The sequence below is a fragment of the Nannobrachium achirus genome (genome assembly GCF_963921795.1).
Source record: "Nannobrachium achirus genome assembly, chromosome: 18".
NCBI classification, from domain to species: Eukaryota; Metazoa; Chordata; class Actinopteri; order Myctophiformes; family Myctophidae; genus Nannobrachium; species Nannobrachium achirus.
In genome coordinates this window covers 46,915,021-46,987,109 of record NC_137825.1, presented here as the reverse complement: position 1 = coordinate 46,987,109, position 72,089 = coordinate 46,915,021, and the positions used below count along the sequence as shown (strand labels likewise).

General features: G+C 42.4%; 1 protein-coding gene and 1 long non-coding RNA gene across 2 annotated transcripts; both read right to left on the bottom strand.

Annotated features, from left to right (window-relative positions):
* Positions 1 to 33,582: 33,582 nt before the first annotated feature.
* LOC308302706 lies at positions 33,583 to 37,215 on the bottom strand. The gene is made up of 3 exons (XR_013962953.1): positions 36,880 to 37,215; positions 36,226 to 36,308; positions 33,583 to 34,428 (listed from the first exon to the last, which is right to left on the bottom strand). It is a non-coding gene; the product is annotated as an uncharacterized lncRNA (long non-coding RNA).
* A 428-nt stretch (positions 37,216 to 37,643) lies between these two features.
* LOC308303146 (uncharacterized protein) lies at positions 37,644 to 64,360 on the bottom strand (the record flags this gene model as incomplete). Its single annotated transcript, XM_080747469.1, has 19 exons — positions 37,644 to 37,704; positions 38,740 to 38,880; positions 42,955 to 43,092; positions 43,365 to 43,555; positions 46,019 to 46,142; positions 46,489 to 46,629; positions 48,301 to 48,442; positions 48,829 to 49,006; positions 49,170 to 49,281; positions 50,030 to 50,167; positions 50,538 to 50,728; positions 51,555 to 51,678; positions 55,195 to 55,335; positions 58,727 to 58,868; positions 59,446 to 59,623; positions 59,898 to 60,006; positions 61,880 to 62,023; positions 63,258 to 63,457; positions 64,226 to 64,360. 19 exons carry the CDS (start codon positions 64,358 to 64,360, stop codon positions 37,644 to 37,646), a joined length of 2,730 nt encoding a protein of 909 aa, XP_080603595.1.
* Positions 64,361 to 72,089: the final 7,729 nt, after the last annotated feature.

Here is a 72,089-nt window from a genome sequence, read left to right as displayed (position 1 = left end):
TGTTCACAGTGAAAAGGTTTTTCTCCAGTGTGGATAAGCTGGTGTATTTTCAGGTGAGATGATCGATGGAAACTCTTATCACAATGTTTACAGTGAAAAGGTTTTTCTCCATAGTGGATACGCAGGTGTCTCTTCAGGTGAGATGATCGATTGAAACTCTTGTCACAATGTTGACACTGAAAAGGTTTTTCTCCTGAATGGACATACAGGTGTTTCTTCAGGCTAGATGACTCACTGAAACTCTTGTGACAATGTTCACAGTGGTAAGGTTTTTCTCCAGTGTGGGTACGCTGGTGTTTCTTCAGGTCAGATGACTGACTGAAACTCTTGTCACAATGTTTGCAGTGAAATGTTTTTTCTCCAGTGTGGATACGCTGGTGGATCTTCAAGGTAGATGACTGATAGAAACTCTTGTCACAATGTTCACAGTGAAATTTCTTTTCTCCAGTGTGGATTCGCTGGTGGATCTTCAAGTAAGATGGCCACCTGAAACTCTTGTCACAATGTTGACAGTGGTAAGGGTTTTCTCCAGTGCCTCCTGAGAGAGAGAGAGAGAGGGGGGGGGGCAGGCAGAGGGGAGAGAGAGAGAGAGGATGAGAGAAAGGGTGAGGTAGGTTAAAACTGGTGAGTATAAAATGAGGAGCTGATTTAATTGTATTTTCAACAAATGTATTCCAACACTCAATTTATTTTCCCCACACATGTAAGTTCTGTCCCTGTGTTTAACACTGACTGACCTCCACTCAGTTTATTTTCCCCACACATGTAAGTTCTGTCCCTGTGTTTAAAACTGACTGACCTCCACTGGTCTCCTCCCAATCGTCACTGTCTTCAGTGACTTCAGAGTCAGATTCAAGCTCCACTTCAACTCCAGAACAGTGAGAAGAGGTGTCTTCATCACCGTCTTTACTTTTCACTGCTGGTAATGTCGACGTCGACCCACCAGGCTCCTCTGGTCTTTGAAGTAGCTCCTCCTGTTCCTCCTTAATGTGTGGAGGCTCTGGTTCCTCCAGTTCCTCCTTAATGTGTAGAGGCTCTGGTTCCTCCTGTTCCTCTTCAATGTGTGGAGGCTCTGGTTTATCCTCACTGCTGCCTTGCTGCAGGTGCCCTGATGGATGGAGAGCCTGGTGAACCATGTTTAGAGGGAGTTTGTGAAGGACCACCACTGCAAGCTTCATAGTAGCCACTAGAGAAGTCAACGTTGACCCAGAAGGCTCCTCTGGTGTTTGAAGTATCTCCTCCTGTTCTACTTTAATGTGTGGAGGCTCTGGTTCCTCATGTTCCTCTTTAATGTGTTGAGGCTCTGGTTCCTCCTTAATGTGTGGAGGCTCTGGTTCCTCCTGTTCCTCCTTAATGTGTGGAGGCTCTGGTTCCTCCTGTTCCTCCTTAATGTGTGGAGGCTCTGGTTCCTCCTGTTCCTCCTTAATGTGTGGAGTCTCTGGTTCCTCCTGTTCCTCCTTAATGTGTGGAGGCTCTGGTTCCTCCTGGAGCAGACTGGAGCCCCTCTCCTGTTCAGGAGAAACCTCCTCTTTACACACAACCATGTGCAGGATGTCTAGGAGCAGAAAAACAACATGATAACTAACCCTGGATTCCTTATGTGTAAATAAACATTTCCATCCTCCATATACAAAATGAGGTATCAGTTTTTTTCCTCAATTCAAATATGTGTTTTTCTTTTTTCTTTTCTATTTTTCATGGGGTAGGCAATATAAGCTTCTGCTGCCGCCTATACCTTTTTGGACCAGCTTTGACTGTGCTTAATAATTACTGTATCTATTGTACTGAAATTTGACCGAAAAAACAAAACTAAACTAAAACATATTGAGGAAATATCTGTTTCCATCAGAACTGACTGAAAACAACTTTATACTTAACTTTATTTAAACACTTTGAACCCCAGCATCCCTATTCTGCGGGGAAGGTTTACAAAAGAATAGCCGATCTACAAGCTCACAACACGTCACAATAAGACACGTTGTGAGCTTGTAGATCTGCTATTCTTGGAGAAGAGAGTTGGGCTTAGATGAAAAAAATAATAAACTCAAGTACAGTACAAATCAGGTAAGCATAGAGGGTCTACAGTTAGAGTAAGTGGTTAAATTGAAGTGAAATTGATGAATTCCACATATTGCAGCACCCCTGGACTGCTATCATGGCACCCTAGAGTGCAACGACACCCACTGTAGCCTATAAATGTTTGGTGGTTGTTGTGCCCTGGATTGTCTGTCCTGATGAAGGTCTAAACTCTAAGGGCGGCTTGCACCAACACGGTTTAAGCCGTAAACTGGTTTAAATCAAGGTTTATATTTTAATCAGCTTGCAACAAACCTTAAACCTAGTTTTCATTAATCAGGTTTAGTTTTAAACCATCCTTTTAATCTTGGTTTTACTTTTCATTCTAAACCTGTATTTGTTGCACCACTACTTTAAACTTCGATTTAAACCTCAATATGGGATTAATTTTAAACTTGCTGTAGAAGTGGTTTAAATGCAAACATGCCATTGACATGAATGGGGGTCCCCCTCCTGTGAGGGAAGCCTCACAGCAAGCCCTACAGGCTGCAAGCTGTGCTGATATTAGGCTCAAGAGAATAGTTTATTCCAGTGTGTTTACACATCGCAAATCCAAGATGGAGGACATTTAATCCATGAATTAATCGCAGGTTATAGTTTTAATCACAGGTTAAGGGTTTAATCACAGATGTATTAAGCAATGCTTAAATTTAAGTGGTGCAACCCTAACCCTCGATTTAAAAGAAATCATAGATCAACAAAACCATGATTAACCCTAAACTAAGATTTATTTAATCCCTCTTGGTGCAAGCCGCCCTTAGTGACCCAAATGTTGAAATAAAAGTTCTTGGCAGTGTGTGGGGTCTAACCCAGGGGCGGCATAGCTCAGGGGTAGAGAAACCGTCATTAGAGCACGAAGGGTTCCCAGTTCGAATCCGGGCTCCCCCTGAGTTAGTATGTCGAAGGTATTTTTTTATATACTTTATTGAGTCAAGAAACATGTAACATTCCCTTTAAATGCCTTATTATTTCATTTTACATGTCCTGGGTGCGTCTTGGAATATGAATATAAACAGATGTGTAAACGATATGAATAGGGGTGTGTACACATGAGGTCATGTTGTATTGTTATTCTGTGTTTTTATGTAGGTGAAGGTATGCAAGTATTAAAAAAAGAAGAAGAAAATGGGTCAAAATTTCTGTAGTAGAAAGAAAGACATAGCATGTAAGGGAATGTGGAGTCCTTGTGCAAGACTCTGAACCTCTAGTTGCTCCCGGTGAGCAGGTTGGTGCCTTGCATGGTTTCCTCTAGCCTGGTGGGGCCTGATGTCATACTGCGTTAACTCACTCATTCCTTCCCCAGTATAACGTCTGGCCTTCCGGGTATAGGCAGCGAGTATACTGATTATTTTCTGATCGGGGCCAATCAGTGACTGCTGTCCGCACAACAAAAGTAGTCTTCCTGACAACAAGTGAAAAGCTTTCCCTGATTGGTCCATGTGTAGACGATGACGTAGATGCATGCTGCAGCATTTTCAAAACAACAATGGCTTCCCTCGCGATGCAACAAGTCTAACAGTTAACGCTCTAACGATAAAACAAGCAATAAGTGCAGTTATTTCAGCGTTGGAATCAATTACAACCATTAAAAAGGAACACGGGGGATGCGCTAGCGGAGTTCATCGGCTGAAAATACGTGTTTGTTTGCCGTTCTTCCGACTGGCTGAGAGATGTTTTGCTACGCTGATTGGTTAAAGGTGTCTGTCAAGGCAAGTACTCCTGCCCACTTTTCAAGCTGCCAATAGATAGATAGATAGATAGATACCTTTATTATCCCAAGGGGGAAATCACGTTATACTGGGGAAGGAATGAGTGAGTGAACACAGTATGACGTCAGGTTTCCTCTGCCATCTGTGTATGAATGTGTGTGTGAATGGGTGAATGTAATACACAATCTATGTAAAGCGCCTTGCATAAAAGCGCTATATAAATGCACCATTTACCCCTTTTGAATCATGGAATTATAAAACAATATTAAAACATAATACTTGGCAAGTTGTGAGCTTGTAGATGGACTATTTTCAGCACATGTTCCCCCTGCTTAGCGATGCTAGGGTTCAAGTGGTTAAACTTACTGAAGTGTGGCTGATCTTCAGGTTCCTCCTGTTTAATAGAAATGTCCCTGGTTGAGTCTGGAGAGTTCATCTTCACCTGCAGTCTGGACTCCACACTCTGCTCTGGAATGAAGCAATTCAACAAGGACTTTAATTAATAAAAGTAACCAATCTGAATTAAATCAGTTTCTACAACTATGCTTCCTTTATTCCCTGCCAAACCCCCACCCTTTACTGTATAGGGTTGTAAAGACTTTGATGTGTCATGTATTTTAGAAATGGTTTCATGTAAAACAGAGGAAGCGTAGGATACAAATAATTGTAGTTACAAAACTGGGCTGTGATCCAAAATAGTTCCTCAAACTAACAAGAGGGGATGAGAGATGGTATTTGATCACATACTGTAAGCAGCCTTATTTGACCTGGGTGAGGGGAGCGATCAAAGTAGGGATGAAAAGATCATTATTTTACATCTGTGTGTCACTTAAGTTACGACACACAAAAGCAAAACTCAATCTCACTGTGTTTAGTTCTGATCTGAGCCAAGATTATGGAAAGAGAGCCTTTTGGTCAACAAGAAAGATATAAAACTATGAGTTGTGTTGTGTGTTTGTTAACACTTGGTTTCAAGGAGTAAATAATCCCATTATAATGTATTAACATTTTTTGGGAGATACCGCCATACCATCAGTAAACAGTGACTTATTACCGCAAAAAAATAAAAATCCATACCGCCCCAGCCCTAATTTTTATTGACCAAAAACATTTCTGTTAATTTCTGCCTTTATTGAGTAGCTGCAACCTTGTGTGGAACTATGTAATTTTGACCTGATGGTGGTGCTAGAAGATCAAGGTCAATGGAACACTTGGTTAGAGTTGATCTTCCAGGAAGCCTTAATGCACTGCCCAGCAAGCACGGTCAGGACCTGGACCAATCAGTGACGTCTCAATTGGGACCAGATCAAGTCAAACCATGACTAGTCAGATCTGGTCTAGAATATCACCTGATTTCAACCAACATAAATCCTGCCCACGAAAACGGATGCCCTGGATTAATCAGAGAGGGTTTGATCGAGGCCAGATGAATATCATAACTAGTCAGACATGTCCCAGAATATAACCTTAGTACCTTACATGCTCATTATTTTGACTAACACAAACAATGACAATAATCCTAAAACAAAAAAGTCCATATGACATCCTGGTAATGACGTCAAGATCATCCCCATATGGGCTGTGATCTGGCCTAGTTCTGATTGTCACCGGAGACACCGGAGGATGTTATCATAACGCCATCATGACGTCATATTCATATTCTCTCTCTGTTAGAAAATGTTCGCTCTTTAAGATAAGTAGTTCTTCTTAGAAAAAAACACCCCTGGTATGGAGATATGCTGTGAGAGCCCAAAACATGCTTACTCAGTTATTCGTTATGTGAAAGTCCTATGATGTCTATGACATCTGATCTGACATCGTACCCTTTGGTGCCCATACATGGAGATCCCTGTCAGCAGAACCAGTCATACGGATATGGGCTGTCTTGGCCATATATGGATTCTGTTAGTGTGGTATGTGGCCGATGTGGTCTCCATATATGGGCATTCCCCAGTGAAGTCTTGTTAGATATGGGCTTAATATTGATCACATAAGGGAACTTCATATATGGGTGTAACAGGGATTATGTTAATGTCATTGATTGATTGATTGATTGATTGATTGAAGACTTTATTAGAAGTTTGCATAGGAAAATATACAGTTTCATGACGGTACAGTTCACTAAAGGAGATCCTAGAAAAGAAGCTTATTTCCACAGGAAACCATTTAAGTATCTCATATAACATTGAATGACAGACGAATAGAACACAGTACTATGCAGTAGATATGACATCACAGTGAAGCCAGAATGTGATGTCAGAGCATCAGAGGGACAAACACATAGATACACAGTGTCCTCTATTCAGAAGATTGTCTTCCATTATTCTAAATAGAGGTGTCACCTAACCCTAACCCTAACCTCAGTGGCGGTATTTCTGAATAGGGGTGTTTCTAAGTAGGGTTGTTTCTGAATAGAGGGCTACCCCCGTGACGGAGACATACATACGGACAAGCTGTGACCCGTTATACTAATCTGGGACATACGGTCGCAATAATGGTATTATTTTAAACACTGTAGTACTCAGGGGTGAGATGCCGTGGGCTCGGTTGGGCTCGGCGAGCCCACACTTATCAAGCTGTACGCACGCGCGCCCGACATGCACGCACGTCGTCAAGTTGTGTGACGGCTCGGTCAACTCTTCAATCCCCTGCCTGTCTGCTTGAGACGGGTATGGCTGCAGGCCTGGAGACACCTCCCTCATACACTCTTGGTCTGCTTTGCATAACAATACTCTGGTAGGCAGGCTCATTTACACTTACGCTATTACATTCTTAATCTATAAACAAAATAAAAGGAAAACATACCTTCTTCTCCAAGAATGTCTCCTGGTAGAAAACACACTTTAACACAGCTCTAAAGTAAGGATTCTAGTCTCCACTGTTTAGAATGTCTCCTGGTAGAAAACACACTTTAACACAGCTCTAAAGTAAGGATTCTAGTCTCCACTGTTTAGAATGTCTCCTGGTAGAAAACACACTTTAACACAGCTCTAAAGTAAGGATTCTAGTCTCCACTGTTTAGAAAACACTGCTCTGTTTACGCTGTTTCAACCCGGAAGAGAGAGAGAGGGGCGGAAACGGTCCTCGTCCTTCCCTCTATCTTGTCCGGGTTGAAACACACTATTATAAGTTCCGGGCCTGCAGAAATTCCAAAAATGCTCGTTTTGATTGAGTGATTGATTGATTGAATGAATATTATTTGAATGAATATTTTCAGTACAGTTCAGATACAAGGTCTACTAATAGGATTTAAACCCAATAAAGCACGATGGCTTGTTTACATTGGGGTCCTTTCTTTGAACTCAATTCATTCACATGACAAACAGCAGAAATATGAAAACTAAAACAAAAACAAAACAAACGTATAGTATAGGCCTAACAGTCAGAAATCAGAAATGAATACAAGATCAGCCAAAAGAACATTTACGACTTCTAAATACCGCTGTGATTGGCCGGTAGTGTATCATGTGTGTATGATCTGCAATGTGATTGGCGGATGATGCAGATGACGTCATTTTGCCGGGAAAATCCCGCCCCTGTCAAGGCTAAGTAGAAAACATATAAAGAAAAGGCTTTTGGGGCTGAAATGAACAGAGTGGGGGTTCTAAAACTTTAGCGATTTAATAGTTAGGACAATTTTAAGATATGTTTTATAAAAAAAGTTACATAGTATAACTTTAAGCTAGATGCAGAATAGACCGAAATCTAATCTTTGCCTCTGGGGGTCCCTGGAACAAAATATTGTGCTATAGGGGTCCATCCGTGGAACAAAATATTTTGACATGGGGGTCCGTGGCCAAAAACACATTTTGGGGGTCCTTAACCACTGATAGGCACATTCTAAAAATGTCTTCTAAATCCTAACAGTTTTCCGGGAAAAAACGTATGTTGCCATCATTTTTTCTCAAACTTTGTCATGTCCAGGGATCCACAGAAGCAAAAATTTGATTTTGGTCAATTCTGCATCTAGCTTAAGGCCACAGACCCGTTGGGAAACGAGTTTGGGTCGGCTTTGTTTTAGGTCGACCTTTCCTGCTACCTGGGAGACTTATGCCCACTAAATATTGTCAACATGTATTTACAGACTTTATATTCAAATGTAAGACACCTCTGTATAAGCCAAGCTAACTAGTAGCAGTTATAGGTGCATATTGTTGTGTAACATTAACCTGACTTTCGCCAGATAGTTGCAGCAGTGCGTAACGGTAAAGCAGAGCGTTATATACGCAATGCTGCCACCATCTGGCGAAAGTCAGGTTAGTGTAACATTGTTTACTAAGCTAAATAAATGAGTTCTAACTCTGACGGAGCAAACAAAGCATAATGTCTATTTTGGGCATCTGTGGCCTCGGAGCATGCCATTTGTATATGATTTATAAATATAGGCGAGTATTCCTAACACATCGGCAAGTGACGGCAACACTTGTCGTGCAATGAACTCTAAATTCACTGAGCTTGTATGCTAGCGTTAGCTATAGCTTGTACTGTAGCACAACAAAAAGCATGCAACAAAACAGTCTCTGAACCTCGTGCAGAAATTCCTCTTGTCTTGCCAAACTTACAGCTTTTCCTCCTCTCAGGACGTTGTGTAAACACTCACAGGACTCAAAACTACAACTGGCGTTTGTGTACAGCAAACACATTAAAATAATATAATAGGCCTACATCACTGTTCACTGCATAGACATGTAGTAGACGCCTCGGCTCTGGTGCATAATGCTTCGAGGGCCTAAGAAGTGAACAGCATTAGCTTAGCAGGAATAGGATTTCCGGTGGCCGATCTCTTCAGAATAAGAGTATCCCTGAGGCAATTGAAAAATGTTGAAAATTAAGTAATTATCCCATGATATGCACATTCAAAATATAGATTAAGCATTTAAACGAACATACACTAGTAAGACACCTCAGGGTGACATACGACCTCAGGGTGACAAGACATGCAACGTGCCAATTCTTGGCCATCTGGCCAGTGATGTATGGGGAACGTGCGTATGACGTTTTGTAGGCCGATTTGGAGTTATCGGCCTACAAAACCAGCGCCATTGCCGAGAGGGACCAGTAAAAAAAAATATATTTTTTTGAAGCAACAGTACTGAGAGATCAGATGTTGAAACATTTTCCAGTGACTACATATAAAATAGCCTACAATTAAAAAAAAAAGTGTCCCCATTATGCAAGTAAACAACATTCGATTGTGATTTAATAAATAGGCTTAGGCCTAAAGAGATTATATTTTAATCGGCAATGCAACGCAGGTCCCGTCTTACAATACAAAGTGAAGCTCACTCGACCATTTCTCTCTCTCTTTCTCTCTCTAAACGGAAAATGACTTAGGCTACCTCTGTAGATAGAACATAGCCTAAAAGCATTCCTTTCTCCCTGGCTTTTGTTTCAATGTTAATATTATAGATTCCTAGGCAACCAACCAGCAGCATTGACAATAATAAGTCTACATTTATGATAAAGTTTACACCGCTCTGACTTCTGACAGTGCCTGTCAATCAGTTCACACAGCTGCAGACAGTATGTTAGATTGAGTAGACCTCACCACATGAAAGGCAGAGGCACGCATGGACTTTTAATAGCCTAATAATAAGCTAAATGCTCGGGTCTCTCTGAACCTCGGAAATAAACGGATTTCAGGAGTCAGGACAATGTCATGGGTCTCAAAAAAAAAGGAATCAGAACGGGACGGAAATGGACAAGACCATTACGGGGCCACTCGGGTTTGGTTTTGTAATTTGGCATAACACATAGACCTATATTTCTATTTAATATATTATAGGCTTGAGCATGTCTCTCTCTCTCTCTCTCTCTCTCTCTCTCTCTCTCTCTCTCTCTCTCTCTCTCTCTCTCTTCTGTTGGATAATTAGAGAAAGCGCACCTCTCTCTCTCAATACAAAGTGATCCTTGCTTGACCACAACCACAATGTTCTCTCTCAGATGATCTGCGTAAAGTGGCAGAGTTGACTGAAGTGTCTAGGCTAATACATATTACACGGGAGGTTGAGGCCAGTAAATCTGTCATAAAAATATAGGTCTATCTATTGAATATATTATAGGATATAGCCTACAATGAGATTGAGCAAACGGTTTTGTTTAAAGAGAAAATATATCTGACATGGCTGAACAAGGGACAGACCCATGATGTTTACCAGGATAAGAAATAACACTAGAAAAGTTGTTATTTTGAGAGAGAAATGTCCCGCACACTTTGATATGGTTTATTTTGATGATAACTGTTGTAGCCTACAACAATCTATCTCAATACATACAGTAATAGGATCGTCATGGAGGTTGTGTAAACGTTGTAGTGCACTTATTATTATTATTATAAGTGACGTCCCTCGAGGATGGCGACGGGAAATACGTCATCTGGAGCGAAACTCCGCCTCACGCTCACTTTCTTACTCATATATGGAGACCCCTGCATGATAGTCAACAATGTTATGTCAGAACATGCCCATATATGGATATTACCAAATATGGGCATTCCCAGATATGTCCTTAATATTGATAACATAATATCCTAATAATGTCCTTAATCTCCATATATAACCCTAACAGGGCATTATCTGGGATTGCCCATACTGTATATAGACATTTTATTTATTGTATCCTTTATTAATACATAGGCCTATCCATATCCATATATGGACTTAATATTAACGTTTTCGGCCTAGGATTAATGACATCAGAAATCTCCATGTATGGGCATTGTTGAACATGCGGACATGTAATAGAACGTAATTCATGTTGAACAACTCATTTAAAATTATACCATCACTTGGGTGGCCAAAAAAGGGAATATTGACGGGTAGGAATGACAGCTGAGTCATTATGACCACTGTAGTCCATGGGCCAGACGGAGACGGGTCGTCGGTATCAAAAAGGTGGCAAAGGTTACCATGCATTTTTGAAAAGCTCTATATCTGTAGATTATATTTTGGTATGATAACCCTTTCTTAGACACAGCTAAATTGGTGTTATCAGCCTCTAGAGTTGGTGTCCCATTAACTTTACATTACAGGGAAAAAAAGCTAAAAATGAATCTGCGTTAATTAGCATAAGAGGGGTCCAACTAGGGGGTTTTCATGATGCTGAATCCATTGCAAGCATCTGTTTTGCACAAAAAACATTCATTGGGCTAAAAACTGTCCCACAAGACTATGGTTTAGTGATGAGTCATCACTTTTCACACTGTTGTGGGGGGCGTTTTAGCCCCACGGATGTTTTTCGTGCAAAACAGATGCTTGCAATGCCCCCAGTTTCCGTGAATCTTTTTACTATTTACACATTTCTCTTCTCTTTGTTGTTGAAAGGAAAGTGTTAGAATTATACTTTAGTCGTTATTTTTGTCTCGGATCTGTTGAAATAGCGAGGGACAGAAAACTCTGCCTACAAAATGATGTCACGGCTTAAAAGCCCCATACTGCGACCTTCGGTCGCAACAATGCTAATTATGTTTCTGGTTAAAAAAAAAGGTTTAATAACATTAAAAAATATATAAATGGATAAGTGCAGTTCACTGGAGTGCATAGCCTTTACAAATAAGCCTTAGCCTATTCACAGCCCGCCCACTCAGCAAATTTCTCAGCATCCCCCGGGTGCTGACATCAATTTAGAAGGGGAAACTATAACCGAAATAGCTGGAGCCAACAAATCATTATATCGAACAGTAAAGTAAATTATAATGCTTTGTGCCTTTTACTATCTTGTGTTCTTGATCATGCTAGCCATATTTTATACTTTACTATTCGGAAATTGCATTAAATTTGCGATTTCTGTGTTAACTCTATAGGCTATAGTAGGATTTTCCCCTTCAAAATGTGACTTCAGCACACAGGGGATGCTGAGTGGGCGGCCGTGAATAAGGCTAATTGTTGGGCACTGGAGGGGAGGCGGCTCTTATTAATATTTGGACCACCTCCAAATATTGCTGTCCACACCCAGTCACACAACAATGTTAGACCATTTTCTTATCACGTGACTTAAGGAATTGTACCACCTTACAAGGTGATGACCTGAAAGGTTAGAAATTAATTGAGCTATTTTTCATCAATACTTCAATCAATCAACCAACTTTATTGACACAACAAAATTACAGGTAACAGTGAGGTGAAACACCTGTTTATGCAGCTCAGAGCAAGAAAAAAAAAGCAGTAAGGAATAAAAAAAAAAGCATAGCATGTTAAAATCTGAAATCGTTGGACAATCGCCCTAAAACACACACACACACACACACACACACACACACACACACACACACACACACACACACACACAAAGACAAGTGCGCAAATGCAAATACACAGACACACACAGCCACAAACTCACAACGAGTGGTGGAAAGATCTAACAAGTAGTCTAAATTAAGCTTGATGGCAATACTAAATATATTTACTAAAAATGAGAATTACTTGCAAAAAATAAAATAATAATGGTATCCTGATTCCAAATGTTTATTTTCAAAAGAATGCACAAAAGAAGACTTTCCTTACTTTCACTTAGGCCTACACACTATACAAATTGCAAAAGTGTTGCAAAACATTTCTTTGGTTTGTTACATCATATTATCTTGTCAGTTTAAAACTGACCTGGATTCATTCACAGTGGGTTAAACCCCCATGCCTATATTTATATGCAATAGGTATTTGCATAGAAGAAAAGGAACCAAACGTTCTGCTTGTGGTGAGGCCTTGGTGACCAATAAGATAACCCAAACTGCACATAAATACAGCCATTACTTTTGACGCACATTTCACAGCTATAGGGCTTTCCCTGTATGAATCATCATGTGCTGCTTCAGACTATCACTTCTACTAAAGCTGCTGTCACAATCTGTGCAGCTAAAGGGTTTTTCCCCTGTATGAATTAGCATGTGTCGCTTCAGACTAGCCTTTTGGCTAAAGCTGTTATCACACAGTGTACATCTGAAGGGTTTTTCCCCTGTATGAGTCCTCATATGCTGCTTCAGATTACCATTACAACTAAAGCTGTTGCCACAAACTGTACAGCTGTATGGTTTTTCCCCTGTATGAATCCTCATGTGCTCCTTCAGATTATCTTCACGGCTAAAGCTGTTGCCACACATTTCACAGCTATAGGGCTTTTCCCCAGTATGAATCCTCGTGTGGTGCTTCAGACGACTACTTCTGCTAAAGCTGCTGTCACAAACTGTGCAGCTAAAGGGTTTTTCCCCCGTATGAATTTGCATGTGTTGCTTCAGACCACGCTCTTGACTAAAGCGGTAACCACAGAGTTTACAGCTGAAGGGTTTTTCCCCTGTATGAATCCTCATGTGCCGCTTCAGATAACTATTTCTATTAAAGCTGTTGCCACACATATCACAGCTAAAGGGCTTTCCCCCTGTATGAATCCTCATGTGCTGCTTCAGACTACTACTTCTACTAAAGCTGTTACCACAAATTGTACAGCTATATGGCTTTTCCCCTGTATGAATCCTCATGTGCTGCTTCAGATAAAGTTTTGTTCTAAAGCTGCTGCCACAATCTGTACAGCTAAAGGGTTTTTCTCCTGTATGAATCCTCATGTGCTGCTTCAGAGTAAATTTCCGACTATAGCTGGTGCTGCAAATTGTACATACAAAGGGATTTACCCCTCTATGAGTCTTCGTGGACGGACAATGTTTTGATGATTTCACACTGTGGAAAAGCTTTGGTCTTTGTCCTTCCACATCCAACAGTCCACTGTTAAACCTTACACGTGATAGAGGGACGAAACAGGCCTTCAACACCACCACTGTTGCATTCACCTGTAAAATGACATGCAGAAAAGACAATATGTGAATCGTGGAAAAATAAAAGGCAATAAATGCCAAAAGATGATCATAAACATGGTTTAATTGTTATCAAAAAGGGGAAGGGATGGAACGCACCATCAACACTCGGCTACTACATTAAGTGTAATAAAACTCAACAAACACCAAACACAACAAAGATAAGACATGGTATTACAACTAATACCATTTTATTATCACAGCACAATGTGACCCAAGGAATTTTACCACCTTACAAGGTGATGAACTGAAAGGTTAGAAATTAATTGAGCTGTTTTTCATACTTCAATCAATCAACCAACTTTATTGACACACCAAATTTACAGGTAACAGTGAGGTGAAACGCCCGTTTATGCAGACTTCCACATTTGCAGCTCAAAGCAAGAAAAGAAAATAGCAGTAAGGATTAAAAAAAAGCATAGCATGTTAAAATCTGAAATCTTTGGACGATGGAAAGACAAAATGGAAAGATCTAACATGTAGCCTAAATTAAGCTTGATGGCAATACTAAACATATTTACTAAAATGAGAATTACTTGCAAAAAATAAAATAATAATGGTATCCTGATTCCAAACGTTTATTTTCAAAAGAATGCACAAATGAAGACTTTCCTTACTTTCACTTAGGCCTACACTTTAAACATTGCAAAAGTTTTGCAAAACATTTCTTTGGTTTGTTGCATCATATTATCTTGTCAGTTTAAAACTGACCTGGGTTCATTCACAGTGGCCTATATCTATATGCAATAGGTATTTGCATAGAAGAAAAGGAACCAAACGTTCTACTTGTGGTGAGGCCTTGGTGACCAATAAGATAACCCAAACTGCACATAAATACAACCATTAATTACTTTTCACACATTTCACAGCAATAGGGCTTTCCCTGTATGAATCATCATGTGCTGCTTCAAAATAATTCTTCTGCTAAAGCTGCTGTCACAATCTGTGCAGCTAAAGGGTTTTTCCCCTGTATGAATTAGCATGTGTCGCTTCAGACTACCCTCTTGACTAAAGATGTTATCACAAAGTGTACAGCTGAAGGGTTTCTCCCCAGTATGAATCCTCATATAATGCTTTAGAGTACCATTACAACTAAAGCTGTTGCCACACATTGTACAGCTGTATGGTTTTTCCCCTGTATGAATCCTCATATGCTGCTTCAGAGTACTATTACATCTAAAGCTGTTGCCACAAACTGTACAGCTATATGGTTTTTCCCCTGTATGAATCCTCATGTGCTCCTTCAGATGACCTTCACGGCTAAAGCTGTTGCCACACATTTCACAGCAATAGGGCTTTTCCCCAGTATGAATCCTCATGTGCTCTTTCAGATGACTACTTCTGCTAAAGCTGCTGTCACAATCTGTGCAGCTAAAGGGTTTTTCCCCCGTATGAATTAGCATGTGTTGCTTCAGACCACCCTCTTGACTAAAGCGGTAACCACAGAGTTTACAGCTGAAGGGTTTTTCCCCTGTATGAATCCTCATATGCTCCTTCAGATAACTATTTCTATTAAAGCTGTTGCCACACATTTAGTTTACAGCGAGTTTACAGCTAAAGGGCTTTCCCCCTGTATGAATCCTGATGTGATGCTTCAGACTACTATTTCTGCTAAAGCTGCTGTCACAAACTGTGCAGCTAAAGGGTTTTTCCCCTGTGTGAATTAGCATGTGTTGCTTCAGACTACCCACTTGACTAAAGCTGTTACCACAAATTGTACAGCTATATGGCTTTTCCCCTGTATGAATCCTCATGTGCTGCTTCAGATTAAGTTTTGTTCTAAAGCTGCTGCCACAATCTGTCTTTTTCCCCTGTATGAATCCTCATGTGCTGTTTCAGACTACTGTTTCTACTAAAGCTACTGCCACATTTTTCCGCTGTATGAACCATCATGTGCTGCTGCCTGCTTCAGAATACATTTCCGACTAAAGCTGGTGCTGCAAATTGTACATACAAAGGGATTTACCCCTCTATTAGGAGTCTTCTTGGACGGACAATGTTTTGATGATTTCACACTGTGGATATGCTTCGGTCTTTGTCCTTCCAAATCCAACAGTCCACTGTTAAACCGTACACGTGATAGAGGGACGAAACAGGCCTTCAACACCACCACTGTTGCATTCACCTGTAAAATGACATGCAGAAAAGACAAAAAAAGACATGTGAATCGTGGGAAAATAAAAGGCAATAAACACCAAAAGATGTTCATAAACATGGTTCAATTGTTATCAAAAATGGGGAGGGATGGAACGCACCATCAACACTCGGCTACTACAATAAGTGTAATAAAACTCAACAAACACCAAACACAACAAAGATAAGACATGGTATTAGTTAAATAAAACAAACATAACAAACCTGGTGCTCAATCTTCCTTTTTTTGGGTTCTCTATAGGACAGCTCAACGTCCCCCTGTTGGTTCATCTGTAATGATAAATGGCTTGGTATTAAACACAAGATAGACACAAAATAGAGGCTGTGCAAATTTCTAATTTCTAATAAAGACAGTCTTCTTCTAGGTTAGCAGTTTGTATCAAACAATACAACTCGTTGCCCATTATGGAAAAGTCTCAACCACACAATTCACCCTTTGTTAGCCTTCTGGTTGGTCCCCGCCTGACCAACCAGCAGGCTCTATCTGCCTTGTCCCGCCCTGATTCTGCCTTTTTTATGTTGAATTTGCTAAAACATAGTTTTTGGAGAAATAACAACATTTAAAAACATGCTGAGTCACTATCCTGCCACTGAGCAGCTCCATATTACTGAAACCAAGTTTGAAATTAGAATAGAACGCACAGAATAACAATATGAAGCAACTGAATTAAAATGGTAGTGGATGGAGTGTCCCACCGAGTGTCCCACCAAGACACAGAAACCGATGGGTGTGGAGGGGGGAGGGACAGTGGGCGGGACTTGACAAAGGGTGAATTATAGTGTTCAACCTCTTACCTTCTTGTTCAGTTGTTCCTCAAAGTCAAATCTTTGGGGATGGATCTCTGTCTTTTCTCTGAATTTGCTGAAAGCACAAACAACATAGACTTACAACAACGGTACATGGTACTTATACCTAAGGAGGGTCTTTCACACTTTTAATTCAACCAATCAGAGCAGAGCAAAGGGAGTGGGGGGAGCTAAGATAATTCCAATAGCGCTGGATCGACGTGAATATTAACATAGCACATCAACTATCTGGAAATACAGTCCGGTGATTTAATAACATGCCTTGCATGCTTTGCTTGTGTTTTATGTCTAAAACAATATTAACTTTTGTTAAAAAGTTAAAGCCGTATATTATAATAGTAACCATTGCTATAATGCTTGTTCAGTAACAGGGCCAGGAGTCTCCCCATTAGTGATGTGACGGTTCCCGGTATTATTGGTTCAATGCGCTTTACTTGATTATACAGTTTCAGTTTATGAATACCGACTAAACCGATTTGGGGAAAAAAACTAAAGTATCCAACTAAAATATAGCTTACAAATTTAAACGTATGCTGGCGTCGTCACGTGTATTTTCCAACAGCACTAAATTCATTCTGTATTATATTTATTATGCTTGTATACTGAGAGAGTTTGAGTGAAGCGCAGTTATGCTACTGTTGACAGCTCACTGCTCGAAGTTTAGTGTTGCTACTCTACTCACTGTCCTCTCCCCCTGTCCTCTTCATTCTTTATCCAGAGCTACTTATACAATTGTCATCTAACAACACATTAAAGTTCTTATATGATGATTGCCATGCGTGTTCCACACACACATCTGCAAATGTCTATTTTGGGCATCTGTGGCCTCAGGGCATGCCATTTGTAGGCTATATGATTTATAAATATAGGCGAGTATTCCTAACACATCGGCGACACATGTCGTGCAATGAACTGACTCTAAATTCACTGAGCTTGTATGCTAGCGTTAGCTTTAGCTTGTACTGTACACAACAAAAAGCATGCAACAAAACAGTCTCTGAACCTCGTGCAGAAATTCCTCTTGTCTTGCCAAACTTGCAGCTGTTCCTCCCCTCAGAACGTTGTGTAAACACTCACAGGTTTGTGTACAGCAAACATATTAAAATAACATCACTGTTCAGTGTTCACTATAGAAAGGTAGACGCCTCGGCTCTGGTACATATGCTTCGAGGGCCTATGTGAAGTGAGCAGCATTAAGACTTCCGGTGGCCGAATTCTTCAGAATAAGAGTACCCCTGAGGTAATTCTTCTTCTTCTTCTTGTGAGTTTCCGGCAGACTGGATGCCTTGTGGCATATTGCTGCCCTCCACAGGTTGGGAATATATCTAATTTGTGATTCCTTAGTGCAATTTCCTGAGGCAATTGAAAAATGTTGACAATTAAGTAATTGTCCCATGATATGCACATTCAAAATATAGATTAAGCATTTAAACGAACATACACTAGTAAGACACCTCAGGGTGACATTGATGATGGACAGGGCCACTATATTTCCACACTCACACCAGGGGGCCACATTGCATATTGTTGCTGTCGACACTCGACAGAAACCTCAACGAAATCTTAACGTAACTTATGTTGTAAATGAATGTCCTAATCCATCATTCTACTGTCAAGCAAAAAACAGAAAAAATTGTCTACAAGCACAAAAAAATAAAACACTTGTAGGCTAATGCATTTAGTTATACTACTACAGTAAGAACTTTTGTACAAATATTTCAGACATAAAAACAATTATACCAATAAGCAGGTTATGTTTGCAGTTTGGAATTGGAACAGCTGAAATCAATAATATATCAGAATTCAAACCTGAGGGCTGCATGGCTGCATAAACCATGCGGGGGGCGCATGTGGCCCCTTGGGCCCCCAGTTGCCCATGTATGATTTAGGACAATCAGTGTTCCCCCTGGTTTCAGAGGCACAGAGGCATCATTGTCACGGTGATAGGACTTCACCGTGACTGTGATGGCCTCCACTTGTTATCTAATTTTTAGGTGATAGCTAATCACCTAAAAGTTGAGGGGATAGCTCTTCACCGCAGACTATGATAAAGCCTTGACTGCCATGAACCGAGTTTCCCAAGTTATTCCCAATTGTCCAGGCCGCTACGACAAGTTCCTTTTTTGAGTGGTGGTCTCACCACTCCTGTGATTCGCTTTCACAATGTTACTGGCTGGCCGTGTATGTCTGTCGCCTGCCTCCCTGCCATACCTCTCCTGACCACACACACAGACCACTCACACACACACACACACACACACACGTTAAAGGAGGGGCACTATTGAGCAGGCAGTCTCAACACACACACACACACACACACACACACACACACACACACACACACACACACACACACACACGTATTTGACTCTTTTTATTTGACTATTTTTATTTGACCACCACTCAGTTCACAAGGTGTGATTTTTTTTATTTTTTTTACTGTGGATGGCACTGTTCGCTAGTTTATGGGTCACCAATTATTTCCTGACACATTTAATAAAACGTTTAATAAAACATTGTGACTTTGTTATGGTATGACAGGAGATGCATTTGCTCTAGTGGCTTTAATCAGTAGACTAATAGTCATACATGGCTCTGTCTCCTACATGAACACACACAAGTAAAACGCCGAGTTGCGAATATAGAGCCATATGAGAAGTTGTCAAATAATGTGTTTTTCTTTAATAAAGTGATATGAGGTCAATGAGGAGGCATTTCTTAACAAAATGATTCAATGTTCAATTCATTTGAGTGACTGTCTGTAAACTAGTGCTGTGTGACTGTCTACAGCCCTTGCTGATGTTGCCTCAAAATTGCATGGGTCCCCAATAAAATGTTTTTGAGCATTGTGACAAGTTGTGAGATTGTAGATCGATAGATTTCTTATATTATTTTACAATTTGGCTAATGTTTGACCATCCGATTCTGTGACCCACCTCATACCTGTACTACAGTAATGTCATGGCAGTGGCTGTGCTGGAATTTATTAATCAAATGTGGTGCAACACCGCAAGACCGAACTCACCGAAGCTCTTTTTACAAATGACAATACATTTTCGGGTGTGGTTTTTCATTAATCAATGATCTTGGGGCGTCAGAACTCAGAAGTCAAGCATGTTTTATTTAACCATGGGTGATCTAGCTTTGTCACATCTGCTCTATCGACAAAGAAAAACTGGAAAAGTTAACACAACTAAAGTACTGTACAAAAGTCAATATAGGCCTATAACAAATAAAACAATTATTCATACCTCTGTCTTGGTTTGTATTTCCAAGTGCTATACGTTGTTTGGTTGCCCCATCATGTGTGAGTGTTTCAGATAGATATGCTTACATGTTTAACTTGTATGCGTGCAAGCATTTAATAAGCATGTGTATAATAATAATAAGATATACTTATTTCCTCCCGCGAGGTAATTTCTGTATTTTCAGCCCAAACCCAGCTGATTTGCTGACCACAAGGAGCGTGTGAGCAATTAGGGGCTAGGAGTCTTACTCAGGGACACACATTGACATTGCTACCCTGGCCTGAATGGAACCTGGGACAACCAGGGGCTCTGGTTCCCCATGCGGGCTCCCTAAACATTCAGCTATGCCGCCACTAAATGACAGAATTATTTATGTACAGTATGTGTACTGTATGTGTTGGTATAAAGTTTGTGAACGTGCATGGATTTAAAAACGATGTACTGTAGAGCACTGTTTCCCAAACAGTGGGTCGGGACCCGTTTGTGGGTCGCAGATTGTAATGGGTCCTTTCGTTTTTTTTTTGTTGTTTCTTACATTTATTCTTATTCAAAATGTTTTCAATAAACATTCCCCCCCCTTTTTTTTTTTTTTTTTTTTTGTGTCAGTCATTTCAGAAATCAAAGACATTCCATAAATTAGAAAACAAATGTTTATTAAAGAAGAAGTGAAAATACTCAATCTACAAGATCACAACGGGGTGCGAACCAATCTACAAGCGGGCACGAAGCGACGCGTTGTGAGCTTGTAGGTCTGCTATTTTCACTAGTTCCCGGACAAACGTCTAATCTCTCTTTTTGGTTCTCGAGCTAAAAAAGTTTAGGAACCACAGGCCACTGGTTCTCAACCTGGGCGTCGGGACCCCCATGGGGGTCACGCAAAGTTTTTTTGGGGGTCCCCAGATGACAGATGACGGTGACAATTTAAGGACTTTTTAATATCTAATAACAAAAAAACAAATTACTACAGCAAAATAATCAACAAACTGATTATTTCTTTTTCAGGGTGTTGTGGCCTGAACATTTTCCAGAGAAACCGCAATAGTGGGGGGGGGGAAAAGATATCCAGTCATTTTGAGGATAAATTCAAAATTGAAGTGTACATATTTAGTTCTGATATTGTGCTTGGACCCTGTTGCCACTTGCGTTTTTATTTGTTTGTTTGTTTACGTGTGTGTGTGTGTGTGGGGGGGGGGGGGGGGGGGGTAGTCATGTGTGTTGGTAGTCATGGCTACCAGTTCCCACCTGATGTTATGTGGGAGTTCGGACAGCTCCAGACCATGCTGAGTGACTGCTAGCTTGCATAACATCTTCAGGCTGGGATTTAAGTTCAGGATGTACAGGTCACCAGAAGTGCGGTTGTTTTTGTTGTATCCTCCATGGATGATAACGCAATCTCCCACCATGCAACAGCACATCCAATTCATCCTACAGGGGCTTTTCCCCTTGGGCTCAACCTGCTTCCAGGAAAAGGTCACTGGACTGAGTTTCCACAGATCATGTTTCCCGTTCCAGCCACCAAATATGTACAGCTCTCCATTGTTGGCAAAGGCTGAATGATAACAGTGTTCATCTGGAGGAAGGTGTCCAGAAGGCATGCTCATCCAGCAGTTGGTCTCTGTGTCAAACACTCTGATGCTGTTGTAGGAGCCCCGGTCCCTCCAGCCCCCAAATACAAACATCTTTGTTCCAATGATGGTGACAGAGTGAGAATACGAACCATCTGGTGGAGTTCCTCTGGTGTTGATTAAAGACCAGACCATTATGCTGGTGTCCAACTTGTACATGTCATTAGTCAGTCCATTCAGCTGGGTCTCTCCTCCATGGACATACATGACCTTCTCCAGGACACAGGCTGAGTGGAAGTACCTTGATCCTGGAATAGTCCCAGAAACATTGGGTTTGAACCAGCTGTGGGAGTCGACATCAAAGGCATAAAGCACATTGCAGTAAGGAGACCCTCCCCAGATGTAGGCTATTTCTTCTACCAGCACAGCTGTGTGGTAGCAGCGCTCGGAGGGAACCTCAATGGGACGTTGTCCTCTTCCATTTGTCACTGGGGGCAAACTCCGCCAACGCAAAGACAACGCGTTGAAGATGTGGACTTTAATCTGACCACTGTTTTTAAGGTAGTTGTTGTATCCTCCAAAGGAGTACAGCTTGTGTCCGACTGCCACAGCAGCAAAGTAGGAATTCTTAGGTCCTCCTTTCAAATGTATCGTCCAGTGAGACATTTCACACAACAGTACATCCGTGAATCTGAACAGTTTAGCTAGCTGGAACAAGTTGTTGAACATTTTGTTTATTGGACGTTTACTTTTAAAAGACATCGTTTGTGATGACAATGTTGTGATGCCATCGCGCGATGACGTAATTAGGACACTGTTTCCCAAGCACCATGGGTCGGGACCCATTTGTGGGTCGCAGACGCGTTATTTGGAAACGCACATGAGTTCTGGGCAAACCCCGCCCATGGAAGCTTTTGATTGGCTGAACTGAGCTAGGGAGCGCTCCTTTTTGTTCGCTTGGACCGCGCGGAGGTGCGAGTCGACCACCTAAACCTAACCCTAAATCTAACCCTAACCTTAACCTCAGTAAAACTATGCCTAAACCTAACCCTAACCCTAAACCTAACCTCACTGAAACTAACGCTGGTGAGTAACTAACCTGCCGACGGGCGTGAAAACAAACGGCTCCGCCCAGAACTCATGTGCGATTTCAAATCAGGCGTTGTGGACACATTTGTGTGGGTCCCTTAATGTTTGGTTTCCTACATTTTGTTTTAAATTGTAATTATTCAAAACAAGATTCTCATGAATAATAAAATAAATCTATAATTTTTATTATATTTATTTATATTTAAATTTTAAAGTAATTTCATTAATTAATAAAGGAAAAAGTCATGAAATCCCATATATTAGAAGACAAATGTTTAAGAAGTAGTGAAACTAGCCGATTTCCAAGCTCACAACCGCATGCTTGTAGATCTGCTCTTTTCACTATTTGGGTCCCGGGCAAACGTCTAATTTCTCTTTTGGGTCACAGACTCACAGGCTAAAAGGTTTGGGAACCACTGCTGTAGAGCAGTGTTTCTCAACCACTGTGCCTGCCTGCCTGGGGACCTTTGGTGTGCCCCTGAGAAGGGTCGAGTGTGCCCCTTGATGTGGTGTGCCCCCCTACTGTTGTGCGACAGCCTCGTATGATGAAGCAGGGCTTTACTTTGCGAAGAAACGTACAAATTTGAAACTTGGAGGTTTCTTCCCGACAGTGACGATATTTACACCCCCGTATTATATTGGTGTGCCCATGGATTCTTGGGACATGAAAAGTGTGCCCATGCAGAAAAAAGGTTGAGAAACACTGCTGTAGAGAGTGTGAGAGTGTTTCAATAATGAACATATAGCATTTCAGTAAGTATATGTAAGAGTCTTACATATACAGTAAGACTGTCGTATGTCAAAGTGTCATTACTTTTGGCCTAAACAGATCCTCATAGAAAATGGGCCCTGCATGTGCACAAAAATATGTTTTTCCCCCTAGATGTGGATTTGGTAAATGAATAATCAACTTTGTCATAACACAATAAATAAATAATAAAAAACAGCCCAATCACGGGCGGAACAAGTCAGAACCGAATACCAGTAGAGTCGCCGAAATGAAGCTCGCCGAGAAACGGGGGGTGCGTTCGGAAATGCACACCGGGTGGGGCAACCGTGAGCTTTTTCAGTCTGAACTCTGAAGGTAAACTTTCTGAAAAGCAGCAGTTGCTAACCTAACGTTGCTATTGATGTTTATAAACTAGGGTTGCCGCCTGCCCCACCTAAAGGCGGAGCATGCAAAGTGCGTCCACATCCTAATAAACTAAAGATGATAAGATCCATGTGATCTGACCATAGCTGACGGCCGGGCCCCCGCGGTCCGCCGGGCCGGTAAGCGGCCGCTTATACTCAGCTTAACCGGACGCTCCGCCCCTGAGCACGATAACATGAGTATCATCTAGATTAAAAGTCTTAGATCACATGTAGTGCATTCAACATAGTGCAAGTCAGTATCATGTAGCTTAAAATAAAATCATGGAATTCTAAATCACAGTGTATTGTGCCTTCAAGGTATGAGCGCTAACTCATACAGCAGTGGTTCATTAGAACTGCTGCTGTGCTAGAATACATCAGTGATATGGATGGTAGGTAACAACAGTCTAATTATGACACCAACATGCTCTGTACAGTGAGGTAGCATACATGTGTCCAATTATAAACACAGAGATCATCAAAGACTTGCACCTACCAGATCTTGACTCTTATAAAGGCCACATTTCCCCATTTAAATTGTTTAGCCAGTTCCCACTCAATGGCAAGATGAGCCCCTCTGTGGATTGCAGCAACATTAGCTGTAAAAAGTCCTCATACACCTATCCGCAGTGTTGGGGAAGTTAAAGTTACATGTAACTTGTTATGTAACTAAGTTACATTTTGCTGTAACTTGCTGGTAACTGAGTTACATTCATATTTCTGAAACTCGTCAAGTAACTGAGATACCTTTTGGGTCATTTTTGGCTCAAGTTACAAGTTACAAGAAGGAACAAGCGAAGTTATAATTTTACAATTAAGTTTTGTTAAGATTGACGATGGATATTATATTTTGTTTCATGTACACCAAATGTACATTCTCAATTTAACGCTGAAAAAAAAAGTAACTCAAGTTACATTTTCTATGTAACTTTAAACTTTATAAGTTACATTTCTCCAGGGGTATAACTTTAACTTGATCAAGTTACTGCCATGGTGAGTTACTTGTAACTGTACAAGTTACGCTTTCAAAGTAACTTCCCCAACACTGCTTATCCGTTTTTGTAGTTCATTGGCTAGTGTTGTAGTCGAGTCCACCAATAGGCTCTATGCATATACGCCATTTTGTTCTACTTCCGGGTGTCTTTCGACTTCCTTCACAAGTGTTACCGATGATACTAATGAAGGGTCTGTTCCATTCTGGTCAAACAGAGTCAGGGTGCTGATATTGTGCATGCTGGCTCACTGGAAACACTCTGCTACACCAGTGGGTCTCAAAGTGTCATTGAGTGGGTTCCAAATGTCCCCATACAGGTGTGTAACTCTGAGATTGTACAAATCTCTCCATTTGTTGATTCCATTTGTACAGAGTTATGGGGGTCCTTGAAATTAAAGAACCACTGTGCAATAAATCAAACAGAGCCTTCATTAGTATCATCAGTAACACCTGTTGTTACGACCCTGGGGGTCTTCAGGCATGTTTGTGTATACTGTAGGTAGGCATAACCCTCTTGGTCCCTGCGTGAGGTGCTCCTGGGGGCTGTGTGTGTGTATGAATGAGTGTGAGTGAGTGAGTCAATGAGTGAGAGGATGATTGGGACTAGGTGACGCCCAGGAGATGATTGGTTGCAGCCTACCAAGCAGAGTATAAGAGGCTGGTAGCTACCAGCTTCTGCGTCCTCTCTCTTCACTCCCAACATGGACTGCCAGCAACAAACATCTCCTGTTCTCTCAGCTGTACTCATGTGTCTACTCTACTGATCTAACAGCCGGGTTTGATAAGGGTGGGGGGAATCCCTTATGTTGAGTTCCCTTTTGATATGTGTTTTTGAGTAGGAGTTAGTTCATTCACTGTATTTTGAGTTCTGTTAAGTGGGGGTAGTTTAGTTAGGGTTATTTTGTGTAGAGTTGCTTTTGTTTTGATAACTATTCCCTCATCCTTTAGAAAAACCCATTGTATGGCTGCAACCCTGTCTTGCTGGTGGTTCATTTGGGAGGTTCCAAGAGGGGGGTCACATCGTCACGTTGCCCCCCCAGTCCCCCTAGGCTGGGGTGTAACAAGAATTGGGGGCTCGTCTACTGCCATCTTGTGGTCCGTCGTTGTGTCTGTGGAGGTAACGTATGGGCCTGCATAGGTTTTTTTTTGTCGTGCTCTTGGTTGTCAGATCTTTTGTTTGTAGTCTATAATGGAGGCAAAGTTGGAAGAATTTGTGGCTAAGCCTTCTGTTGAGGAATTGTCAAAATCTCTAAAATGTGAATTAACAGAATTGGCAAAAAACTATGGAATACATGTAAGTGGGAAAAAAGCTGAAATTAAGCAGACCCTAATTACCAAGCTGGGGGAGAAGGGGGTGCTGCCCGTAGTGGTTGGAGGTGGTGGGGGGGTGGATAGCAAGGGGGAGTCGGCCCCTCTTGACCCTACTACTCCCCTGAAAGATCCCTTGCTGCCAATGGGACTGTCAACTGAGGAGCTGGGGCTGGTGCTCCGCATTAAAGAAATAAAATAAAAAAATTGAGCGAGATACATTGCACCTAAAGGTGCGTGCACTTGAGTTAGAGGCTGAAAAAATATCTACCCCTTCCCAGGGAGCTACCTCCCACCTGTTTCGAATGATATCAACGCACTTAATGCGAAATATTCACGTGTTTTCAGACGCTTCAATGCAGAGGTATCCGTAGATACCGGATACTGGGTATCCCGGTATCTCACAGTGGATGGTTGAGAAAAAAACAATGAAACAGTGGCTTGATTAGTAGTGAAATGTCGACATCTAGTGGTCAACCTCAGAGGTACACAATAATAAAACCTGAGCTGAATTCCAGCTTCGAACTAGAGGCCATGGATTCTCTGTTCCCCGGTGTAATGCTCCACGCCACAGACCCCGACGGAGCGGCGCGGTATTGGGCGCCGATGACCCCCGTGAGTCGCCACCGAGGCGAGCGCTAGCGAGCCGAGTTGCCGCAACGAGCGGTGGGAACGGCGACCAATCCCACTCAGCCACGTTACCGAGATATGTGCCGTTATGGACAGAATAGTAAATATTCAGTCCCTCACTATCCACGTCTACCCCACTGCACGTCTACCCCACTATCCACATCAAAGATAAATGCACAAAAAAGGAGTCACATCATCCGTTCATTAGCTCAGTCAGTAGAGCACGCATGCAACAAACCCACGGCTTGGGTTCGATTCCCGTGAGGGGAATATAATATTCAAGGCGACAGATATCGGCGCATGCGTACATCAAAGTGCACGGAAACAGGATACCCCGTGGATACTCCGTGGATACCCTGTGGATACTCTCGGCATTCAAACGTCTGAGAAAATGTACCTCCTCCCCCCAACAGAGCTTGGATATAAGCCGACATGTGTCCTTGGTTCCCCCGTTCAGAGAAGCGGAGGTGGATGCATACTTCAGTGCGTTTGAGCGGGTGGCAGCCGCTCTGCGCTGGTCAAAAGACATCTGGGCCATTTTGGTTCAGTGCAAGTTTGTAGGAAAGGCACAGGAGGTGTGCAGCAGCCTCTCTTTAGAACAGGGATTAGACTATTATATAGTAAAGGAAACTGTGCTTCGGGCATATGAATTAGTCCCGGAAGCTTATCGACAAAAGTTTAGGGAAAATAGGAAATCTGGCAACCAATCGTATGTTGAATTTGCACACAATAAGCGCACGTTGTTTGATAAGTGGTGTAAGGCAACCGACACCCATGATTTTGAGCAACTACGTGAATTGATTTTGCTTGAAGAATTTAAAGCTATACTGTGTAAGATGCTCAACTAGTGGTCAGTAGCCCTATAGCAAACCGCGGTCGCGTTCGCGTCTTTTGGCCGTTTTTCGTACCTTCACACCCCCGCGTCTGCCTCCACCTCGCCGAGAGCTATCTTTAGAGGGGTCCCTGGTTCCTGTGCGTTCAGGCATTCCGGAGAAACGGACTCCTTCACCCTGCCTGGTAGGCGAGATTACCTTTTGAGTATAGAGACACACGGGCGACTACAAATATGGCCGCCATAGCGACCCCACTTCAAGATGCGCTGTGATTGGCCGGCAGTGTATAACCCTCGCTGTGATTGGCCGGTAGTGTGATGACGTAATTTTGCCGCGAAATCCGGTCCCCGGTCAGAATCATAGAAAACATATTTACAGAAAGCTTTAGGGGATGAAATTAACGGAGTTGGTGTTCTAAAACTTTAGCGATTTAACTGTTAGGACAATTTTATGATTTGTTTTATAAAAAAAGTTACATGGTATAACTTTAAGAGGTGTTTACCCGAGAATATTGTTATCTATCTATAAATGCGACAAATCTCTGCGTGTATGTATCTCTGCGTGTATGTAACCCGCGTATCTCGAGAACCGTTCGTCCCACCGGCTTCAGATTCGGCACGCGCGTTCCCCGACGCGGCGCGGAGTGCAGTGCCGAGCCTCGACCCAACCCGACGCACGGTTTTCCGAAACCGGCGCAAAACGTTCGGAATCTCCTTATGCAGAGCTGATTGTTGACATCAGGCTGTTCCGGAGGAAATCGGCGCAAGCGCTGACTCATTGTGACATCACTTCATAAAAGGCACTGACATCACGTACGCCGGCGCGAAACGTTCGGAATCACCATATGCGGAGCTGATTGTTGACATCAGGTGATCGGCGCAAGCGCTGACTCATTGTGACATCACTTCATAAAAGGCTCTGACATCACGTACGCCGGCGCGAAACGTTCGGAATCACCATATGCGGAGCTGATTGTTGACATCAGGTGTTTCGGTGGAAACCGGCGCAAGCGCTGACTCATTGTGACATCACTTCATAAAAGGCTCTGACATCACGTACTCCACATGAGTCAACAAAAAATCTCTGTGAATGTGTATGTATGTATGTAATCCGCGTATCTCGAGAACCCTTCTTCCCACCGGCACGCGCGTTCTCCAGATATGGGCATAAAATGAATGCCCGTATGCGGAGCTGATGTCTGACATCAGAGTTTTCCGCAACCGGTACTGTGTGTGCAGAGATCTCCATATATGGGCATAAGGGGACAAAGGCAAACAGATGGTCAAAACGGGTCCTATGACAACAGGTATATTGGGGTTTGCATTAAAGCGTGGGGACAAAGGCAAACAGATAGATGGTCAAAACGTGTCCTATGACAACAGGTATATTGGGGTTTGCATTAATGGGGTCCGCTCCAAAAAAGATAAAGAAAATAAAAGAGACAAGACAAACATAAGACAAGCAACAAAGCGTGGGACTGGGAGGATGACTTGAATGATGCAGATTTAAGCAGGCGTATTCTGCTTAAAGAAGAAACAAACAAAAAGCGACAGAGATCTCATATATGGGCATAAAATGGACGCATATAAACAGATATCTCCATATGCTTAAAGAAGAAACAAACAAAAAGCGACAGAGATCTCATATATGGGCATAAAATGGACGCAGATAAAAATATATCTCCATATATGGCATATATGGGCATAAAATGGACGCAGAATCACAAAGATCTCCATATACGGGCATAAAGGGACACAGACAGACAGATACAGAGATCTCCATATATGGGCATAAAATGGATGCAAATAGACAGATATCTCCATATATGGCCATATATGGGCATAAAATGGACCCAGGATTATATCTGCAGTGATCTCCATATATGGACATAAAATGGACGCCGACAGACAGACAGATACAGATATCTCCATATATGGGCATAAATGGACACAGGCAAACAGATGGTCAAGACGGGTCCTATGACAACAGGTATAATGGGGTTTGCATTAAAGGGCGGGGCATTCATTCCCTATTTACATCGTTCCCGAGTTGGCTATTTAAATGACCAAAAACGTGCTACTTTGGCAACAGCAGCAGTGGCTGCTGATGAGTTTGCATTGACTCATAGAAATTCATTTTCATCCCCAGTGTCCCGGGGGGGGGGGGGGTCCAAATTTAGGGCAGAGGCCGCATGCGCCCCGTAGTCCCCGGGGACGGTCGCCGGTTGCGCGTGGTCCTTGTGCGTGTTTTTACTGTCGTGACACAAGTCATGTGATTGCTGATTGCCCGTTAGCAGAGAGGGGAGAGACAGCTAACCTCTTAGAGACTCCCTCTGCCATCGGGTTGATTCAAACTGTACCTAGTGCCGTGAACAATGTAGTTTGGGGGGAGACGGTGGGTAAAATTGATGTAGACTTTGCACCATTTGTTTCAGAGGGTTTCGTTTCTCTGTCGGAGGATGGGATCGACCCCATCCCCATTAAAGTACTGAGAGATACTGGGGCAAAACATTCCCTCATTAGGGCTGGGGTGCTACCATTGTCAAGTAAAACCTACTGTGGGTCTGAATTAAGGGTGTGGGGTGTTAAGTTGAGTGTGGTACGTGTACCTCTCCACAAAATACAGTTGGCTTCCTCCATTGTGTCTGGCTCTGTACAAGTGGGGTTGAGGCCTCAGTTGCCGGTATCAGGGGTTGATTTAATTCTTGGGAATGATTTGGCAGGAGCAGACGTATTCCCGGTACATCAAGGGATGGTGAAGGGCAACTCATTTTCCCCAAATGGCACTGTGACATGTGACAGAATTCCTAAACCATGTGGGTCTAAAATGTCATGTTCTGATATTCCTATGAGCAATAATGTGGGAGTTTTGATGTTTTTGTTTGGATGTTTGATTGGGTGGGGGGTCCTGAGTCTGGTGGGCCTGCTAGATCTAGTGGACTTAGTTTTTCAAAGCATAGTGCAGAGTCCCTTGTACTTGCTGAGAGAGTGGCTTGGTTCTCTCAATGGGAAATTGCACTGTGATTTTGAAACAGCAGCTCGCCAGTCTATTCAGTCCAATGTTAAAAACAAAAACAACCATAAGCCTGATAAAAATGTTCAACAGGTTAAAGTTCCTGGGTTATCAGTGGGTGCTTTGGGTTGGCAGGTTAAGTTCCCACGTGCTATATGTTTGCAGCCAGTTGAGTGACACCAAGTATGATAAAGTACACAACAGAAGGAACAGATCTTGGGGTCATGTTAACTCATTAAGGCCTTCATTCGGTGTTGAGTGGAGTCAGAGGAAAAGGGTTGTTTCTATATAAGGTACAACAATGGATTAAATGGAAACGTATATTTCATGACATTTAGATTGTACAGGATTGAACATTTCTTTAGGGGGAGAGATGTTCAATCTTGAGGGGGAGGGTGTTACGACCCTGGGGGTCTTCAGGCGTGCTAATGTGTATACTGTAGGTAGGCATAACCCTCTTGGTCCCTGTGTGAGGTGCTCCTGTGGATTGTGTGTGCATGAGTGAGTCAATGAGTGAGAGGATCTGAGAGAGTGGCTGTGTGAGAGAGAGAGAGAGCTGAGGGAGTGGCAGAGGTGTGAATGAGTGGTTGAGTGAATGATTGAGAGTAGGTGGCGATTGGTCCAGTGTGGTGCAGAGGGAGTATATAAGGGAGACTTCAACCAGCACCTGCGTCCTTTCTCTTCACTCCCAACATGGACTGCCAGCAACCAACATCTCATGTTCCCTCTGTTGTACTCATGTATTTACTGTTGATAAGGGTGGGGGGGATCCCTTTTGTTGAGTTCGCTTTTGGATCTTTATGTTTTTGGAGGTAGGAGTTAGTTCATTTCTTGTATTTTGAGTTACTTATGTGGGAGGGAGTTTAGTTAGCTGTATTGTGTAGAGTTTTGGTTTATTTCCATACATAATCCCTCACCCTTCAGAAAACTAATAAAAAACCCATTGTATGGCTGCAATCCTGCCTTGCTGGTGGTTCATTTGGGAGGTTCCAAGAGGGGGGTCCACATCATCATGTTGCCACCCCCAGTTCCCCTAGGCTGGGGTGTAACAGCAGGGAAAGGAATTGGTTGGAATAACGTGTTCCTTCCACAAGTTCAGTTCGGGGCTCTCCCAAGGTTGGCAGAGGGAGATTAGGGAATTGGCACTGGGTGAAATATGTAAAAGCGTGGGATTGATAAAACAAACAAAAAAACGAGTCCCGACCTGAAATTGTTCAAAAGTATTTTCTAGAGACTAAAGAGATGGAGAGACTGTTAGGCTACTGAACAAAACAAAACACTCTGCTCTCTTGCTAATTTCTCAGGAATATAGAACGTTAACAAATCATATCTCTTACACACCTTTGAGGCATGACAAAGGCAACAAACGAAACAATTAGTTACAATCTTACTTTTATTTGCTTTAAGATTAAAAAAATCACTCAGGTTTGGCCACCATGTCCCATTAATACAACATATGTTGGCATTGTACATTTGAACGTATAAAATGTAAATCTTGGGGTGAGTCGCTAACCCTCCCGACGCTCCTTTGTCGAAATGACGGTCGTTCGAAATAGCGAGATTTCTCCCCCTTAAGCTGGCCGCACACTAGCCGATAATCGGGCTATTTAATTACCCCCCCGACAATCGGGCTGCCACCGACTGAAACGGGCCCGACAATCGGGCATGAACGTCGTCTAGCGTGAGGTCTCACAGATCCACTCGGTGCCCAGCCGAGTGGCTCGGAGGACGATCGGGGGTAGCCAGACTCTTTTCAAACATGTTTGATATTTTCCTGGATCAGTACTTGTCTGGAAGACTGGAAGGGCAGCAGGGGACTGAGAGAAAATAGGTACAGCAGCCGCTGATACTAGACGCAAGTCTCTGAGCATACATCTGACTGAGTGACAGATCCATCTCTTTTTTTTTTCTCTCCACCTCTCCCGGCCTCTGCCTCTCACACACACACACACACACACACACACACACACACACACGCGCCCGCACAGACACACTTTTCATAGCGTCCGTCCGTCCATCAGGTTGTATCATGAATGATTGGGATTTAAATTAAAACTCAACGGCAGCGCATATCAAACAAACAGAAGAAAGACCGCGACCAGCACACATCCCTTGCAAGTAGGTGGGACGTTCGCGAACGAATCGAGTATTTTGAACGGCTCTTTGAAATGAACGATGGGATCCGGTTTGCAGTAGGGAGCCGTTCCTTTCTAATGAACAGTGGTGGGAAAATAGCCTACTGCAATCAATGTGGAAATACTCTGCCACAAGTAGAGGTTTTTGGAATGCTAATATACTTGAGTAAAAGTACAAACGTATTGGTATCATTCAACATTTAATTAATGTAGCCTACAGAGTACCAATAGTAGAAAGTAGGCAGAATGTCCTGTTTCACAGATTTTCCAATGAATAAAATGTAGAAAAATCTTTTGAAAATAGCCGATCTACAAGCTCACAATGCAACAAATGGCAGGTATGTAGGCCTACCTATATATGGCAGAAATAAATGTATATAGGGTTGAAGTTATTTGTAATTATAATCAAAATCTACAAAGTAACTAATGAGCCAGTCTTTTGAACGGCTCTTTGAAAGGAACGGGTCCCAGAGATCCGGTTCACTTCAAAGGACCATAAATCCCATCTCTAGGAGTCAAAGAAGTACACGCCCATCCTGATCTACAAGCTTACAATGTGGCACGGGACAGACACAGTTTGGTCTTGGAGATCTTGTTCTGGGTGCGCTACACAGTCATACGACTAATCATAAATCAGGCACCATCAGCCATGAGAAGGACGGAGCGGTGCTTTAGCGCAGGAGAGAGAGGGGATGTCAGAGTTGGATGTACATGAAACGTGTCAAGTGAACTCATATCGTCAAAATAGGACACAACTTCCATATTGAAGCTTTTTTTTTCGTTGCGTGAGGCGGTGTTGTGTGTTGAGTCAGTGGATAACGTCATGTGTTTGTACGTGTGCGTGCGTGTTGCAAAGCACAGCTCTCAGAACACCCCCGTGGCATCTTGTATTCATTATATTATTTATTATTGCTGTGTGCGAGCCCGACTCAATCGGGATAGAATCCTGTAGCGTGCGGAGCGCCCGACTGTTCAAAACGGCTAGTCTGAGTCCGTTTAGATTATCTGGTAAAATAATCTGAAAAAATGATAGTGTTTAATTCTACCCGATTCAGTCGGGCCCGATTATCGGCTAGTGTATGGCCAGCTTTAGTTAACACTGCTACGCTAAAGACAGCTCAGCAACATTAAGCACACAAAGCTATTAGCATCTAAACTCATCATTGGTGGAGATGTGTAGCTCTGGTGCCATGCCATTGGTCAGACAGCCTTTTATTCTGTTATTACACCGACGGTCAAAAAAAGAAAAAGAGTGAAAAGAAATCCATTGATTGTAAATCCCATTAGACAAATTCCCATTGTATAATAATATGTATAGGCACAGCTGACACTACACCATTCACAGCTGACCTCATGCTAGCCTAATATGTTCACATTAATAGCCGAACACTACATGGAGAAGTGATATTGTACAATACACCTTTTAAACAGCAGCCATATTGACAAATAGTAATGCAGCATCCTGGACCAAGTGGATATGTGCTGACTAAGGGCTGATGCATACTCCACTTTTAGAACCAAAATAGGCATGTATAAGTGGGCTGTTCGGTGATGCCGAGATGTTGTGACACCCCGACCAATTTAAACTTAAAACACTTGATTATGTGGAGAAAAAAAAAGAATATATATATAATACTAAAGACCCTTTGTTTTGCGGTTTTCAATCATGTTCTACTAGTCATTAGTATAGCCTACCAGTCAATATGGCTGCTCTTAAAAAGGTCTAGTAAAATAGTCTTGTGTCAATGTCAATAACATTTAACATGTATTTTCTGTAGAACAACAACAAGTCGTAGCAAACTGAACATTCTCTCCAACTCCATGGTTTATGTTAATTTACAGTGCCAACACTAGAGGTTACTCCTTCTGTTGAAGGTTGATCAGCGTTAGTATGATGTCTGCAGGCAGCCCACGTTTGACCAGTTCCTCTTTAAGCTGCAGGTGAAACAACACAACTCGTAATGAACCTTTTAACTGAAGTTATGTGTTTAAAATAGTTAAAGTGATAGTTCGCCTATTTTTGAACCAAAGCTGTATGAAATCCTCACCTAATGGAGTTGTTCCAAGGGCATGAATTAGTTAACTGAATCCCGTGGATAGAACTGTGGTCAATTTTGTGCTGAATAAAAAGTAGTTCCATTGATTTGGCGGGCCCTAAATGTTATAATAAATTAATCCACAAAACTGCCGTCATTATTATTGTTGACATATTTCTACTATATAGAGCAACTTTCGTTCAACTTTGACCCCTCTGTCACATGGTACTATTTCTTCTCTCGAGTAGATCACTGCGCCACATTCACCTCAATGGGCGCATCCCGCGGCAGCATCACACGCCCCAAACAAGCAGCTCTGCAGTCTGCACTTATAGCTGCCCTGGGGGTCCCCGGATCCCACTTTGAGAACCAATGGTGCAGACGATATATTTTATGTATTTAATAGTCCTATGTTGTTTTACCCTCGGCAATGTAAGAACGGTAGCTCTGGTCCATAGCGTAGCGCTATGTCACCGATGCGCTCTTGCACCGTAGAAAAGGCTGCGCACCCTCTCCTCTGTAGTAAAAAAACAAAGTACAGTTTCGCTTCTCACCAAAACAAAGACATCTTCATAAAGTAAAAAGCCTACTTTCCGTAGTGGGGGCAATCTGTGTCTAAATTTCACGTCTACAATGCACTTTTCGCCATAAAAGAAAATATTTCACCCGAAGGTAAAATCTGGTCAATGGACTTTTCTATTGACAAGATCTGTAGAGGGCGGTGTGGAGTTGCTAAAACTTCCAGTGAAATATTTTCTTTTCTGGACCAAATGTGTATTTTAGACGTGAGGTGCAGGGGCTACGAGTGTTGCCACTAAGGAAAGTAGGCTTTCAACATCTTAGAACCGTCTTTGTTTTGGTGAGTAGTGAAAGCGTATTTTTACTACAGACGAGAGGCAGAGCAGCCTGGGCTGCCACGGCTCTGAGCGCAAGTGCTCACCAGTGACATAGCATAGTGTTAGATACGGGACCAGAGCTAAAAAGAACGGGAAAACTCGCTGGCTCTAACAAGCCAAAGTTGTATGTTGTCTTTATCCTTGGGGAAACGGTGGAAGAAGTTTTTATTTTACCCAGTAATGAGTGGATATATCTCCCTTGTGTTAACAATAGCAGATAAAGGTTAGCTAAGCTGCTATTCAAGGCTAGTAGGAGCGATCAGCAGCGACCGAACAACAGCTAAGCAAATGGCGTGTGCACGCAGCACAGAGCATACGCCGTGATGCGGCACAGTGATCTACTCGAGAGAAGAAATAGTACCATGTGACAGAGGGGTCAAAGTTGAACAAAAGTTGCTCTATATAGTAGAAATATGTCAACAATAATAATGACGGCAGTTTTGTGGATTAATTTATTATAACATTTAGGGCCCGCCAACTCAATGGAACTACTCTTTATTCAGCACAAAAATTACCACAGTTCTGTCCACGGGATTCAGTTAACCAATTCATGCCCTTGTAACAACTCCATTACAGGTGAGTATTTCATACAGCTTTGGTTTAAAAAAATAGGCAAACTATCACTTTAACTGAAGTTATCTCTTGTACAACATAATGTCCAATCAGACAGGATTGGTCATACTTGACATCACAAATATATAATATAAATGGTAAGACGGAATTCATTTCCCAGTAGATTCCTCAGTGCAACCACACTTGCAACTTACCAGAATTGCATCTTTCTAGTTATTATTAGTTACCTTTGGCAGCACTATTGTCCTGATGTCTTCTTTGGTCAAAGGAGTCTTAGACGAGATTCTCACTCTCAGGCCAATGGTGCCACCTACAGGTAAAATATCCCAGCTTTAGAATACTGACAGTAAACAGTTTAATGTTGTTGTTGAATAGAGCAGTGCTTCCCAACCTGTGGGTCCCCAAATTATTTTGGGTGGTCCCCAGATGATTAACTTAATATGCAACATTGTTTTCTCATTCAACAGTAAACAAACCAACATAAAGTTTAAGTGTATAGGGGGTATCTGCACATTTCTAAAGTGACAATTTAAGAATGTTTTAATACCTCTAAAATGACAAATTATATATTGGCCAAATAGACGTATTAGAGGCAGAGATTGTGAAAATAGCCGATCATGCTCACAACGCCTCGCAACATGAGGTGTTGTGAGCATGTAGATCTGCTATTTTCACAATAGAACCGTGTTATACAAAATGCAATCTGGCTAGCCATCGTCAAAGAAAAGGGAACACCCACTCGGTTTGTCCCTCTTCCTTTGGACATGAAAAGGTGGTCCTTGCTTCGTCGAGCTCCCTATCAGCCGAGGGAACCTGTGGCAACTTCCACATTACCAAATTACAACATAGTAAAAGAATGATCATAATTTCATCACACTTACGAGACCCAGGGGTGTAGCTAATTGAGACTTCCGCTGTGGGCAGTACGATTGTGACTGTTCCTTCGGGTGGAGATCTCACAGTCGTAGATGGTTTAGCACTAGTAGGCCTACTACTAGTAGTAGTAGGTGGTGGTGTGGTCATAATAGTAGTTGGAGCTATAGTTTCAGTAGTAGGAGATGGCATGGGTGTAGTAGCAGATGGTGTGGGTGTAGTAGCAGATGGTGTGGGTTTAGTAGCAGATGGTGTGGGTGTAGCAGCAGATGGTGTGGGTGTAGCAGCAGATGGTGAGGGTGTAGCAGCAGATGGTGTGGGTGTAGTAGCAGATGGTGTGGGTGTAGTAGCAGATGGTGAGGGTGTAGCAGCAGATGGTGTGGGTGTAGCAGCAGATGGTGAGGGTGTAGCAGCAGATGGTGTGGGTGTAGTAGCAGATGGTGAGGGTGTAGCAGTAGATGGTGTGGGTGTAGCAGCAGATGGTGTGGGTGTAGCAGCAGATGGTGTGGATGTAGCAGCAGATGGTGTGGGTGTAGCAGCAGATGTTGTGGATGTAGCAGAGGATGGTGTGGGTGTGGTTGTAGCAGTAGATGGTGTGGGTGTAGCAGCAGATGGTGTGGGTGTAGCAGCAGATGGTGTGGGTGTAGCAGTAGATGGTGTTGTGGTTGTAGCTGCTACAGGTGGAGAACATAAAGATGACACATTTAATTCCTCAAACCACATCATCACTGATGGAATGTGAAATATGGTGCAGTAGTAAACAGGTGTAGTTTCACCCACCATTTGAGACACTGATGATGACACAGCGAAGCTCTGACTGGTATATGGCCGCACTGAGAAAACAAATAGGTTTATGCAGGAGTTTTGTTTTATCTTAATGGTTTTCATGTGACGACTGTAAGCTATTAAAATGAAATAGATTTTTCCCACCAAAATGCGGCAAAAAGTAAAACAAACTAAATGGTGAACTACACTATACAGTGCTTAATACATTGGTTAATGATACTAAACTATTGCTTTGAATAATAGTTTTTCCTAGTGGTGTTGGATTAATGTTTTTTGGGCTTAGTTATTATCCAGCCAATTAAACTTTATCTACGGCCATTCAGAGTTTGTAGCTACTATCAGCTGTAGCCTGTAACTAGAAAGCAGTGATCTGTGGAGCGCATATCACCACCAGGCTGGGGGGTGTCGCTCTCCATTCCGACATGTCGCCACTCCGAAATTGACTTCTTATTGTCGGAGTGGCAACACTTCCATAGAGGTTAAGTTTAGGGTAAGGGTTAGAGATAGGGTTAGTGTCGGAATGGAGACATGTCGGAAAGGAGACATGTCGGAGTGGCGGGGTGTAACCCAGGCTGGGTTGCCTAACCAGGGCTGTGTAAGTCAGTATTTCCCAATCTGGGGTCTGGGCCCCACTATATGGTACTGAAGATATCATAACTTGCATTTTAGGGTCATTGTATTCAAACTCATTCAAAAACAATGTAACGATCAGGATAATCCTGCAGCTCCTTGATGAGCAGGTGAAACTCTTTGCTGTTTAGTGACCACAGAATGGAGAGAGATGTCAGGAAAGCACAAAGAGAGAAACACACACCTAGCTTGGTGAGGTGTTGACCACGCATTGTGAATAATGGTTCAAAAGAAAGGCCGCACAGCTCTTCAGCCGTGATGCATATACTTAAATTTAAACCAACATTTTGACTGTAGCAGTCTGTAGCAGTCAGCAGGTTGTGCATAATGACATAATGAAACAATACAATACATTTTAAAAGGTTAAACAGACAGACAGACAGACAGACAGACAGACAGACAGACAGACAGACAGACAGACAGACAGACACATAATTTAAATGGATGCTGACCTGTTGGTCTGAGCAACAAAGCAGACAGGGTGATGTTCTCCATCCTCTGACTGTGATGGCGTCCATCTCAGGATGAACTGTCCCTGTGCTGATCCAGTCAGGATCATGTTGTGGGGTCCACTGAACAACAGCTCAGAGACCCTACAACACCACCAGAGAAGAGAACATGGTTCAAATGTTTTAATTTACATTTTCAGACCTTCAGAAGGGACACCAAAGGACAACAAAACACTATTTTCCCAACGAGTCTGTGGCCTTAAGCTAGATGCAGAATAGACCAAAATCTAATCTTTGCTTCTGGGGGTCCCTGGAACAAAATATTTCACGGGGTCCATCCGTGAACAAAAACACTTTCTCAAACTTTTCATATCAAGGACCCCCAGAATGATATTTATTGGGCCACGGACCCCCATCGCAAAATATTTTGTTCCAGGGACCCCCAGAAGCAAAGATTTGATTTTTGTCCATTCTGCATCTAGCTTAAGGCCACAGACCTGTTTGGAAACGCACGGTCGTGTGAATGAGGTCGACTTTGTTTTAGGTTGACCTTTGCTGCTACCATGCCTACATCATCGGATCGTGTGGATACCACCCGCCGTATCTGGACGGCGGTGGGCAACGGTGGATTCGGACCCGGCCATTTAACTCCGGTAGAGCCGCCATAACAACGCCACGGCACCGAGGTACTGTACAGTTTAACGCTGGGGAGCGTCTGTCTTTTGAAGAGGACGCATGAGCTAAAAGGAGGCTGCACTCTTTTTCATGTTTACCAAACTTCCACGCAGGTGGGTTTTAATGGTCGGTAACGGAAAAAATAGCTTGTTAAGTTACTGTTCTCATTGGTTAGCGGAGTAACGGAACAGATTTATTTTTCAAGTCAGTAAAACGAAAGTAACCTAACGAGTTACTTCAAAATGTAACGATACCCAACACTGCTGATGGCATAGCAGATCTACAACATACACACCCGATCTGCTATTTTCGGAGTGTGACACCAACACGCAACCAAGTAAGAAGCAACGTGTCTTAGTTCTACTGGTTCTCTTCTCCACTAGTCCCTCTTTTAACTTTTTTGTCTAGTTTTTATTTGTTGAGGAATTTGTCAATATACATTATTTAGTCATAATTTTAGCCATCATAGCTTAGCTTTATTTTGTTTTTGTCAGTGAAAAAAGGCAGTCGACGAACATGTTTAACTATAGAAATCAACAATAATCTCAACCCTGATGCTATTGCCTCAGTGGAATTGAAAACACTGCTGTGTAGTTCTAGTCTGAATGCTCCAGTTTACTGTACTGGAGGGCCTCAGTCTTGTTGTCTTTTACTCACGTGGAGTTTGTTGCCTCTGTGTTGATGGTGATTTCCAGTGTGTGACCAACAAGGGTGTAGAGCTGTGCTCTGTTAGCCGGGGTGGGAGGCAGGAACCTGGGTAGATACTGTCCCTCTGTACAGCTGGGTACTGCTCCATCCACTGAACACAAAGGGGGAATATAAACATTTGAATGGCTTTATGTCTTAATATGTTAGATTTATCATCTATTTAATTTATTAGCACATTAACTGGTTGAGTTGCCAGGATTTCTTTTGATTGTTTGTTTGATTGATTGATTGATTGATTGATTGATTGATTTAAGTCTTTATTAGACGTTTGCATAGGAAAAGCTACAGTTTCACGACTGTACAGTTCACTGGAACAAGGTCAATTAAAAGGAGATCCTAGTAAGCTTTTCGGCCTATTTACACAGGAAAACCTTTATGTACAGTGTCTGTATCTAATATAACATTGAATGACAGACGGATAAAACACAGTACTATGCAGTAGATATCGTCACTGAGGGTTTTGCTGTGTACCTTTGACAACAAACTGTGGATGTACATAGCAGAGAGAACTGATGGTGTACTGATGGTGTACTGATCCTCCAGTGTCTGTGATGTTGATATTCTGGTTGGGATAGTCACCCATCCACAACCGAACAACATAGAGACCCTCATTACTGCTGTTGGTGGCAGAAAATGACAAAGTACAATCCTGAAAGAAGAGAGAAAGAACACAGGACAGGAAGAGTTAAAAAAAAGCCTAGACAAAAAACAGTAGAGACTAATTATAACAGTAATCATGAGTATAGTACAAAATAAATGTTTGCATGATGTGATCTATGTTCTTATTTACAAAATAAAAGCATTCAACTCACGGTTGATATCTTGAGAAAAGAAGGAAGAGCACCATAAAGCCCGCATTTAACCTGGTCTCCATCTGGGTCAAATGCTAACAGGTTGAAGTTTCTCACACAGTTAGAAGGAACTCTGAGAGACAGAAGGAAACACAGAAAGAGAGAGACAGAATGAGATTATGTAATTCGTTTATTTTCCCCTTTGTTTTACTAGAAGTATATAGTACAATGTATTATAAATACACCCCCACCGCCCCCCGGGGAGTGGCCCGTTTTCCACAAAATGCTGCGCCTGATTGCTGGGACGTCACCACTTTGCCAAGGACAACTGCGACACTACACTTTCCAAATTGGCCTCATGGTGGTGCTATAACAGGCCAATTCACATTTTGGCGAGTGTGTGGGAGTGGCCCGTTTACCACAAAATGCAGCGCCTGGCTCAATGTAGCCTGAAAGCACGTTACGTGTTCGAAGTTCCGTTCTCAAGAACCTTTACTGCTTTTCATGTTATCTTGAATAGTGGATTATCTCTACACATACGTACATACAATTGTATGCATAATCTATCAATCAGGGCATAAAGAAAAATATGAATTACTGATCGACTTTATTAGCTCAAATCATTTTTGTTTGAGATATTACAGATATTTACACATCTGCTCTGCACAATTATTATTGTCTCCACCAGCCGAAGGCTGAGGGAGAGTATGTTTTCCCCTCCGTCCGTGTGTCCGTCCGTGCGTGCGTCCGTGCGTCCGTCCGTCCGTCCGTCCGTGCGTCCTCGCAGTTTGTGAGCGCCAAATCTCAGTCACCGTTGGCCCGGTCGCTGCCAAAGTGAGCACACACATTCCCTGGATGCCAATCTAGAACCTCTGCCCTAAATTTTTCAAATGGGCCTTTTCTAGCGCCAACTAGTGGCCAATGTTTGCTAAACACATTTCTGTGCACTACTCTTACAGATTTTGTCCAAAAATCCTACAAATCGGTAGGCAATATCTCGACAGTCATGTGATCGACACGGATCTGTCCGATTTTGCATATTCCATCCTGATTGGCTAAGATTGGCTTCCAAAGTTTGTGGGATTGAGCCGTTTTGAACAAAATGCCTCAAATCACAAACGCAAAGTGCAATTATCATGAAATCGCGCACACACGTTCCCACTAGGCCGAGGAAGAAATGCCACTTAATTTTTTTTTAATCAGCCTCATGGTGGCGCTATAACAGCCCGATTTGTGGTTTTACCTATAACTCCACCGATCAGTTTCAAACTTTGTAAGCGCACTCCCTAGAGGCTAAGGATAAACCTTTGCCCTGCATTTTTCACATCAGCCTTTTATAGCGCCACCTTTGGCCTGACTTATGTAAAACACATTTTTGGATATTACTCCTTGAGATTTTATCCAAAAATCATGCAAATCGGTACACAGTATCTCTATAGTCATGTGATCAAGTCCAATCCGTCTGATATTTCACATTCCATCCTGATTGGCTAATATTAGCTTCCAAAGTTTGCAGGATTGCTCCGTTTTTGAACAAAATGCCTCAAATCATCAACGCAGCTTGCGATTACCGTGACATTTGCCACACATATTCCCACTAGGTCAAGGAACAAATGCTACCTTTTTAACATTGTCCTGTTATAGCGCCACCAGCAGGTAGACTTTAGAAAAACACATTTTTGGAACACAATGCTTGAAATCATGCATGCAGCGTCCGACTGCCATGAAAGATCTAAGGTGAAGAACATATGCCACCCTTTTTACATTGGCCTATTATACAGTAGCACCACCAGGACGCACGGCCTGGTGGAGACCTGTGCTCGGAAGAGCACTGCTTCTAGTTATTAATTTTTTCCCCCAAAATTAGCATGTGTGCGTTGTGTGTGTGCATGCACCCCTACTCTGTTTGCATGCCTGAGTCAAGCCTACAGTAAGTAGTCTGGCCAAGAACAGAAAGATTTAGTGACTTATAGAATGATGATGATGATGATGATGATGATGTTAGTGATGAGTATAAGAACAAAAGAGAAGTGTATTGTGTTACCGTAGTGAAGGTATGATAGTGGTCTGAGGAGACCTGTTGGCTTTCCCCGTGTCAGATCTGGTCCTGAGGTTCACCAATGTATAAGACAGCCAGTTCACAATGTTGTTTCTGTTACTTATCCAGTTACCACCTTTTAACCTGTCGGAGATGATTTATTATTATTATTATTATTAAAGTGGTTTGGTATTTCTGGCATAAATGTTCTCACATTGTGTCAGATGAAGCAATTGAGAAACAAAAATAGAAGATTGTAAATGAAAAATACATAGGGTGCGATAGTTAATCAAACTATATTGATTCAGAAAAAAATGTATATTGTTATTTAATTAAAGTAATCAATTAACTATCTCTATTTTGGGCATGTGATTATATTGTTTTTGTTGTGTCATAGTGAATCCCTCTTCACTCACTGCATCCAGAAGAAATCGTTGATGGGAACCAGTCGAGTCATGATTCCTTCTTGTTGACACCACTCTGTGTTGTTCAGCACCGTGTTTACCTCCAGTAGGGTCTCATTGCCACAGTCCCCGATCCCAGGATAACACTCCCATGTGTCTGAATCATTGCATGATGTGAAGGCTGTCTTATAGCGCAGAACCACCTGTAATTATGAGATAATGTTATAAAAGTTATACATTACATTACTTTGATCCTATCTCTGTTTCGTAATTTTGCTCAAACTAAAACCTAAAATTGGCATCTTCTCTATGACTTTATTAGTTTTATCAATATAGTTATATTTTTTGAAAAGTAAAATTGTTAAAAAAATGTTTTGTTTTCATTATTTGGTTAGGATTAACTATAACTAGAATTTTAACTCTCCCAACGCTTTGAACGTTCACGTTCGCCCGATTTCGCAAGACCTCTCCGCCAATACGGCGCTCGTTCGGTTCGTTCGTCTGATGACTGTAAGCTGATGAGGGGTCGCACGGCCGTCTACTGTAAACCCATTTTCCGCGGTGATGGTGTAAAAAATCCATTATGCGTTAGATCAACGGAGAACAATTCACTTCCTTGTTGATTTCCTCTGGCTGTAAGGCTCTGTGGCCAGTGACTGGTCTTCTTCTTCTTCAACACATAACAGGCAAATTCACATTCATTCTTGCATAACGCCGCCCTCTGCTGCCTGGCAGACCAAAGTGCACTATTGCACAACCAAAAAAAATAAAAATAAAAAAATAAATGTCTGTCTGTCTATCTACTATAACGTCGCAAAGGTAAGCCGCTTTTTGATGGCACCAGACCCAATAAATAAATAAATAATCTGGCAGTAGGAGAGTTAAGTGTGCCTGCAGCTCGCTAAGTGCGTGCAACCTTGTGTAGCGGTTGGTGTTAGCATTAGCGTTAGATTTTTTTTAACATTAGCATTTTTTGCTTTAACATTATCGTTTTTAGCATTAACCATTTTAGAATTTTTATTAACATTAGCTTTAGCATTTTTAGCATTTTAATTAGCATTTTAGCATTAGCATTTTTGCATTATTTAATAGCATTTGTTAACATTAGCATTTGTTAACATTAGCAATAGCATTACCATTATTAACATTAGCTTTTTTAGCTTTAGCATTTGTTATTATATATTTTTTTTAGTATTAGCATTTTTACCATTAGCATTTTTAGCTTTAACATTAGCGGGAGCAGCGGTTAACCAGTGGGGCCGTGGGACCACCCACCAAGTTTGAGACCAGTAACGTGTTGGGAAGTACAGATATGGCCAAATAGAGCTTCGGCCAATCAGAGGAGGGAGCGGGACTAAGTTAAACCAATTAAGGTTAAGGACTCTAATCAAGTCATATGACACCACCCACACGTCTGTACGACAAATGGTTCACGATATATAGAGGAACTTCCTGTTTGGCGAAGGGCGCTTCCTGTTTGGCGAAGGAAGCACCAATAAAGGTTGAGGACTCTTAATCAAGTCATATGACACCACCCAAGCGTCTGTACGACAAACGGTTCATGAGATATAGAGGCACTTCCTGTTTGGCGAAGGGCACTTCCTGTTTGGCGAAGGAAGTACCAATAAAGGTTAAGGACTCTTAATCAAGGCATATGACATCACCCACGCGTCTGTACGACAAACGGTTCATGAGATATAGAGGCACTTCCTGTTTGGCGAAGGGCACTTCCTGTTTGGCGAAGGAAGCACCAATTAAGGTTAAAGACTCTTAATCAAGTCATATGACACCACCCACGCGTCTGTACGACAAACGGTTCATGAGATATAGAGGCACTTCCTGTTTGGCAAAGGGCACTTCCTGTTTGGCGAAGGAAGCACCAATTAAGGTTAAGGACTCTTAATCAAGTCATATGACACCACCCACGTGTCTGTACGACAAATGGTTGATAAGATATAGAGGCACTTCCTGTTTGGCGAAGGGCACTTCCTGTTACAGACGGGGCGGGGCTTAATCAATTACAGCTCGTCCCTATTGGCCGGAAAAAGTCCAAAGTCGTGTGAGCGTTTTAAAGTTGAAATCACGTTGCTAGGCAAAAGTATGCCAGAGTTACGTGGTGCCAAAGTATCTGTTTTGTTCTGCTTTCCCCCATTCAAAGTCAATTGGGTTTTTGGGCGTTGTTTTTTGCGAATTACGTCGCCATGGTAACGCGGATCGGAAAGAAAAGTAATAGCACCCCATTCCCGGCCGACCCGCACGTTTTGATGTATATATTGCGGGGGTGGCGTAAATCATGCGGCAGTTATTACGTGCCGAAATTTGCATGAAAATTTAAGTGTGCCTGCAGCTCGCTAAGTGTGTGCAAACCAAAGTTTCTTTTTTTTTTTTTTTCTTTCTTTCAAAGTCAATGGGGTTTTTGGGCATCGTTCTTTTGCGAATTACGTCGCCATGGTAGCGCGGATCGGCAAGAAAAGTAATAGCACACCATTCCCGGCCGAGCCGCACATTTTGATGTATAGCCTATATTGCGGGGGTAAATCGTGCGGCAGTTATTACGTGCCGAAATTTGTGGGATCATTATTGTGAACTAACTAAGTATGGCGGATTACAATAAGTGTTTTGCCATTGCATGGCAGGCACACTTAATAATCTTGTCCGGTTCCTACCGTCATAGTTCCATTTGCGTACGTGTCCTTTGGCTCATAGGTCAGGACAGTTCCATAAAAGTTGTTCGGTTCTGTTGAGACACTGACAATGACACAGCGAAGCTCCGACTGATATGTGGCCGCGCTGAAAAAACAAATATGTTTAATAAGCAGGACTTTTGTTTTACCTTAATGTTAATTGTGGGATCACGTCTGTGGTTGCAGCAGTGGAGATAAAGCTATATATATATATATATATATATATATATATATATATATATATATATATATATTCTTCTTTTTCATCACAATCATAGATTGAGATTGAGATAATAGATTTAAAAAAAGTGATTGACTTTCTGGTACTCTCTTAATACAATGCTCTAATATAATACACTCAAAAGTGTTTATGGACAGACAGACAGACAGACAGACAGACAGACAGACAGACAGACAGACAGACAGACAGACAGATTTAAATGGATGCTGACCTGTTGGTCTGAGCAACAAAGCAGACAGGGTGATGTTCTCCATACTCTGACTGTGATGGCGTCCATCTCAGGATGAACTGTCCCTGTGCTGATCCAGTCAGGATCATGTTGTGGGGTCCACTGAACAACAGCTCAGAGACCCTATAACACCAACAGAAAACATGTTTCAAATGTTTTAATTTAGATTTTTAGACCTTCAGAAGGGACACCACAGGATAACAAAACACCAACTAAATGACTTTCATTCTGTATGACAAATGTGCAGAAATCCTTTACACATGGACAAGGACAACACAAATGGCATCTGATACATTAACATCACAGGGCAAAAAACACACTTTAAAGTTCAGGAAGTTTACGTTACGGCAGGCTGGTTGCTGCACAAATTGCTACAGCAACCGATCCAGAGTTAGGGTGATGGTTAATGAATAAATTAATTCCTTGCACGTTGTCAGTGGAATACTGCTGACATGCCCGCATCAGGAACAACATACTGTACACACCCACAGAGACAGATTTGAGTCACAGTACTGATGGCCAGTGTTGGGTGTAACAACGTTATAACTAACGACGTAACTTACGTAGCGAGTCGCTACGTAGCGACGTTAGGTTTGGTGGCAAGGGAGGAACAAACAAGTTACTCATGGCACTATAGAGGGATCGTTACCAGTTACATTTCCCAAACAATAACGGCGTTAATTAAGTATTTAAGACCTATAATTCCCTGTTCTTTCTGTTGCCACAAAGGTGGTCCGCCCCCTGATGCAACGTAATTCTCCCATCACTTCATTCACAAAACCTATACTCCCTTTCACAAGTTACTCCAGTCAGCCAATCGCATTCCTTTCATCTCCGCAGCTCTGCAATGCGCGTCATCTTGAAACCAGGAAATCACTCACTGTTCTGGACTTCTGGTGCTCCGTGTCCCACACGAAACAACGACAGAAGCTGCTGCGTCCGCTTGTAATAGACGTGTTGATCGTTCCTCACAAACGAGGAAATATTAGTGGCGTCCGTGCCTTTAGTTGACCGTGTGTAAAAGTCCGCGTCGGCAGGGTATTAAAGTGGAGCTACATGCCTACGAATACAGGAAAGTTCAACCTAAAACAAACATTTATTGGGTCACGGACCCCCATCGCAAAATATTTTGTTCCAGGGACCCCCAGAAGCAAAGATTTGATTTTGGTCTGTTCTGAATCTAGCTTAAGGCCACAGACCTCGTGCGAATGAGGTCGACTTTGTTTTAGGTCGACCTTTCCTGCTACCATGCCTACATCATCGGATCGTGTGGATACCACCCGCCGTATCTGGACGGCGGTGGGCAACGGTGGATTCGGACGCGGCCATTTAACTCCGGTAGAGCCCCCATAACAACGCCACGGCACCGAGTTACTGTACAGTTTAACGCTGGGGAGCGTCTGTCTTTTGAAGAGGACGCATGAGCTAAAAGGAGGCTGCACTCCTTTTTTTTCTTTTTCATGTTTACCAAACTTCCACGCAGGTGGGTTTTAATGGTCGGTAACGGAAAAAATAGCTTGTTTTTGTTGTTGTTTTTGTCTAGTTTTTATTTGTTGAGGAATTTGTCAATATAAATTATTTAGTTATAATTTTAGTCATCATAGCTTAGCTTTATTTTGTTTTTGTCAGTGAAAAAAGGTAGTCGGCGAACATTTTTCACTATATAAATGAACAATAATCTCAACCCTGATGCTATTTCCTCAGTGGAATTGAAAACACTGCTGTGTAGTTCTAGGCTGAATGCTCTGTAGTTTACTGTACTGGAGGGCCTCAGTCTTGTTGTCTTTTACTCACGTGGAGTTTGTTGCCTCTGTGTTGATGGTGATTTCCAGTGTGTAACCAACACAGGTGTAGAGCTGTGCTCTGTTAGCCGGGGTGGGAGGCAGGAACCTGGGTAGATACTGTCCCTCTGTACAGCTGGGTACTGCTCCATCCACTGAACACAAAGGGGGAATATAAACATTTGAATGGCTTTATGTCTTAATATGTTAGATTTATCATCTATTTAATTTATTAGCACATTAACTGGTTGAGTTGCCAGGATTTTTTTTGATTGATTGATTGATTGATTGATTGATTGATTGATTGATTGATTGATTGTTTGAAGACTTTATTAGACGTTTGCATAGGAAAAGCTACAGTTTCATGACTGTACAGTTCACTGGGACAAGGTCAATTAAAAGGAGATCCTATAAGCTTTTCGGCCTATTTACACAGGAAACCTTTATGTACAGTATCTGTATCTAATATAACATTGAATGACAGACAGATAAAACACAGTACTATGCAGTAGATATCGTCACTGAGGGTTTTGCTGTGTACCTTTGACAACAAACTGTGGATGTACATAGCAGAGAGAACTGATGGTGGACTGATGGTGTACTGATCCTCCAGCGTCTGTGATGTTGATATTCTGGTTGGGATAGTCACCCATCCACAACCGAACAACATAGAGACCCTCATTACTGCTGTTGGTGGCAGAAAATGACAAAGTACAATCCTGAAAGAAGAGAGAAAGAACACAGGACAGGAAGAGTTCAAAAAAGTTTAGACAAAAAAACAGTAAAGACTAATTATAACAGCAATCATGATTATAGTACAAAATAAATGTTTGCATGATGTTATCTATGTTATTATTTACAAAATAAAAGCATTCAACTCACGGTTGATATCTTGAGAAAAGAAGGAAGAGCACCATAAAGCCCGCATTTAACCTGGTCTCCATCTGGGTCAAATGCTAACATGTTGAAGTTTCTCACACAGTTAGAAGGAACTCTGAGAGACAAAGAGAGACAGAAGGAAACACAGAAAGAGAGAGACAGAATGAGATTATGTAATTAGTTTATTTTCCACTTGTTTTTACTAGAAGTATATAGTACAATGTATTATAAATACACCCCCACCGCCCCCCGGGGAGTGGCCCGTTTTCCACAAAATGCTGCGCCTGATTGCTGGGACGTCACCACTTTGCCAAGGACAACTGCGACACTACACTTTCCAAATTGGCCTCATGGTGGTGCTATAACAGGCCAATTCACGTGTGTGGGAGTGGCCCGTTTACCACAAAATGCATCGCCTGGCTCAATGTAGCCTGACAGCACGTTACGTGTTCAAAGTTCCGTTCTCAAGAACCTTTACTGCTTTTCATGTTATCTTGAATAGTGGATATATTATCTCTACACATACGTACATACAATTGTATGCATAATCTATACATCAGGGCATAAAGAAAAATATGAATTACTGATCAACTTTATTAGCTCAAATAATTTTAGTTTGAGATATTAGATATATTTACACAATTATTATTATTATTACTAATATTATTATTATTATTTCCCCCCAAAATTGGCATGTGTGCGTTGTGTGTGTGCATGCACCCCTACTCTGTTTGCATGCCTGAGTCAAGCCTACAGTAGGTAGTCTGGCCAAGAACAGAAATATTTGGTAACTTATAGAATGATGATGATGATGATGATGTTAGTGATGAGTATAAGAACAAAAGAGAAGTGTATTGTGTTACCGTAGTGAAGGTATGATGGTGGTCTGAGGAGACCTGTTGGCTTTCCCAGTGTCAGATCTGGTCCTGAGGTTCACCAATGTATAAGACAGCCAGTTCACAATGTTGTTTCTGTTACTTATCCAGTTACCACCTCTTAACCTGTCGGAGATGTTATTATTATTATTATTATTGTTCCTCATTATTAAAGTGGTTTGGTATTTCTGGCATAAATGTTCTCACATTGTGTCAGATGAAGCAATTGAGAAACAAAAATAGAAGATTGTAAATGAAAAATACATAGGGTGCGAGAGTTAATCAAACTATATTGATTCAGGAAAAAAAAGGATTTAATTAAAGTAATCAATTAACTATCTCTATTTTGGGCATGTGATTATAGGCGGCGGGGGGGGGGGGGGGGGGGGGTAGGGGTTGGGGGGATTACAAATAAAAAAACAAATGTGTGTAAAACCTGAAAATATTATTTAAAGTCTCATTGTTTTTGTTGTGTCACAGCGAATCCTTCACTCACTGCATCCAGAAGTAATCGTTGATGGGAACCAGTCGAGTCATGATTCCTTCTTGTTGACACCACTCTGTGTTTTTCTGCACCGTATTCACCTCCAGTAGGGTCTCATTGCCACAGTCCCCGATCCCAGGATAACACTCCCATGTGTCTGAATCATTGCAAGATGTGAAGGCTGTCTTATAGCGCAGAACCACCTGTAATTATGAGGTAATGTTATAAAAGTGAATAATTACGAACGTCAGGTCTACTATCAAAACCTCCACCGCCTGTCTGTCTGTCCGTCCGTCAGTCAGTGTCTGTCACGTCACATCACACTTTTGCCCTGCTCATATCTCCGCCATCATTGCCCCTATCCATGTGCCGCCATCATTGCCCCTATCCATGTGATATTTTCCACACACACTTCTTGCCTGCCAAACCACAACCTCTACCCCTCTTTTCTCAAATGCCCCTCTTCTAGTGCCACCATGAGGCCGGTTCTTGCAAAACACATTTATGGACACAGCTCCTACAATTCTTGCCCTAAAATCACGCAAATCGGTACACAGTATGTCTACACACATGTCATCAACATGGATCTGTCCCATTTAGTGCCACCTTCAGGCCGATTTTTTACAACACATTTTTGGACACTGCTCCTACAGATGTTGCCCTAAAATCACAAAAATCGGTACACAGTATGTCTACACACATGTCATCGATGATCTCCTCTTTTCTCACATTCCCCTCTTCTAGCGCCACCTTGAGGCCAGTTCTTGAAAAACATATTTATGGACACAGCTCCTACAATTTGCACCTATACATACTAACATATCTCCTACGACATAAACACAACCATGTCACTGCTAAACCCCACATTCTCTGTGCCAACCAACGCAATACATTTGCCACACACAACCCCCTACACTCAGGAAGCAATGCCACTTACAGCCCTCTTTGTGTATACATGTGACCTCACCTGACGGTCGCTTATCTCCCGATTAGGGAGTCTTAATGGTAATTAACTTGTCTGGTTCCTACCGTCATAGTTCCATTTGCGTACGTGTCCTTTGGCTCATAGGTCAGGACAGTTCCATAAAAGTTGTTCGGATCTTTTGAGACACTGACAATGACACAGCGAAGCTCCGACTGATATGTGGCCGTGCTGAGAAAACAAATATGTTTAATAAGCAGGACTTTTGTTTTACCTTAATGTTAATTCTGGGATCATGTCTGTGGTTGCAGCAGTGGAGATAAAGCAATATGAATACATGAATACATAAATCATAGATTGGAATTGAGATCATAGATAAACAAAAGTGATCCACTTTCTGGTACTCTTTGAAACAATGCTCTAAAACAAAACACTAAAAAGTGGTTATATGGACAGACAGACAGACACACAGACAGACAGACAGACACACACACAGACCAGGGACGTGCTGGGCCCCTGATTCAGCCCGGGAAAAGGAATTGGAAGTTTATTAGAAGTTATTAGAAGTTTGCATAGGAAAAGGTACAGTTTAATGACGGTACAGTTCACTGGTACAAGGTCTACTAAAAAGAGATCCTAGAAAAGACTAAGCTTATTTCCACAGGAAACCATTTAAGTATCTCATATAACATTGAATGACAGATGAATAGAACACAGTACTATGCAGTAGATATGTTCGGTAAAAGAGAAGAACAAAAAAAAACAGTAAGTCTATACAAACAGTAAGTATATACAAAGAAGGGGCAGGGGAGGTCTTTGGCAGGACCAGTGTTCACATGATAGACAAGCCAGTGGGCCCAATGTGATTGCTCTGTGGGTTGCTGCTACTCAGCGCTATTAGTACAGGGGCTAATACAAATGTTGGTACCACCCAATGGCCGTAACATTTTTGGATTTTCTTCTTCGTACATGTCTCTAGTTTATATTTTGGTATGATAACCCTTTCTGAGAAGTAGCTTAATTGATGTTATCACCCGCTAGAGTCGGTGTCCCATTAACTTTAATATACAAGGAAAAAAAGCTAAGTAAAAAAGCTGACAGTTCAGGGTGAATAGGGTTAGTACTGTTCTGATCATTTACTTTGTTGCATCATTTAAATTCAAAAATGTCTTAAGAAACTCATCTTAGCTTGCTCATTATTATGTTGCAGATGTGTGGTACTGTACATGGTACTGTACATGATTGCATCAGATGAGAACAAGACAGCTAGAAGTAATATTTGATAATAACCTTAATTCCCTGAAAATAGCAAAACGTGTGTTTAATCGTTTGTTGGAGAAACCTATGGTCAGACAATGAAACAACTAAAGTCAATGGGACCGCATTGTTCAGAAGGATCTATTTGCTACAAAAGCAAAGGAGGGCTAGCCTGGTTCAGACCCTGAATCGCTAGCCACCCTGTTGCTCTCACTGAAGAGGTTTTCCTCGCTTGGAAATCCGTATGGCGAATCAGCGTTGTGAATCAGCGTCTTGTGATCAGCGTGGGTGGGGTTTTCCCAGAACTCATGTGCGATTCACCGCCGCCGGACCGGACCGCACACATCGTTGCGGTAAAATGCGGTACAATGCGATCGTATCGATCTCGCTATGAAACATCAGTAGCAGACATTATACTAATATTCGTTGTGCTCCTATTCCTGCTGTTTCTTTGGTTAGCAAGTAGCACTAGCAAGCAACAGGCTAGCCACTAGCCAGCCACACATAACAACACTACGTCATCTGCTTTGCTACTGTTGTGTTGGTCAGACAGTGAACCAAACACAGAAGACTGCCTCTTTGGCAACGCCCATCCCAGAAACAGCTCTGGGGGGGAAGCACTTTCAGACTGAATAAGTGAAACAAAATGTCAATTCAGGCTGAGTGTCAGGCTAAAGGAGGGCAGCACTGCACAAGTAAACCCTTCAGAGAAAGTGTTTGAAAGTGTCCAAAAATAACAATATGCTGTGGTAACACTCCAAAATCATAATCAGTGGAAACCACTGACCACAGCCTAGGGTCCACAATCACCATCAGACCTCCAGCTTATAAATCTGCTCACCTCTGAATAAAGTTAGGAGACATTGCATGAAAGTAGTTGTGACACTGCATTCCTTTAAATCCTGCCATGCCCTTTATCATTATCCAATCAATGGTACAGTACATGACCTTTCTATTTCCATTGTTCCACATATCTTGCATCACAACTCTGCAAGGTCTAAGACTTTCTCATCATGATAGAAGATTTCTCATCAAGATATCACCCACATGGAAATAAACCACAACTGTCCAACACTATTTTTTGGTATGGTACCGGTAGCTTCTACCATAGCAAAAAATTGTTTTGGATTGATAAGGTAGAACTGGTAGAACTTGATCTCCTCCTCACCTCAACTAACCTCTGACAAGCCAGCAATCTCTACAATAAGCATATGACACACAGCCACTCACCTCTGCACCTAAATGGCTCTTTGGCTCAAGTAATGTGTGATGGAAGTACTAAATGTACTGATAAGACCCAAATATTGAAATCCCAAATACGGAATAGACTTTCACCATGCCATGTTTAATGCCTGTCTTAACCTACTGGAAGTCTTATTTCTTCAGAATATGTAACCTGGCATGCTCCATTTTGGGCATGTCATTGAAGGCCAAGTAAATAAATAAATAAATAATGAGAAACATTTCTGAAAATGTGCAGACATACTATCATTGCAAAATGTGTGTGCTACACATTTTACATTTTATTGGCATAGACAATAAGGAGTTTATTAAGTATTTATGGTCAAAGAAAAAAAAGTGTTGATTGATTTGTGTTGGTTGAAATATTTTATACATTCTCGGTAGTTTTGCTATATTTAGTTTTTATAGCCGCATTTGGGCATTGCTTCTGAGATATTTCCTCTCATTTGAATCATCCGCCGCTGCCTTTTTTTTTCTTTCTTTTTTTTTCCCTTTTCTTTACATATCTACTGCATAGTACTGTGTTCTATTTGTCTGTCATTCAATGTTATATGAGATACTTAAATGGTTTCCTGTTGAAATAAGCTTAGTCTTTTCATGGATCTCCTTTTAGTAGACCTTGTACCAGTGAACTGTACCGTCATGAATCTGTACATTTTCCTATGCAAACTTCTAATAAAGCCTTCAATCAATCAATCAATCAAAACCTTGTACATGGTACATGACGATGTAGGCCTACATTTAGTTTTTAACCACATTTTCTAGGTTTATATTCTAATTAAAAAAATGCTCAAAACTAAATAAAATGCCATATAATCCATATGAGTGTGGTGTTGCCAGGCAATACCACCAGGAAAAGTAGTGTTGCTATGGCAATACTGGCAACATAGGCGGTGGCAGCCATGAGAGAGAGATCTCTCTCTATAGTGCTGCTGCTAAGTCAAAGATTGGCCATTTCAGATCATAAGAGATTACATGAGTTGTATTTACTTTGTGGGCCACCCAGCCCTCAAAATGGATCGAAGGCGGTTACCGTAATTACCAGCGACCAATGTTTTTTTTCTTTTTTTTTCATTTTTCTTTTTAATTGCCGGCCTGGACCGGCCGGGAATGGACCGGCCGTTCGGTAGTTGTCCCGCCAATGGCCAGCACGTCCCTGACACAGACACAGACACAGACACAGACAGACAGACAGACAGACAGACAGACAGACAGACAGACAGACATATCATTTAAATGGATGCTGACCTGTTGGTCTGAGCAACAAAGCATACAGGGTGATGTTCTCCATCCTCTGACTGTGATGGCGTCCATCTCAGGAGGAACTGTCCCTGTGCTGATCCAGTCAGGATCATGTTGTGGGGTCCACTGAACAACAGCTCAGAGACCCTACAACACCACCAGAGAAGAGAACATGGTTCAAAAGTCTAGGTTTAACCAACATTACTTCATTTCAGAAAACACTTTAGACATATACCAAAGGACAACGTGTTAGTACCTTGGTCACTTACTCCTACAGGCCTAATGAGTTTTACTCCCAAAGGACAACGTGTTAGTACCTTGGTCACTTACTCCTACAGGCCTAATGAAAATTGTGAAAAAATTGCCAGTTGGTGGACAGTACTATTAATATAGGAATAGATTCGTTCATTTCTAGGAAGGGACTCTTGCAACATTTACAAGCTCTTTTAACATATCTGTTATGAACATTTCTAAACATTTCAGAAAAAAAGAGAGATTAAAATATTCTAAATACTAGAAGCAGTGCTCTTCCGAGCACAGGTCTCCACCAGGCCACACAAATCGGCCTGTTATAGCGCCACCATGAGGCTGATTTGAAAATTGTGGGGCAGAGGTTCTGATTTGGTATCCAGGGAGTGTGTGTGCTCAGTTTGGCAGCGATCGGGCCAACGGCGCCGGAGATTAGCTGGTAACAACCAGGCCACACAAATCGGCCTGTTATAGCGCCACCATGAGGCTGATTTGAAAAATGTGGGGCAGAGGTTCTAGATTGCCATCCAGGGAGTGTGTGTGCTCACTTTGGCAGCGTCCGGGCCAACGACGACTGAGATTAGGTGCTCACAAACTGCGAGGACGCACGCACGGACGGACGGACGGACGGACGGACGGACGGACACACGGACGGACGGAGGGGAAAACATACTCTCCCTCAGCCTTCGGCTGGTGGAGACAATAATACAGCAATACATTTTCTGTAAATCATATATCTATACATTTGCTTGTGTATACTGTATAAACCACTGGTTACGGCAGACTGGTTGGTGCACAAATTGGTACAGCAACCGATCCATGGTCAGGTTGATTTATAAAGAGAGTTTCAGAGATCCTGGGCTTCAAAGGGGGAACAAAAATAAATCCCCCCCCCCTTTTTGCAGATGGGTTCCCAGATTGGGGTTAGAGTGACAGTTAATGGCGGGGTTTCCCAAAGCGATTTTGAGCGCTCGTAAGCTCAGGCATGGTCGTAGAGACCAAAAATGTTTCAAGAACGCCTTCATAGCCTGCGCTGGCACCTGTCAATCAAGAGCAACGAGGGCTTTCAGGAAACTGGTCGAGAGTGTACAATGGAACCAAATGGCTGTGACGACGGTTGAAAGCACACCTTACGAATGGCTCCAGGAAACCCATCGTAAGGAGGATTTTAGAAGTAAACACCTTTCCTGCAAGTTTCCCACGGGTGCTGCAGACCTGTCTTAAGCCCTTTGCACACAGGACAGTTGCGTTTTTTTCGTTTGCGGCATGAATAAAACACATTGGATTTGGTGTGCAAGGCTGTGCGGAATCGGCGCTGCGGATCCAAAAAGGAGTCATAAAAGGAGTGATGAGTTTTTTACCGCATGCGACAAGACGCACAAATCGAACTGGGTTCGATCGAGAAAAAAACGCACGGCGGCAGCCACTCGTCGCACGGCTAATTCGGAGCCGGTGTGCATGAGGTCATAGAGAATCATTGTTTTCTTTTCAAAAAAATATATTGTCCGTTTTATCCGTGCGGTTAAACGCGCCTGTGTGCAAAGGGCTTTACGATGGCTTTTTTAAGGGTGCGCCTGGGGGCGCCCGTAAGCACCCTTCGTAGAAAAATTAGCACTATATAACTAAGTATAACTATGAAAGTATATTTAAAAAAAGCTATCTAAGTCTAGTGGATGGCAGAGTAGGCTATTCTACACACCTGCTATACAAAATAAACAAGTGAACTATATATTTATATTTGTATAAGAAATAAATAAAAAATACAAAGATGAACTATGTGTTTTATGTTATGCGTGTCGCTTGCTTTGTTATAGGCTACTGAGAAATAGCGCACCACAACACAACACAACACACACTTACTTAAAAAATAACACGCTTATATTTGTTAAGTGGGTCCGTGGACCAGTGGGGTTCCCATTTCCCCAGCTAAAAGACATGCAGTGATGTGTGGAAGCGGTGATAGAACTCGGAACATCCACTTGCCAGTCCAACACACAACCCCTCATGCTAACACGATCGACGCGCTGGAGAACCAGTCCACTCATCATCATCCTACACTCTCAAAATGGGAGTTGCATTTTGGAACCATTAACATGCAAACTTCCAAACTAAAATATAACAGCCCTGCCTCTTTAGCCCCTCGTGCCAACACAACACTGAGCTAAAGAGGCAGGGCTGTTATATTTTAGTTTGGAAGTTAGGAACCAAATGGTTCCAAAATGCAACTCACATTTTGAGAGTGTAGGATGATGATCGTCTGGCTTCAGCCCACTCTCTGAGCGGACTGGTTCTCCAGCGCTGAGTCTGAAATCAGGCTAGGATGATGAGGGTCCATTGGTTCATATATATATAACTAATTGTAGCCCTATAGTTATTACAGCCAAGAAGGGGCGGACAACAGCCATAGTAGCTAAACACAGGCTTATTAGCATGACAAGTTGTGAGTTGGAATAATGACTGAGAGCCTCGGGTTCGACTCCCGCTTCACACAGAGAGTCCCCGAGTCTCATTTTGAGAACCAATACTCTAGTCTACAATACTGTCATAGTAGGCCTAGCCTATAAAATAAAATAAAAAATATTTAAGACGGCAGTTAAGTCACTTTGTGCAGTCAGTTATAGGCCTACCAACAGGCAACAGCGCTTAACCTTAAAGCATGTAATTTCTAATTAAAACAAGGGGTTTGTACAGTCAGTTTAGCTGCTACCAACAGTGCTAAAAGTTTGTTAATTTTCAGCGTTGTATGTTTTATTGATGGGCCGAGTACAATTACACAAACCAACAGCTGAAATTCATTTGGGAGCGCAGCTGCTGACGTCCTATCAATCGAACCCCAGAGCCATTCAAGGAGAGTTTCAGGGAGAGTTGCATCATCTCCTTTCACATGGAGCCAGAGTTTGCAGAACTACAAGGCTCTGGCCAGCCTAAGGGCATGCGTAGGCTGTTTTGAGAGTGGCGCTTACGAGCGCGTTTGAGAAACACCGTCATCGCAAGGACCGCAGCCTTGCGAAGGGCTTCGTACGACCTGCGCTTTGGGAAATGCGGCCATTGACTTAATGAATTCCCACATCCTGGGAAGGAAAGCTGTTCCTGTTTAACTGCATTATAGGATACAGTAGAAAGAGATCAGAAAGAGCTCATTAGTCAAGCTTGCATGGTGTCAGTGGAACACAGAGACACATTTGAGTGGAAATTATATAAATTGCTCATTGATGTGTAATTGTAGGCTGAATGCTTCAGTTTACTGCTCTCAAACTAGAGGGCCTCAGTCTTGTTGTCTTTTACTCACGTGGAGTTTGTTGCCTCTGTGTTGATGGTGATTTCCAGTGTGTGACCAACAGGCGTGTAGAGCTGTGCTCTGTTAGCCGGGGTGGGAGGCAGGAACCTGGGTAGATACTGTCCCTCTGTACAGCTGGGTACTGCTCCATCCACTGAACACAAAGGGGAAATATAAACATTTTGATGCCTTTAAGTTTTATTTTGTTTATTTATCATTTAATTGCATGATCTATTTCAAGGGTCTTCACGATTTCAGGCCAAGGTCCCCTTAGTTGAGAGAGAGATGAAGCAGGGAGCCCCACAACCATTTCAGAGATTCCATAGTTTTATTGTTTGACAGCACAATCATCAGTGTATTTTGGATTCATATCAATTGGATTCATGTAACTCACAACAACAAGCTGTTGTTGTACAAGCTCACAACGTCTCGAAGCGCAAGGCGTTGTGATCTTGTAGATCGTCTATGTTTGGCTAAAGTTCTCAGAATGTGGACACTAGGGTACAAATGGTTGATATGAAAAAGAAGAAAAAAAGTTCAAATCGCTCAACTATTTGGAGGACCCCCTGTAGTAACTCTGAGGACCCCCTAGAGGTCCTGGACCCCCTGTTTAAGATCCTTGATCTATTTACTTTATTAGCACATTTACTGGTTGAGTAGTTGCATGAACCCCTATGGAAATAAACCTGCAAGGGTACATTTTTAGAATAACTAAGGGTTTTGCTGAGTACCTCTGATAACAAACTGTAGAGGTATAATGCTGATCCAGTCGCTGGTAGTTCTATCGTACTGAGATCCTCCAGTGTCTGTGAGGGTGATATTCTGGTTGGGATAGTCATTCATTTCCAACTGGACAACATAGAGACCCTCATTACTGCTGTTGGTGGCAGAAAATGACAAAGTACAATCCTGAAAGAAGAGAGAAGGAACACAGGACAGGAAGAGTACAAAAACAGAGGAGAAAAAATGTGAAACAATGGCTCACATTTCTAAGAAGACGTGATTATAGAAAAAGAAATACAGACTAATGATAGCAGTAATCATGATTATAGTTGTAAAATAAATGTAATGTTAATACAAATTTGTGTTAGCACCAGAATTAAATGAACATAAAATAATGTGTATTAGCATCAGTATGATGTGATCTATGTTCTTATTTACAAAATAAAAGCATTCAACTCACGGGTGATATGGTGAGAACAGAAGGAAATTGAGAACCATTGCATTTAACCTGGTCTCCATCTGGGTCAAATGCTAACAGGTTGAAGTTTCTCACACAGTTAGAAGGAACTCTGAGAGACAAAAAGAGATGGATGGACACATAAAGAAAATGAGAGACAGAATGAGATTCTATAATTAGCAGAAAGTAAGTACTAGTAGTAAGAAGTAAGTACTAGTAGTATTCAGGAGGGGGGGGGGTTCTTGTCATGTCTGTGTCTATCATTCCCTTCTGGTACACACAACACCACTGACCACTTTCTTGACATGCTGAGAAAGACTTGAGGCCAAAACGCTATTAATTAAAAAGTGTCATTTTGTATTTTTATTTTGGCCCCACCATGAATTTCAAATTTTTCATTTTTTTCTTGTTTTTTGGTCTTCCCAGTGTCTCTTACAGCCCCCAAAAAACATTCATTAACTCTAAGTCTTGCCTTTCATTTCAGTGATTTTCTGAATGGGCGGGTCTGAGCGGTACTCTTTTGAAATCAAGCCTTTGTGTATGTCATCAGCCCTTCTTTATGTCACAAAGGGGCTCATTTCTTATTGGGCCCCCTAGAGAAGGGGGCGGTACTTTTTGGGAGGATAAAGGTAAAGTCAAGTGTGATACTAAAATTGGTACTAAAAAACTCTACGTGGCTCTCATCGTGGTACCATGCTAAAATTGGAACGATACAGAGAAAATTAGTATGGTGCCATGCTAAAATTGGAACAAGATAGAGAAGATTAGCATGGTGCCATGGTATCTTATCTGTGTCATTTCAATTTAGCCCAAATACAGCGCCCCATTGCCAATACTGCATCTGAAATGGCTTGGAATTAGAGACAGACAGAACATGAAATGTAATTATCCGAGTGGTTGTTTAGGCTAAAACCTGTATAAAAAACGTGTGGACCAATATTTATATAAAATATATATTTTATGTTGGAGCCCCTTTAACTGGCAGTCTTGACTGTGGGGGCGAGATGGTCCAGTTGAGGTTGTGTTTCAAAAATGTTTTGCTCAAATTTAACTGCTGGTGGCGCTCTAACATGCCAATGTGAAAAGGGTGGCATTTGTTCCTTGACCTATAGTGGGAATTTGTGTGCAAAATGTCACGGAAATCGCAAGCAGCGATCATGATCAAAACGTTCAAAACGGACCAAACCCCTTCATGGCCTCAGGGGAGTGTGCATACACATACAGTTTTACACTGCATTGGTGGAGTTATAGAAAAGAAAAAGAAAAGAAAAAAACACGAATCGGCCTGTTATAGCGCCACCATGAGGCTGATTTGAAAAACAAAATCCCAGAAATCGCACTCTGTGTGATTTGAGGCATTTTGAGTACTGTCCAAACAAGTCTTTTGCACAAACCCACCTCCTGGTGGCACCGTAACAGGCCCATGTGAGAAATTGGGGGCAGAGGTTCTGCTCTGGCACCCAGGCAGTGTGCGTGTACGGTTTCGCTGCCATCGTGCCAATAGTGCCGGAGATTAGCTGTCCACAGAAGGAAGGACATGCGAAAGGGGGGCGAAAACATAGTCTCGGCCATGACTTTCGGCTGGGCGGAGATAATAACTAATCATATTTAGGGTATTTTATTGTGTTAACTCTTTTACTGCTTTGGACGTTCCCGTTCGCCCCAATTTTGACGGCGGCGCGTTGCCAATACAGCTCGTTCTTTTTACCTCGTCTGATGACTGTAAGCTGATGGGGTGTCGTGCCGCCGTGTACAGTACAAACATCTCCCGTAATGCTGCTCTCAAAAATCCACCGCACGTTAGCAATAATGGAGTCCCAAATCACTTCCTTGCTGTTTTCTCTGGATCTGTTCTAGAAAATGCATTTCTATGCTCTGAATGTATGGCAGGCGAAGCGGCTCAATTCACATGAATTCTTGCATAAGGCTGCCCTCTGCCGCCAGTTTGACCAAAGTACACATTTGAGCATCCATTTTAATGTTACCGTAGTGAAGGTATGATGGTGGTCTGAGGAGACCTGTTGGCTTTCCCAGTGTCTGATCTGGTCCTGGGGTCCACTGTCGTTACGACATACCAGTTCACGATGTTGTTTGTGTTATTTGTCCAACTACCACCTCGTAACGTAAAACTGTGGGAGATGAGATTAATATTGTTATTATTATAAAAAGGTTGACAGACAACAGTATAAGTAATTATGAATAGGCCTAACACATTTTCCTCACACTGTCTCAGATGAAGCAGTAAAGTAAATGTAAATTTAAAACACGTAGGGGTGCAACAGTTAATTAAACGAATTAAATAAATAATGTAATAAACTATCCCTAATTTGGGCGTGTAGGCTTTTTTTTTATTTAATTATAAAAATTTGCATATCTACAAGCTCACAATCAGTCGCATCACAATGCCTCATGAGCTTGTAGATCTACTATTTTCACATTTTGCACGATACACAAACATACCTCTGCCCCTATATGGTGAACCACTTCCGGTTAGTGATGTGCCAATGCCATTTTTCTCAATTCAATACGATACACGCACGCATGCATGCACGCACGCACGCACGCACGCACGCACGCACGCACGCACGCACACACATAGCAGCACGTCTGACTGGCACCTTTTTATGGCAAAGTGGACAGATCGCTACCTCCACGTTACTGGCCTGGACTCTCCTTTATCATTGCCGTTGGGATTAAAATCGCTCGTACCGTGGCTTTGGAAACAAACTTTCATCCTCCATTACACAAACTAGTTATCCTAGCCTATGCTAGCACATCCGACCAAGACAACCTGACGACGACACAAGGAAAACATTAACTACAGTGTGGCCATTGCATGCTGCTGCGTGTGCGCGCGGCTGTGTGTGACAGGGATGTGCAGATAATGTTAGAGAGGCAGGGGCTGACATTTCTAAAAGAGGGCAATTATTTCAACATAAGATGCTGCAAGTTCAGGAGCTGCGTTCAGGTATGGCATGGAAAGAGGGCGTTTGCATTTCTTTCACCACAGTAAAAAACTGCATTCATGGTCTGGAGAGGGAACTTTTTACAGATGGATAAAGAGTCAGGGGCTCAAGCCCCCTTTGATGTCGATGTGTGCACGTGCCACTGTGTACAGAAAGTACTACTTTCAGTACATGTACTACAATAAATTAATTTGATTGGGTAATTTAACATAATTTGACATCATCAAAAGATAGTATAATTTGATAGCCTTAATTAGCTGTTTTCGGCGTGACACGCCCACTTTAAGTAAGATTTTGAGTATTTGTACTTTACTTCAGCATTTCCCATTTTCAATCATTTTACCTTTAAAATTGTATTGTATTTTGTTGTACATATAGAGAATCTCTCATCACTCACAACACAGAGAAGTAATCGTTGCTGGGAACCAGTCGAGTCATGATTCCTTCTCGTTGACACCACTCGGGTGTGTTGTTCTGCTTCTGCCAATGCACCGTGTTCCCCTCCCGTAGGGTCTCATTGCCACAGTCCCCAGCATCACAACCCGATGTGTATGCATCTATGCAATATGTGAAGGCTGTCTTATAGCGCAGAACCACCTGTAATTATGAGATCAAAGTTATACATTACATGATGCTGTCTCAGTCTATTTACAGTAATAGTCCAGTCATTTTAGGCCAAAATTAGGCTAAACCTCAAACAAATTGCAATAGTATCAAACTCAACTGATTTTGTATCCTCAATATGTCCTTAGTGAGGGAAAAAAAGTCCCAAGGAATCCCACCAGGGCAAAGTTTTGAAAACGACCTACCTACCTTCACTTACTATACACTACAATATAAAGGAAAAAATGACTGGAAAAAAATCTGCTTTAAGTGGGATGTGAGGGGTCAAACTAGGGATTTTTAATTATTCTGAATCCATTGCAATCATTTGTTTTGCAGGAAAAACATTCCTTGGGCAAGAAATGGCCACTCAAAACGATGGTTTAGTGATGAGTCATCAATTTTCACAGTCTTTTGGGGTCCGTTTTTAGCCCAATGAATGTTTTTCATTGTGGCACAGGGCTTTAACATGGCTTAAAACTGGAACAGTTAAATGGATTTTTTTTAATGATTTTAGTTTTAGATCATTTTTTCAACACATATTACAGTTTCAGTTGGTTTGTTCTTAAAGCAGCACTATCTAAAATTACATTATATACAAAAGAAGTGCTGCTTTAATAAAGCCTCCCTTATATACAAAAGAAGTGCTGCTTTAATAAAGCCTCCCTTTTATTTAAGTCACATAAAGTCCATTCTAGTTTTCTTTATCTTATTAGTTTAATTAAAAAAAAGTTTAATATAATAATCTTGACCTGTACCTACCGTCACAGTTCCATTTGCGTACGTGTCCTTTGGGTAATGGGTTACGACAGCTCCAAAAAAGTTGGTATGTTCGGCTCCTGCATGCTGGGCTCCACAGAGCAACAGCAACACCACTGCTACTGAAGAGACACTCATGGTTTAATGAGGGAATGTCAACCCCTTGTAGGTCTTATACACACACGTACGCACGAACGTACGCACGCACGCGCGCACACACACACACACACACACACACACACACACACACACACACACACACACACACACACACACACACACACACACACACACACACACACACACACACACACACACACACACAACATTGAATTTGGCAGTGGGACAAGATATTTATCTGGTATGAGGAAATAAATTGTTTACCTGGAAAGGAAAGGCACTGAAGACTTTCCTAATGTGTATGTCTGTAATTAATCTGTCAAACTGAGCCTGTCTATGCAGATTATTAAATAAGATTATATTTAAGTGTAACCAGGGCACTTAGGCCCGGAAACAGGAAGCCAGACAACGCCACTCTGGGGATTTCACCCAAAGAATACCGTATAGATAGACCTATATATTGAATACCAAAATCACAGGTTTTATGAAGAAAGATGAGCGGAGACGTGCATTTCCAGTTCAAAGTAAATACTTATTAGTGGCCAAGGCCACGAAGTGGCAAAGGGCCACTTATTGATATTGGACTTCATCACTATTATTATTCCGCCACTTTTTCTCTAGCGGCTAGACCGTGCAGTCGCTTTTTACGAAACTCTGCAGTTTGGCAGAGGACTATGCCAAACGGCTAAAACGCGAAGCTCGCAACAATCGGCCAAAGGGTGGCGCTGTAGGAAGCCTTTGAAAAATGCCAACTTTGAACAGTTAAGCTCATGCTCTGTTTCAGGTACAGCCATGAAACCAGTATACACTTATGCGTCTCCTCATGCCGAACAACTTTTACACTCTGACTTTTGACCTCTGACCTTTACCTTTCCCACAATTTTGAATTATATGAAAAATATGAAAAACAGTCAAAATCTATCTCCTCCTGGGATTTTCGCATAACGTGCGCGAAACTTTTTTTACATGAACTTTGGACCAATATGGTCATCACACAGCGGCCGGATTTTCTTTAAAGCGAAACATTATTTTTTAATAATTCACTGTATAATGCAGTTTTATGCAAATTATTCTTCTGCCTCTAAATCATACATGCAAAGTGACACGTTCATGGCATTTGGCAAATATGTAGAGGGTTAGTCCAAATATCACTGAAAGCAATCTTACTCCAATTGGCCAAAGGGGGGCGCTATACGAAGCGTTTGAAAACTCAAACTTTAAAGGGGCATAAGTCATGCCTCGTTTCGTTTGAAGACGTGCAACTTGCTTACACGCGTGCCTTGACTCAAGCGGAAGACATCTGTGTCTTTGTTAAGTCCTTAGATTTTCCGCCATTTTGAGCAGTTCGTAAAACGCTTAAACCCGCTTTTATTCCGGATTTTTCGCGTCACGTGCACGGAACTTTTTTTACATGAACTTTGGACCAATATCTAAAGATCTGTCAGATCGGATTTTTTTAAAATTGAAACATGCTTTTTTAATAATTCAATGCATATTGCGGTTTTATGCAAATTATTCTTCTGCCTCTAAAACATACGTGCAAAGTCACATTTTCATGATGAAATACTGTAGAGCATGGGTATTCAACTGGCGGCCCGCGGGCCAAATGCGGCCCGCGGGGACCTTCCTTGTGGCCCCTGGAGAAATTTTGAAAAAAAAAAAAAAAAAAAAAAAAAAAAAGATTTTTGAAAAAAAAAAAAAAAAAAATCCAAAATCTTTTTTTTGTGGAGACTAATGAACGTTATAGGTATGGTTTGCGCGATATGAAACGTGAGCTTCATCTTACCATAATCACAGTAATCCCTAATCATATTCCATCATATTCAAGTGAAGAGACTCCAGTCAGAGCACTGCAGCAGAGTGGAGTGTGTGTGTCTGCGACCCACCTGATCCTCGTTGAGCATCGTTAAAGCATCAAAGAAGGCAATTGTGTGTGCACTGTCAATAAGGTCGACATCTACTCTAAGATAGCATCGAAGCCAGGTTGGCCATCACTAGTGTGATGTAGTTAGCACTAGGTTTTAAACAAGAAAGCATGTGTACAGTTGTCAACTTGTTGAACAGAAATTAAGCACATTAACATAAAAAGTATTCTACTTGAAAAGTATTCTGCTTTGCAATGTAGTTAAATGAAAATGTGCTTGTTTGTGAAAATGTAGTAGTGAAAATGTGGTCGTGCCCGTTGTTTCAAGTGTTCATTAGATTAATAGCTGGGGGGGGGGGGGGGGGGGGGGGGGATACGTTAGTGCGGCCCCCGGCCCCTTGGGTTTCTGTCAATGTGGCCCCCTGGACAATTTTGTTGAATACCCCTGCTGTAGAGGGTAAGTCCAAATATCACTGAAACCAAAAAGAATCATATTTGAACTGGGGACCCCCCCACCCTGACGTGAGTAGGGGTTTCCCATGATCTGGGCCTTAGGCTAGATGCAGTGCAGAATAGACCCAAACACAGCTGCCCAGCAATTGGCAATCAAACCACACCCAGTATAAAGCCAGTCTTTCTGCAGTAACTTGCTCAGTGTGGTGCACAACGCTGAAGGTGTTACAGGCAGCAGGTATGTACTCTTTATTTATTTCAACAACTATTCCAATTTCTGACAGTTTAATTCATTAATTATTTATACTTACCCATGCAATAATTTGACTTTTAGATACCATACCTACCTGATCCACTCGCTACACTGGCTGTGTGAATGAGGAACATTGTGACTTGGTGAGTGACCATGTGCTCTGTAATGTAATGTTTTTTGGGATTTAAATGTAAAAAATATTTATTTTTGAATGTAATGCTTGTATGTAAGCTGCTAAATTGATTATTTAATTGATGTATTTTGAGTTTAAAGACGGCTTGTAGATCAGCAGATTAGCAGAATATTTTTTTAAGATGGTAGATCGGCTAGGAACTGAACTGAATGATGGCAAGCCAGCCCTGTACAATCCCTGTATGATCCCAGTCCTGTTTCACCTATGGTCATGGGTAGGAAACTCAGCGGCAGCAACTCATACACAAACATTCCCCCCAGTTCTCTCAATCCCAATCTCCACTTTGCCCTATGAACATTGAACACTCTGACTGACTTGACTACCAAGAACTTTGACCGGACTGATATTTGGGAATCAAATGTGAATATCAACTGTATGCATTCATGCTTTATTTTCCTTTTCCTTTTTCAATATAATCTCTCGCAATACAGTTTGGTCTCTTGAGTTTTATTTAATGTTGTCATCAATGTAATTCCTCCAACCAACACCTTCTTCTGCAACAACAGGTGTAGCATATGCTTTGTAGAGGGAAAGTATAAATTGCTAGTGGACCAAACTACAAGCCAATGCATTTTAATGTTTATGCCTGCCAGTTTATTGAATGATTGGGGTGGTGGTTATAATGGGTGTGGGCCACTTATCCTGGGTCTCTCCTGGACTGCTGTGGGCTGTTCCTCGAGTAATAGGAACATGCCAAGTGCTGTGAAGGAGAAGGGGTTTCAAGGGTTTCAGAGTAATTTGTTTATTTAAATTGTTAATGAGTTTCCACCCAAACGCATCTTTTTTGTGACATGTATGTGTTTAGCTGTAAAATTGAAAAACCAATAAAAACTATTTAATAATAATGCATCTTTAGTGTATAGGTTAATTTTAGGCAATGGGTTATTTTGGAAGTATTTAAGTAGAGTTGCTAATTGGGGCTGTGTCCTGTGGTACAGTCCACTTCTATTTAAAGGAGGCCACAGGGACAGACAAGGTAGTTAGTTGGACCTGCACTGAAGTGAGTTATGGAAGAAAAAAAAAGGTATTTGGCTGCAGACCCCATCTCAAAATATTTTGTTCCAGGGATCCCAAAAGTAAATGGGCCTATTTGCGTTAAAATATTCACTCTAGATGCCGAATAGATACACGAAGCTCAGATCCATTGACAAATGAAAACTTCAACTTTTTTTCAATAAAAACAATTTAAGTTTAGTTTAATTTAAGTCTGACTCTGCTAGCCACTTACAGAAAATAATGCTGCTATAATATTTTGCAATTGCAAATCTTTGTGTAAATGTAAGATGGGCCCGGTCTTACTGTTGCGTTCAAAACAGCTGTATTATAATAATACAATACTATTAACCATTTACCATTAAAGGAATGTATATATTTTACTGTGATATAATTATTCTTATATAAACCCAAATGGAAAAGGGGGCTTTTTGTTGCCGGACAACGCCAGTTGGATTAAAACCAACGAACCATTAAAGGTTCAACACCACCAGGCTAAACACAGGTTCGTATTTTCACCAAGGAGAGCAGCAATAATTGGGTCCAAACACCCGGAGAGAACTGAGACCACACAATTGTTTCGGGGAGGTACAAAGGTACAAAGTTTTATTAGCCTATACAGGGCGGGGACTCTAAATTACCCTAAAAACATTACAAAACAAAAACCCTAAAACTAAATGGCGCCACTATCTAAAACACAATACACATACTTTAATAATACTTAAAAGGTTCTTAAAAGGTTTCTCAGATCGTCTAATAAAGTGACAATGCAGTTCCACTTTACTAGTTCGTTTGTGTACGATTGGTGTAGGCAGGGGATGGGCACCAGGGTAGCCACACAGCTTCCAACAAAATGGGATTCAACAGCAGGTGGTATAGGTCATCTCTCTGTAACACACAAATAGGAGTACGCCAGTTCATCTGTTCATAGGTGAGGTATTTAGTCGTCCTATACGGGTGCAGGGGCTTAGTTTCAATGTGTCGCGATGGAACGGTACTTACTCACAAGGGAAGCAGTATGCCTCCCTCCGAGTGTAATGGGTATGCGACACACTCAGAGCCTCGCTCCGTCTGCTTCTCCCAGGGGACCAGATAATCGTCCTTCTCCGTCTCTCTCACCGGCGGTCCCAGGTACTCGTCTCGTCCTTACAGCGGCCAGGCAGCCTCTGCCACAGGCAGCCAGTCTCTCCGTCTGTAGTAACTGATAATAGTTCTCACAATGTCTCTCACTTAGTGTAGCTTAGCTACCGGCCTCAGTCCATACGCCTCCAGCTCTCTCACAAAGCACACCTGTGCCCTTGCCTGCTCAACCTGAAATGAGAGTCAGTCACTCTTTTATAGGGCTATGCTCCGCCCAGCTGTTACCCCATTGGCCAGCCGCGACGCGGAAAAAGGAAGTTAATTCAACATAATACCATAACGAAAATACAATGTGTTTAAATAAAAGAAACAAAAAGAAAACATCATTGTAGTTAAAGGAATAATACAAAAAATGAAAAATAACACACCTTCCCTTCATCTCCCTCACACTCCCCCCTACTTTATCGGTAGCAGTCCCTGCGACAAATCAGGCCTGACTATATCTTGCAGGCGGCTGCCCCAAATTGCTCCTAGTGGAACGTCGTGGGCCCATAGGGAAAAACCCATAACACTGTGGCACTACTTCTAGTGGGTAAGAGACACTAAATGGTTGTAAAGGGGCCCGGGGCTCTACCCTCGTTTTCTGTAGGTTGCAGTTGACACACCCTTGATGGAACCGGCGTACCTCACCCTCCATGCCAGTCCAGTAGAAGCGGCGCCGCAGCTGGGCCAACGTCCGACCTGCTCCAGCATGCGCCGCAGCCACATGCACCTCTCTCCACACGTCCTGGCGTCGAGAACCTGGACAGACAAGCTGATAATACACTTCCTGCGTATAAGGATCAGTCATTCTACGGCACAGTACACCGTTCTTCAGTTCCAATTTGGCCCATTGTCGCAGCAGCTGATTAGCTCCCCGGGACCAACTCTGTTTCTCACTCAGCGTGGGATGGCGTCCGCGGGCCACACATTGCGCCACCAACGCGATATCCCCATCATTTTGCTGCGCGTCACGCCATTCACTTCTCTCCTCGCCACTCTGAACAGTCTCTGGCGTCAATTCCACCATAGCCACTCCAGTGGTTTCCACGGGGAACCTGGACAAGGCGTCCGCGTTAGCATTACTTTTGCCCGGTCGATATTTAATATCAAATGTAAAGGATGCCAACTGGGCCGCCCAGCGTTGCTCTACTGCTCCCAAACGGGCTGTGTGGAGATGCACCACAGGGTTATTATCGGTGTAAATGGTAAATTGGGCCCCGGTCAAATAGTCTTTGAACTTTTCCGTCACGGCCCACTTGAGGGCTAACAGCTCTAATTTAAAAGAGCTATAGTTGGCATCATTGTGCTCCGTCGGATGCAGACTCCGGCTCGCATAAGAAATAACCCGTTCTCGGCCATCTTGGATTTGTGCCAATACAGCACCCAGGCCACGGTTACTCGCATCAGTATACACCACAAATGGCTGGCTATAATCGGCGTAAGCCAAAACAGGGGCCTGTGTAAGGGCCGTTTTTAGCGCGTCGAAAGCCTGCTGGCAGTCAACTGTCCACGCTATTTTATACTGGTGGGATTTAGCGTCATTTGGAATGCCGATTAGTAAATTATTTAAGGGTCGGGCTATAGCAGCAAAGGATGGCACAAACCAGCGGTAGTATCCCGCAAACCCCAGGAACGCACGGACGCCGCGCGCCGTCTCAGGGGGGACCCACTCTCTCACTGCCACCAGCTTGTCGGGGTCTGGCCGCACACCCTCCTGGTCCACGACATGCCCCAGGAATTTCACTTCGCGTTGGAGAAGCGTACATTTATCGAGGCGCAGCTTTAGCCCATGTTTCTCTAGGCGCTGGAACACTTTATCCAGGTGCTGTAGGTGAGAAGAAAAGTCAGGTGAGTATATAATAATATCATCTAAATATACTAATAAAGACTCAGCTAGTTGCCCGCTCAAACACTGCTGCATCAGTCTCTGAAAAGTGGCAGGGGCATTACATAACCCAAACGGCATTCTTTTGAATTCAAACAGCCCCAAAGGGGTTGTAAACGCAGTCTCCTCTTGGTCCCGAGGGTCCATTCCGACCTGCCAGTATCCGCTGGCCAAGTCGAGCGTGGAGAACCACTTCGCCTGTGTTAGGCTAGTTAATGTCTCTTCAATACGTGGCAAGGGGAAAGCGTCTTTATGAGTAATCGCATTCAGCTTGCGATAGTCCACGCAGAAACGCCAGTTACCATCTTTTTTCTTCACCAACACAATCGGTGCAGCCCAGGGGCTACAGCTCTCTGCAATAACTCCCTTCTCCAGCATGTCACTCAGCAGCGTCTTCATCTCCTTATACATTGCGGGTGGCAGAGGTCGATGTCGCTCACGTATGGGGGGGGCATCTCCGGTGTGGATCTGGTGCTGCACGACGTCCGTCCGGCCGAAGTCCTCATCATGGGCAGCGAACACCCTCTCCCAGGTGGACAGCATGGCCCGCAGCTCGTCTCTCTCCTCATCTCGTAGATCCGTGCGCTCCATCAGTGTCCGCATCTCCTGTGGTAGCGGCCGCTCCAGCTCATCCGCTTCAGTGGTGATCAAGGCGACGTCCACCGTTCCGTCTTCGCCCAGTGACAGGCTCAGGTCCCTGCGCCCCCGGACTTCAGTGGCATCTACCGGGTACAATTGCCCCAGTCGTTCGTGCCGGCCCACCCAGATTGGATATGGATGTGGATTACACAGCCGCACGGGAACCCGTCCTCCCCGTATGGTCACCAGAGCGCGCGCCACCCCCAGCCTATGGCTGTCGGGTAGCGTCTCCAACAGTGCCTCGAAATCCCCACCCCCTGGGCCTCGGCGTGCACGCCCCCACACCAGGGCTTCACTTTGGGCAGGAACCCGGATCTTCTGTCGGTGAGCAGGCCACACGTACCC